The sequence below is a fragment of the Lolium rigidum genome, chromosome 6 (genome assembly GCF_022539505.1).
Source record: "Lolium rigidum isolate FL_2022 chromosome 6, APGP_CSIRO_Lrig_0.1, whole genome shotgun sequence".
NCBI classification, from domain to species: domain Eukaryota; kingdom Viridiplantae; phylum Streptophyta; class Magnoliopsida; order Poales; family Poaceae; genus Lolium; species Lolium rigidum.
The window spans coordinates 313309597-313381685 of record NC_061513.1 but is presented as its reverse complement, the minus strand read 5'-3'; the positions used below and the strand labels follow the sequence as shown (position 1 = coordinate 313381685).

General features: G+C 45.1%; 2 protein-coding genes and 1 long non-coding RNA gene across 3 annotated transcripts; 1 reads left to right on the top strand and 2 right to left on the bottom strand.

The window, feature by feature from the left end:
* Positions 1–16234: 16234 nt before the first annotated feature.
* LOC124661374 lies at positions 16235–20228 on the bottom strand. The gene is made up of 7 exons (XM_047199235.1): positions 19790–20228; positions 19286–19377; positions 18510–19210; positions 17425–17495; positions 17040–17129; positions 16768–16947; positions 16235–16587 (listed from the first exon to the last, which is right to left on the bottom strand). Exons 1-7 carry the CDS (start codon positions 20219–20221, stop codon positions 16525–16527), a joined length of 1629 nt encoding a protein of 542 aa, XP_047055191.1. The 5' UTR covers positions 20222–20228; the 3' UTR covers positions 16235–16524.
* An 18788-nt stretch (positions 20229–39016) lies between these two features.
* On the top strand, positions 39017–40037 carry LOC124659440. Its single transcript, XR_006989582.1, has 2 exons — positions 39017–39249; positions 39672–40037. It is a non-coding gene; the product is annotated as an uncharacterized LOC124659440 (long non-coding RNA).
* A 24110-nt stretch (positions 40038–64147) lies between these two features.
* Positions 64148–65856, bottom strand: LOC124664614 (UPF0481 protein At3g47200-like). Its single transcript, XM_047202088.1, has 3 exons — positions 65809–65856; positions 64580–65608; positions 64148–64507 (listed from the first exon to the last, which is right to left on the bottom strand). The coding sequence occupies exons 1-3, from the start codon at positions 65854–65856 to the stop codon at positions 64148–64150; spliced, it is 1437 nt and encodes a 478-aa protein (XP_047058044.1).
* Between the last annotated feature and the right edge of the window lie 6233 nt (positions 65857–72089).

Genomic DNA, 72089 nt, shown 5'->3' with positions numbered 1-72089 from the left:
GAAGTTATTGTTGCTGCAATCTTGTTGTGTTTAATGCTTGTCACTAGGGCCCGAGTGGCATGATCTTAGATTTGAGCTCTATACTTATTGCTTAGATTGTATCTACAAGTTGTATGCACGTGTCTATGTCCGGAACCAAAGGCCCCAAAGTGACGAAATTGGGACAAGCTGGAGGGGAAGGCTTAGATATGAGGATCACATGTTTTCACGGAGTGTTAATGCTTTGCTCCGGTGCTCTATTAAAAGGAGTACCTTAATTTCCGAGTAGATTCCCTAGAGGCCCGGCTGCCACCGGCTGGTAGGACAAAAGATGTTGTACAAGTTTCTCATTGCGAGCACGTATGACTATATATGGGAAACATGCCTACATGATTAATGATCTTGATATTATGTCTTAATGCTATTTCAATCCTATCAATTGCCCGACTGTAATTTGTTCACCCAACACTTGTTATTGGAGAGTTGCCACTAGTGTAGATAGCTGGGAACCCCGGTCCATCTTTCATCATCATATACTCGTTCTACATGTCATTGGAAGTAGTATCAACTATTTTCTGGTGCCATTGCTCTCATATTACTATTATTGTTGATGTGTTACTGTTACTACTGCTCTCATATCACTGCTACTTTCACATCACCCCTGTTACTAGTGCTTTTCCAGGTGCAGCTGAATTGACAACTCAGTTGTTAAGGCTTATAAGTATTCTTTACCTCCCCTTGTGTCGAATCAATAAATTGGGTTTTACTACCCACGAAGACTGCCGCGATCCCCTATACTTGTGGGTTATCAAGACTGTTTTCTGGCGCCGTTGCCGGGGAGGCATAGCTCTACTCATAAGTTCACCTGGGGAGTACACTCTACCTCTCTCGCTGTTTTTGTTTTACTTTATTTTATTTTGCTTAGTCTACTTTTGTTTAGTTTGTTTTTGTTTTGTTTTATTTTTCTCATATACCCAAAAATCCATCAAAATTTGAAAACCCGAAAAATTAAAAACTGCTATTATGGGAGAACCTACAACCTACTTGGAGCTTATAGAATGCTATAATAATTATAGAGAATCAAGAACTGGTAAAATAATGAGTGCTATGATAGAAAAATTGAATACAATGGCTAGAATCTTGCTTAGACGCCATGATATAAACTGTTGCTCTCAACAGGATACTAAACATCTTAAATTTCAATGTGGCTTTAGTGAGGAATTTTTAATTACGAACTATAATCGGAATTGCTATATTCATTATGGGTTCGAAGAGGTAGAACAATTTGTCTTATTTATGGGAGCCTCCGAGATAGAATCCTTCATGGTTGAGAATTATGAAACTTGTGCTATTTGTAAGGACCTTAAAGATTATGTCTCTACTATCCTTAATTCTTGCATAGAATGCTACAGTGGTAATCCTTATATCATTGATTATAAAGAGAGACTCATTAATGCACAAGAATGCACTCACAATTTGCGGGAACCGGTGGAAGAAGAAATTGATGAACCTGAAAGCGCATTGGATGAAAAAGAGGAGGAAATTGATGAACTTGAAAGCTCATTGGATGAAAAAGAAGAGGAGAGTGACGAACAAAAGGAGGAAGAATGGATTAGCTACCCATGCCAACCTTCTAATGAGAGTAACTCTTTATCTCTTACACTATTTGATTGTCCTCCATGCTTACCGAAAGAGGTTGAATGTTATGTTCCTGTGGATTCTCTTGAAATATTCCCTATGAGTAAAACTTGTGAGAATAATTATGCTACTGTTATTTATGATAATCCATGCTACTTTGATAAATCTTATGATAATGCTTTGTTTGTGCCTGATGTCGAAATGCATGGTACTAAAGAATTTTGCGTAGCAAATGTTTATGATAAAGCTCTTGATGATGGTCCTATGTTACTTGATAATATTAATTATACTACTATTGAAAATGGGATTGGAGAGTTATTGACTTCATGTATGAGTCCCATATCTCTTGAGATTGATCAATCATCATGTTATATTATTGATAAAAGTGTGTTCGAAAGTTTTAATCCCACTATTTTTGAGCTTGATAAAAATTATGTGTTTATGGATCATGAAAAGCATGCTGTATGTGATAGTTATGTTGTTAAGTTTGTTCATGAAGCTACTGAAAATTATTATGAGAGAGGAAAATATAGTTGTAGAAATTTTCATGGTGCTTAAACACCTCTCTATATGCTTAAAATTTTGAAGTTACTCTTGTTTTATCTTCTTATGCTTATCACTTTGTTCTTCATGAATTTATTTGTGTACAAGATTCCTATGCATAGGAAGTGGGTTAGACTTAAATTTGTTTTGAATTTGCCTCTTGATGCTCTCTTTTGCTTCAATTACTATTTCTTGCGAGTACATCATTAAAAATGCTGAGCCCATCTTAATGGCTATAAAGAAAGAACTTCTTGGGAGATAACCCATGTGTTTATTTTGCTACTGATTTGTTGTGTCTTGGAAGTTATTACTACTGTAGCAACCTCTCCTTATCTTAATTTTATTGCATTGTTGTGCCAAGTTAAGTCTTTGATAGTAAGGTTCATACTAGATTTGGATTACTGCGCAGAAACAGATTTCTTGCTGTCACGAATCTGGGCCTAATTCTCTGTAGGTAACTCAGAAAATTATGAAAATTTACGTGAGTGATCCTCAGATATGTACGCAACTTTCATTCAATTTGGGCATTTTCATCTGAGCAAGTCTGGTGCCTCAATAAAATTCGTCTTTACGGACTGTTCTGTTTTGACAGATTCTGCCTTTTATTTCGCATTGTTTCTTTCGCTGCGTTGGGTGGATTTCTTTGTTCCATTACCTTCCAGTAGCTTTGAGCAATGTCCAGAAGTGTTAAGAATGATTGTGTCACCTCTGAACATGTGAATTTTTGATTATGCACTAACCCTCTAATGAGTTTGTTTCGAGTTTGGTGTGGAGGAAGTTTTCAAGGGTCAAGAGAGGAGGATGATATATGATCAAGAAGAGTGAAAAGTCTAAGCTTGGGGATGCCCCGTGGTTCATCCCTGCATATTTCAAGAAGACTCAAGCGTCTAAGCTTGGGGATGCCCAAGGCATCCCCTTCTTCATCAACTTATCAGGTTTCTTCTATTGAAACTATATTTTTATTCGGTCACATCTTATGTACTTTACTTGGAGCGTATGTGTGCTTTTATTTTTGTTTTGTTTAAATAAATTCGGATCCTAGCAATCCTTGTGTGGGAGAGAGACACGCTCCGCTTTTTCATATGAACACTTGTGTTCTTCGTTTTACCTTTAATGTTCAATGATAAAAGTTGGAAGCTATTGCACTTATTTATATTTGGTTGGAAAAAGAAAATGCCTCATTATGTCTTGAATAATTTGACACTTGGCAATTGTTTTGAGCTCTCAAGTAGATCATTATTAAGTTTTTTTTCATGTAGTTTAAACCTATTAGTGGAGAACTACCGTAGAGCTTGTTGAAATTGGTTTGCATGATTGGTCTCTCTTAAGGTCTAGATATTTTCTGGTAAAAGTGTTTGAGCAACAAGGAAGACAGTGTAGAGTATTATAATGCTTGCAATATGTTCTTATGTAAGTTTTGTTGTACCGGTTCATACTTGTGTTTGCTTCAAATAACCTTGCTAGCCCAAAGCCTTGTACTGAGAGGAAATGCTTCTCGTGCATCCAAAACCTTGAGCCAAAACCTATGCCATTTGTGTCCACCATATCTACCTACTATGTGGTATCTCCTGCCATTCCAAGTAAATACTTCATGTGCTACCTTTAAACCTTCAAAATGCTTCTCAATTTGTGTTAATGTTTTATAGCTCATGAGGAAGTATGTGGTGTTTACCTTTCGATCTTGTCATTTACTTCGGACAGACTTTCATATGGACTAGTGGCACATCCGCTTATCCAATAATTTTGCAAAAAGAGCTGGCGCGGGGTTCCCAGCCCCCAATTAATCAACCTTCATTAATAATTCTCTTCACATGTTTTGCTCGATTCATCGGTAAGCAACTTAATTTTGCAAATAGACACTCCTTCATGGTATGTGAATGTTGGAAGGCACCCGAGGATTCGGTTAGCCATGGCTTGTGAAAGCAAAAGGTTGGGAGGAGTGTCATCCATAAATAATAAAACTAAAGTACATGTGTAAACAAAAGAGAAGAGGGATGATCTACCTTGCTGGTAGAGATAACGTCCTTCATGGGAGCCGCTCTTTGAAAGTCTGGTTGATGAGGTAGTTAGAGTGCCCACTACCATTCGTTGACAACAACAAACACCTCTCAAAACTTTACTTTTATGCTCTCTATATGATTTCAAAACTTAAAAAGCTCTAGCACATGATTTAATCCCTGCTTCCCTCTGCGAAGGGCCTTTCTTTTACTTTATGTTGAGTCAGTTTACCTACTTCCTTCCATCTTAGAAGCAAACACTTGTGTCAACTGTGCATTGATTCTTACATACTTGCTTATTTGCATTCATCATATTACTTTGTGTTGACAATTATCCATGAGATATACATGTTGAAAGTTGAAAGCAACTGCTGAAACTTAAATCTTCCTTTGTGTTGCTTCGATGCCTTTACTTTGAATCTATTGCTTTATGAGTTAACTCTTGTGCAAGACTTTTGATGCTTGTCTTGAAAGTACTCTTCATGAAAAGTTTTGCTATATGTTATCTATTTGTTAGCAACTATAGATTATTGCCTTGAGTCACTTCATTCATCTCATGTGCTTTGTAATAGTATGATCAAGGTTATGTAAGTAGCATGTCACTACGAAATTATTCTTTTTATCGTTTACCTACTCGAGGACGAGTAGGAACTAAGCTTGGGGATGCTTGATACGTCTCCAACGTATCCATAATTTCTGATGTTCCATGCTTGTTTTATGACAATACTTACATGTTTTGCTTGCACTTTATAATGTTTTTATGCGTTTTCCGGAACTAACCTATTAACAAGATGCCACGGTGCCGGTTCTCGTTTTCTCGCTATTTTTGGTTCCAGAAAGGCTGTTCGGGCAATATTCTCGGAATTGGACGAAATCAACGCCAAACATCCTATTTTCCCCGGAAGCATCCAGAACACCGAAGGAGAGTCGGAGGCGGGCCAGGGGGCCACCACACGACAGGGCCGCGCGGGCTCCACCCTGGCCGCGCCGGCCTGGTGTGGGGCCACCCTGTCGCCCCTCCTGTGCCGCCTCTTCGCCTATTTAAGCCCTTTCGACCTAAAAACGCAGTACCAATTGACGAAACTCCAGAAAGACTCCAGGGGCGCCGCCACCATCGCGAAACTCCGTTTTGGGGGACAGAAGTCTCTGTTCCGGCACCCTGCCGGGACGGGGAAGTGCCCCCTGAAGCCATCTCCATCAACGCCATCGCCTCCATCATGCTCCGTGAGTAGTTCCCCCATGGACTACGGGTTCTAGCTGTAGCTTGTTGGTATTCTCTCCCCCATGTACTTCAATACAATGATCTCATGAGCTGCCTTACATGATTGAGATTCATCCGATGTAATCGGTGTTGTGTTTGTCGGGATCCGATGGATTGTTACGTTATGATTGTCTATCTACAAAGTTTATGAAGTTATTGTTGATGCAATCTTGTTGTGTTTAATGCTTATCACTAGGGCCCGAGTGGCATGATCTTAGATTTGAGCTCTATACTTATTGCTTAGATTGTATCTACAAGTTGTATGCACGTGTCTATGTCCGGAACCAAAGGCCCCAAAGTGACGAAATTGGGACAAGCTGGAGGGGAAGGCTTAGATATGAGGATCACATGTTTTCACGGAGTGTTAATGCTTTGCTCCGGTGCTCTATTAAAAGGAGTACCTTAATTTCCGAGTAGATTCCCTAGAGGCCCGGCTGCCACCGGCTGGTAGGACAAAAGATGTTGTACAAGTTTCTCATTGCGAGCACGTATGACTATATATGGGAAACATGCCTACGTGATTAATGATCTTGATATTCTGTCTTAATGCTATTTCAATCCTATCAATTGCCCGACTGTAATTTGTTCACCCAACACTTGTTATTGGAGAGTTGCCACTAGTGTAGATAGCTGGGAACCCCGGTCCATCTTTCATCATCATATACTCGTTCTACATGTCATTGGAAGTAGTATCAACTATTCTCTGGTGCCATTGCTCTCATACTACTATTATTGTTGCTGTGTTATCGTATTACTCTGCTCTCATATCATCGCTACTTTCACATCACCCTCGTTACTAGTGCTTTTCCAGGTGCAGCTGAATTGACAACTCAGTTGTTAAGGCTTATAAGTATTCTTTACCTCCCCTTGTGTCGAATCAATAAATTGGGTTTTACTACCCGCGAAGACTGCCGCGATCCCCTATACTTGTGGGTTATCATGAGGCTGGTCTTATCCACCGGCCTGACAGAGTAGCAAGAGCAAAGCCAATGGACGCACGTGGCAAGGCCGATCCCTGCGATCGGCCCCAAAAAATAAAATGCAATGATCTCACCTCAAGCATGTCATATAGTCGTAGTAGGGAGACTCCCTCCCGTAGTAGAACACAAATAAGTTGTAAACCTTCATTGAGCAATGCAATCGAAAAGGGGGCCGATTCCAGCAATCGGCCCAAATTATCCTCACCATACGTTTTTCCTGTGTTCAGCATCGATCTAGCAGGCGACGGAAAGCTAGGATATGGGTTTACATCGGCTGATGAGCTAGAAGAGATTGACATTGGTCCTGGGGATAAGCCACGACCAACATTTATCAGCAAAAAGTTAGATCCGCATCTGAGGGGCCTGATGATAGCTTTGTTGAAAGAATACCCAGATTGCTTTGCCTGGGATTACACAGAAATGTCCGGGTTAGACAGGAGCATCATTGAGCATCGGCTCCCTCTTAAGAAAGGATTTCGGCCGTTCCAGCAGCGAGCGCGATAGATGAAGGCCGAAATTTTAGAAGAAGTCAAGAAAGAGATCGAGAAAATGTTGAGCGCCAGGTTCATCAGGCCATGCAGGTATGCTGAGTGGATTTCTAGTATCGTACCTGTAGAGAAAAAGGACGGCCGATGGCGCATCGCCATAGATTTTCGGGATCTCAATAGAGCCACTCCAAAGGATGAGTATCCAATGCCGGTAGCGAGAGACATTGATCAATGCAGCTTGCTAGTCATAAGGTTTTAAGTTTCATGGATGGCAATGCCGGTTACAACCAAATTTTTATGGCTCCGGAAGATATACACAAGACCGCATTCGAGTACCAGGTTCGGTGGGTTTATTTGAATATGTAGTCATGACATTTGGACTGAAAAATGCCGGCGCAACATACCAAAGAGCCATGAATTACATCTTTCATGATCTGATCGGCAAGTTGGTGGAGATTTACATTGATGACGTGGTAGTCAAGTCTGTTTCAGTAGAAGGACACTTGGAGGATTTGCGACGCATCCTGGACCGAACTCGAAAATTCGGGCTGAGAATGAATCCAAAGAAGCGTGCTTTTGGTGTAACGGCCGGTCAAATCTTGGGTTTCTTGGTTCATGAACGCGGAATTGAGATCGGCCTAAAAAGTCAGGAGGCAGTGCGAACAATGAAGCCACCTACCACGAAGAAGGAACTCCAGTGTCTCATCGGCAAAATCAACTTCGTCAGAAGATTCATCTCTAATCTGTCAGGGCGAATCGAGCCGTTCATGGGATTGGTAAAAATTAAATCAGATGAGGAGTTTCGCTGGGGGGCAGAGCAACAGCGAGCGTTTGACGAGATTAAAGAGTATCTAACGAAGCCACCTGTGTTGGTTCCACCCCAGCAAGACAGACCATTCTATATTTACTTGTCAGTAGCTGACACTTCCATCGCCTCAGTAGTGGTGCAAGTCTATGATGGTCTGGAGAGAGTCGCTTTCTACCTCAGCAGAAGGATGTTGGATGCGGAGACTAGGTACCTCGAGATCGAGAAGTTGTGCCTCTGCCTATTTTTTACCTCGCACCAAGCTTCGTCACATCTTCTTTGTCGGCGGAAATTGTCATCATATGCAAATCAGATGTCATCAAACATATGCTTGTCGGCTCCTGTGTTGAAAGGCCGACTCGGTAAGTGGATGGTTGCATTATCGGAATTTGATCTTCGGTATCGGCCTGCGAAAGCGATCAAGGGACAGGCGTTGGCCGATCTTATTGCTGAACGAATCAACAACGATATAGCAGCACGCGTACGTACGTGCATGGGCCATGTTTTTCGATGGATCGGCTTGTGATGATGGTTGCGGCATCGACATTCTACTCGTGTCGCCCCGGGAGGCAACCTATTCCTTCTCCATCAGGCTACCTACCCCTTGCACCAACAATGTCGCTGAGTATGAAGCAATACGCAAGGGAATGGAGTTGCTTATTGAAGCCGGGCCAGAAGCAGTGGAACTTTTTGGAGACTCAAAATTGGTGATTTCCCAACTCACGGAGGAATACAAATGTGAGAGCGAGTCGCTCTTCCCATTATGGATGCAATGCCGTGAGCTGATGGCACAATTTAGGTACATAAACTTCAACTGGATCCCGAGGTCGCAGAATACCGAGGCGAACGATCTCGCACAGATGGCGGCAGGCTACAAGGACGTAGCCGGTGGAGCCGATGTCCAGGTACAGTTCCTAGAACCGGATGACTGGAGAGCCGATATCTTCAATTACTTGAAAGATTCGGCTCGGGGGGCACCTAAACGGATAAGGTACAAGGCCATGAAGTACGTCCTTATCGGGGATGACATGTTCTACAGGACTTTGGAAGGGTTACTTCTCGGATGTCTGGGACCAGCCGAGTCAAATCGGCTCTTACACGAGGTACACGAAGGCGCCTGTGGAACTCACCAATCGGCTCATAAGATGAAATGGTTGATCAGGCGATCGGGGTTTTATTGGCCCACCATTCTTGAGGATTGCTTTAAGTACTATAAAGGGTGTCAAGCGTGTCAGAAGTTTGGGAAAATTCAGATGGTACCCGCGTCAGCAATGAACCCCATCATCAAGCCTTGGCCATTTCGAGGTTGGGGCATGGATATGATCGGCAAAATCAATCCTCCATCGAGCAAAGGCCATGTGTGGATTTTGGCCATTACAGATTATTTCACTAAATGGGTGGAGGCCGTCCCTATGAAGTCAGTGGCATCGGCTGATGTTATCAATTTCGTGAAAGAACATGTCATTCATAGATTCGGGATTCCCCAGACTATCACGACCGATGGAGGTTCGGTCTTCACTTCTCGCGAGTTTAGAAAGTTCTGCGAGGACGTGGGAATTAAGTTGATCCGATCGTCTCCATACTATGCTCAAGCAAATGGGCAAGCTGAAGCGTCCAACCAGAGCCTTATCAAGCTGATTAAGAGGAAAGTCGACGAGCACCCTAGATGTTGGCACGAGGTTTTGTCAGAGGCTTTGTGGGCTTATCGCATGTCATGTCATGGAGCGATAAAAACCTCGCCATACCATCTGGTCTATGGACAAGAAGCCGTATTGCCCTGGGAAATCACGGCTGGGTCGAGACGTATTACGTTTCAGAATGATTTAACAACTGAAGAATATGCAGCCCTGATGAGTGATAGCATCGAGGATCTAACGAAACTTAGACTTTGGTCGCTTGAGAAAATTAAAGAGAACAAAGCCAAGGTAGCTCGCGCATATAATAAGAAGGTGAGACCAAAGGAGTTCCACGTTGGTGATCTGGTATGGGAAGATGTGTTGCCATTGGGGACTAAGGATGCGGTGTATGGTAAATGGTCTCCAAATTGGCACGGGCCGTACAGGGTTGACCAAGTTTTAAAGGGTAACGCATACATGCTCGAGGAGCTGAGCGGTGCGAAGTTCCCAGTGGCTGTCAATGGTCAGCATCTCAAGAAATATTTCCCGAGTATGTGGGATGATGGACAGTGAAATATGGGGGCCGATGCATGAAATCGGCCAGTAAAAAAAAAATATATAAAGCAACAGGACGCAAGCACATCCGATGCACAGACATCGACTTTAGAATAAAAAAAAGCCGATGCGCAACCATCGACTCTAGAAGTACAAACTGTTACGAGCAGATATCAGTACAAAAGCCGATGCGCAGCCATCGACTCTAGAGGTACAAGCTGTTATGAGCAGGTGTCAGGTTACATGGATAAGCTCTCATCGAAGGAATGCCTTGAAGGCACGGAGGGCGTCAGCACGGACACGATCCACCTCGGCGATCTCGGCCTCGTCATCTTCGTCCTCGCCCGTCACTAGCTGTTTGTTCAGGGCCCGTATCTCTGCCAGATCAGTTTTCAGTTGAGCTTTGAGGCCTCCTGCTTCCTCTTGGTAGCGGGCAATAAGAGCTTCCTTATCGTGAATAAGCTGCTTGGTTGCCCGGACCCTCTCTTCAAGGTCCTCCAATTCCTTTCGCAAGGTCTCAAGTTCGGCGGTGCTGACAGAGGTGTCAGTTTTGGCATCTAAGGCTGCCTTTTTCTCATTGAGCCGCTGACATTTGTCTGCAATATCGGCTTTCAACGGGAGTTGGGCGTGGCGTAGATCGATTCTCTGACGAGCTAACTTCACCCTTGACCTGTAGACAGACAGAGTCACAACTGGCCAAAGTTTCACCTGAACGTTACCGGGAGGTGGTGCTGGATTTCTTCAAGAACACTCTTCACTTCCTCGGGGTCTTCGCCCAACGTCTCGATCGGGGAGGAAAGCAGGGCTTTGAGACGCTGAAATTGACGTAGGACAGCGCTAGGTCGTGGTTCATCGCATGCCGTAGAAGGAGCTGGTTCGATGGATTCAGGGTCGAACGTTAGCAAGCCCAAGAGGCCACAACCCTGACAAACGAAAACAGCGTCGGTATGCAGCGAAAAGGAAGGGTAAGCCGGACGAAAGGAGTATACCTCTCCGGAGACCGGGGGACAGCCGATGATGAGGTAATCGGCTCTTGTGTTTCTGCTGGGGACTTGGCCAAATTGGCGACCTTGTCAACGGCACCTTTAAGGATTACTGGATCCAGGCTTGCGGAGGGCATCAGTACTTCCTCGACTCCCCCACTAGAAGTGTCACCAGTCTGCAAAGGAGGTGGTTAGCCGATGCGAGCATCAATGGATTAGCATGAAAGATGAGCCGGGGAGAGTATGGAGGGTAATTACATTTGAAGCCTCTTGGTTTGATGAAGGGGCTCGCGGTTCCTTTCGAGTCCTCTTGGTGCATCGGCTCTTTGTGCGTAGACCGCCTTGCCCCGCTTTGATTGGAGCTTGGGGGACAACCGGTTCAGGAACCGGCCTTTTCCTGGAAGCCGATGGTGGCAAATCTGGCTGGCTCTGCGTAGTGATTTTCCCAGAGTTACCTGAGCTCGAATCCCCTCGACTGGAGTGTGTTTCCTCGCTGGAGTTGTCTTCGGTGGAGGCCTATAAAAGAAGAGTTAGTAAGCACAAGCATGTTTGCGAAGCCCATAAGGATAGATGAAATCGGTCAAGGCATGGACCAACGTACGTGCAAGCTCTCTTGATCTGGAGGAGGGCTCCGGCGCTTCAAAGTTTTCCTGACGGCTACTTTCCTCACCGTCGTTCTCGCCTTGGTTGAGGCTCGGGGGGCAGCTGGCCCGGGAGATACTTTGCTCTTGGAAGCCGATTTTGGAGAGATCGGCTGGCTCTACATCAAAACCTTTTTCAAGGGTGGCGAGCTTTTGCAGAAGAGGACCACAGGAGCCGATGGGAAGAATTCAAAGGGGGAGCCGTCATCATGTGTAGTTTCTGGACCGTCTTGTTGCTGCAAGAAGACAGAGCAAGGTTATAGAAATCATTGTAAGCCACCTCAAGAAAATTTGCGAGTGGTAGTACCTGTTCTGCGGGGATATCATATTCAGCATCGATTTGTTTCAGCAACGGTCCGAGAGCTCTCCTGAAGGCATGAGTTTTCCACATTGACCACCAGGTCTCAAAACCATCGGTTGACGAGGTGAAAGAGAGGTTGTTAGGGACTGGAATGGCTAGAGCATCAAAGAAAGAGTAACACCTCTGACCGGTGAGGAGATAGGGCAAGTCAGCTCTGCTCTCTGTTAAATGGTGGAGGAAGAAATGGGGAGACACCTTCCCAAGACCAAACTGCCGGGCTGCTACGACCGGCTGATATGACTCATAACCAGGCTTGATTATCCTGTTTGATGTGCTCATGCCAACTGGAAGGAAGCAGGGACGGATCATGGTGGAATACAATTGCCGGGTGCTGGTGTCATCGGCAAAGCTGTCTAGCCTGAAGGAGACTGGGTTTTCAAAATTTTCAGACTCCGTGTAAGGAAAGAAGAGAGGATTGTCCAGGCCTTGGAAGAAAATGCTGAACCACTTTGATGCTTCCTTGGGGATCAGTTTACTACCTGGAAGGCTATACAAGGCTTGGCCGTAGCTAGTGCATCGGATCTGCTTCCCGTTAGCATCTGGAAAGGTGCAAGTGGCCAAAAGTGGGAAGTTTGGGATGTGGTTCTGGAAATACAGTTGAGTCCATAGTTGAATAAACCACCAGGGACCTCCTGTTTTGACTGTTTGTTGGGAGAATAATTTGACAGACATTAGTTGGAGATATCGATAGACCTCTCCAAGGAACAGTTCTGTCGAGGCCAAGGCTGGGTGCCTCGCGGCAAGTTCATAGGCCAAGGAAAGATAATTCTTGGTCGGAGCAAGTGAAGGGCCACAGAATATGAAGTGTTCCAACCAGAAATTTAGGAAGGCCGTGTGTTCTTTCTCTGTCACAGGGCCTTTATTTTTCATGTGGCGTCGAAGGTAAGCACCTCAGTTTGTGCACTCTGTTTTGGAAGAGAGTTTGAAAGGAACCCTTGGCAGCATAAAAGCAGAGGGGTCGGGAGATGTAATGTCTAGGCCGGTGATCATTACCACATCTAGCGGAGTTGGTGTCATGGGGCCGTGGCCAAACATGAAGCAGTTCGAGCATCGGACCGAAGTAGCCGATGGTTTTTAGAAGGTTTTCATGCTTCTCAAGGGGAGACAATGACAAGGACAGAGCATCGGCTATTCCTGTGGTTTCCCATGAGGATTGGTAAGTTTTGGATACTCTACTATACCAGGAAACCCAATCTTCAGGAGGGTTAGGCCAGGCTCGTAAGCAGTCGGCCCAAGAAGTTAGATCTAAATTTTGGCTCACGAAGGGAATCCTATTGGCCTCGCAAGAAATCAGATGGGCAGGACTCTCGGCAGTGCGGGGGCCAAGACAAAGAGAGTTTGGAAGAGAAGGATGCGGCAACGGAATGTCGATACCTAAAATTAATGGTGGAATAAAGCATTAATTCAGATGTTTGCTATTAGTTCTAACACTATGCTCGGATGGCGAGGGCGGTTAAGGATTACCTTCGGGCCGAGAGACCGTTGCGTTGGCATTGGACGATTCCGCCATCCGATTCGCCGGCGGAGATGAATACTGTGCGGTTGGGGATGCGGGATTCGCGTTGCCGCGAGTTGAATCTGTTCGATGGGCAATTGGAGATCCGAGACGAGGGTCACGGGTTCCCGTTTGAAATTTGGGGAATGACCGCTTGGACCGGTCTAAATGGGTAAGCGAGTACGGCCTTGCTTGGCGTTTTTGGTAAAAGACCGATGCGTTGCCATCGGCTCTTTGAACGTTGACCTACTTTGACAATCGGAAAAATCAAACCAAAGCATTCTTCATTGATTAAAAGAGGGTTTTTTACAATAAGAGCCGATTGCTCACAAAAGGAGATCTGCTGCCTAATGTACTACTACTAGCCTTTTCTAGTAGTCCCTAATCTAGGGGCCGTCGCTGTCGTCGCTGCCCTCGTAGTCGCCGTCCTCGCCGCTATCGGCGCTGCTGCCGGCGATGTCTTCGTCTTCGCTGCTGGAGCCGTCGGTAGGGGCTTCTTCTTCGTCGTCGCCGTCGTCGTCGTCCTCCGACCCTGCGCGGAAGCGCTTCGCCGGCGGGTAGTCATCGGAGGATGTGTCGTCCTCCGCTTCATCCTCTCCGTCGGAGGAGAGGTCCTCGCCCCAGGAGAAGGCGTCGTCGTCGCTCTCCTCCTCCAACTCCCCGTCCACGAGGAACTGGAGGTTATCCTCCCCGTCGGTCAAGGATTCGTCATCCTCTGACCCGACGGTGAAGTCCCAATCCACCTCATCCCACCATTGTGGGGCGTGGGCCTCGTACGCCACTGTCGGGTCGTACTCCAGCGTCGGCTCGCGGGAGGAGGAGGATTGGAAGGAGAGACCCGAAGAGGCAGAGGAGGAGTCCATGGTTGCAGAGGAGGGTTTTTCGATTGCTAATGCGGAACGGGGAGAATGAAGACGCGAACTGCTCGGATGAGGTTAAATAAAGGGGATATAGTGGGAGATGATTCAATGCTGTGGCGGTTTTCGAGGATGCGGTGCCAAAACTGTCAAATCGTGCAGTACGGAGAAGTTGAGAAGACAAGGCATCATGATGGAAGGGTACTGAAGCGGTTATGCTCTGCAACGCGTAACCCGATGAAGGAAAACAGAGTGGTTTTGGAATTATTATTGCCAAAACCAGGGGGGCATGTGTTATCGCCGGATTTTAGCCAAGCAGAGATGGGCCGTGATTGAGATGGGCTTAGAGGATATGTACATAAAGTGTTTCTGGATCGGCCTCGTGCGAGAGTTTGGGCTAGATTGCCCGTATATCTGTACATTATGCAGATCACGTTTTAGTTTAGAATTAAGAGATAGAGTTTGGTTCGTACACAATTAGGTTTATTTCAAAGATAGAAAGTCTACGGACTATAAATATGTACCTAGGGTTATTGAGAAAGGAGGATGATCACGTTCACAACAAACACAATCTAGGCGCATCGCCACCCCTTGTTTCGAGGGTTTCTTCCGGGTAAGCGTCATGCTGCCTAGATCGCATCTTGCGATCTAGACAGTATCAGTTTATTCGTTGTTTTGTGTTGCTCGTACTGAAGCCTTGTTGATGGTGAGTAATACCGTTATCATAGATGTTTTGGGGCTAACATCGATACTTTTCTGATATGCTTGCTTAGTTATGCTGCCCCTAAAATATCTAGCTGTCTTTGCACCTATCTTGGGTGTAAGGGCAGCGTCTTGCTTGGTCTTTATTTAGTAGATCTGATCTGTTATGGTTGTTCCTTGTTCCCCAAGGATTAGTTTGATATCCGCATGGTTAGGCCTTGCAAACGGGTTGAACGATCCAGTAGTGCGTAAGGTATGGTTTGCCGATCCTAGAGGGATTGTTCCGGGAATCGACTTTGTGTTGGTTTTTAGGCCTCTTCTAGGGCTAGTTTTCTATTATCTTTCGTATCTGCCAGGCTCAACTACGCGTAGGATGTTCCGATTATGCGGTGAAAGCCCTAGACTGTCGTAGATTGATTTAACTTGGTTTTGATAAAGCAGGATCCCTATGTGGTCGTAGATCCAATACGAACCATGGGTCAATCGGCTCTTTGAGCCGATTCACAGGGTAACCTGAGAGCCGATCGAGGCTCGGATTTAATGTTTACATATCTGCCATGCAGGAAACTAATTGAAGCAATTCATCAACTTTCCTGACCAGGTATAGGTCAGGTGGCACGCCCTCGCATTAGCCAGGACGTGTGTCGGAGTTTGCGGGCCGTCGCCCGAGAGACCAGGGCCCACCAGCAGTTCTGGGAGCCTCCCGGCTATTCGTGTTGCTCGTCGGTGCTCGCCGGTGAGTTTTGGCAGGCAACACGCGCATAATCGCCCTAAAGATGATCAAGTGTGCAAAACCCGGTGGCGTAGATTGGTACGTCCGTCGTGCGCCGTTCATTAGGAAGTGATAGTACTCTGATTTTCCTCCGACCGATATGCATGCAAGTACCGCCTGTAATCCATTACCCACCACCGGACATGCAAACATGCATGAAGCAAATTGTATGCATACATGTGTGCAAAAGCAGTAACTATAATCAAACTATCACGGGAACACCGGCCTTGTCCAGTTCGATTTTGTTTTGTTTTCTAAAAAAAGTAGAGTTAATTTTTGATTTTTCCCATGTAATATCATATATGTAGAGTTTAGATACAATGTTCACGAGAAGATTGCTAACCTATGCTCGACAGTAACCATATCCTTCTTCTTTCCCTTTTTGCTTTTACCGCAACCCATTCCTTGGCTCCAGCTAGTTCCCATTACTCTAAAAAAAAGCTGATTCTCTTTCTCTCCTTCCAAATAAAATGTGAAACTTGTGTTAGTCGGTCAATTAAAGGCTATATGATTTCAGTTATACAAGGAACATGTAAAAATTTATCAGTCAAAGGCCATAATTCCAGGCTATCGCAATTCGCAAGTTCAGGTGGATGAATGGATGAATGCATTGCTGAAAAGAAAAGGGAGCCCCTCCACTCACACACATCCATAATCCATTCATCACATACTCGACGCAAAGAATCGTGTCCACCAGATTGACCCACTAACACAAACTACCTACCGCTGTACAACACCTACCTTTGACATAGAACCATATCGACAAATAACAAAAGAATCTCCGGTTATGGCGGCCACATGTCTGAACCGGTGCAAACTTCTTGCTGAAGGATTCTTCCTTACTGGCAGCGTCAAGGCTGTCTTGAACTGCTTGAATGCTGCATCTCACCATCTTTTTCGATATCAATTGCACGCTGCGCATGGTATTACACACAGAATTTAGGAACCTCAAAGAAAGTACAAACAGGATTTGACTAATCGAATGGAAGAACAAAACTACACCTAGTAAATATACATGCATACTCTACTACATAAAACACCAGATAATATATAAGCATAATCACAAGGAGATAGAAAAGGCACATTTAATTTACCATGTCACCAGGAACTCTCCTGGTTAAGTTAGCATTCGAGGTGGCTCGTGTAGTCGGTTTTCTTTTCTTGTGGAAGGATCCATGGAGAGAATCCATCATTGTACCTTCAGGCCACTGGCCACTTTTGTCACTTGGATCCAAGTTGCTAGGGCCCCATGTATACATCACAAACTTCCTCACCTGCAAACAACAAAGTCAATGCGCTGAATATGGACCAAAGATGCAGTACTGCGGATATATAATGCTCATGGTTGGACCAAGACATGCTTCACCTTGTCCCAATTCCGTTGAGCACGTTGTTTGCTCAGAATTTTCAGCATTCTTGTATCTTCATTGCGGAGTTTCTTTATCCTAGCTTCGCACTGAAAAGTCCAAATGGTAATTGGTTGCATACCAAATCAGTTTACATGTCGTCACATGCTTATTCCTTTTAAGTACCACAAAGTCAAAATCTCTGTCATAATACTACCAAATGGTACTATCAATTAACGGAAAAAAAAATCGCAATGATGCAAAGATACAGCAACACCAATCAGGAATACATAATAGAGTGTTAGCCGTTGTCTAAGTTATTTGTTGCTTCATTTACGACAGATGAAAAAAGTACTGACAAAATTCAGACACCATTAACCCTGTAAATTTTTCGAGATGACTTACTTGAGCCATGAGGCATAGGAATATCGCTACACTGAAGGCATAAAGGCCACCAATACTCGCAAGTATGCTAACTGCAAGTAACAATCACTATTATATGATAGAAGTGCGAAATACAAAAATTAGCTGAAGTTCAGATTCACAACCCATATATCTGCCAGTCAGGTTTATTGGGCTCTTGGCCCAACTTTGTTAAATGGGCCTACATATTTTTTTTTGTGAAAGAAATGGGCCTACAATATGTAGCTAAGAGGGGCACACGGTAAAATTGCATATGGTCCATTTGGTTGCTTTGGTGTGCAAGGATGCAAAAAATCATCTTACAAAATAATGGAACCTAGAAGTTGTGGATAAATACTTCCATATCTGGAGAAGAAACGAAGAATATGTTACTGCACCAGCCGCCAGGAATTGAGGGTTAAGTTACTTTCAGTCATTATGTGCAAAGCAGCATGGTTGTTCAAAGTAAAGCCCACTGGGTGCTGGAACTGAATTTCCTATATGCTAAAAGCAGAAAGATTTATGTATCCATATCTGCAGTAGCTTGACCATTTTAAGCTATAACTATGCCAGCCATGTTTAAATTTAAACAAATTAAACAGCTAAATACACATCAAATTTCCTTAACTACACACTAATCCAGGTCCTCTAGGATATGGATAACCTATAATGGAGGAAAATGTTTGAGACTATTGATATGGTATTTAGTTGTTCAATCTGAAGTAATGTTGCTATCAAATTGTTTACTATGAGATAGTGCGCACACCAAAAAAAAAAAGACTAGGCCACTAAGTAAATCGGTTACTACGAGCTTAGGTCCTCTAGGATTTAAAAGACCTATAATGGAGCAAAATGTTTGAGGCTATTCATATGGTATTTAGGTGTTTGATCTGAAATAATATTGCTATCATAATTCATAAGAAATTGGTAAGTATTACCTCTGTTCCTTAGTGAAAACGTTTTGGTGAACAAAATTAGTTTGCCAAAATGTCATACATTATGTAACGAGGTAGTAGGAGATAGTGCGCATGGGAAAAAGCCTTGTCCAGTAAATAAACTGCAACCAGAAATGCTCAGCTGAGACTCACCAGGGCCTAAGACGCTTTCATTGCTGATCTCCACGATATAGTCCGAGAGATAACTTATGTAGAGCGTAGTGTTTATGACTCCATCTGTAGGGTTGTTCAGGGAAGCATTCAAGCTGCTGACATCCGAAAAGGTAGACCCTTGGGTGAAGTCCTGAAGCAGTGGCTGCAAGAGCTTCAGGTCATGAAGCTTGCTGTACATCTGTGGAAACAGCTGGATCTTGAGCACGTTGGAGTCTCGGCCTCTGAACGTCTTGAGCTTCTCATCGCCATAGTTGTCCGAGTTTATGGTCCCGCTGACGAAGCTCACATGTTTGTCATGTCCGGTCTGCCTGGTTGTCAGGTTAAACTGGAAGCCGACAGCAGCAGCGGGCTGCCTCGGCAGGTCGACAAACTGCCAGGACACGTAGTGGTCTCTCGGCGGCATCCTGCAGCCGTTGCACTTTAGTGTAATAGATGGCCCCTGGCTGGTGTTCTGGCAGGTGTAGGTGAGGAGCGTCGAGAGGGGCAGCACCCTGAAGTCCATGAAGCCCGGCGTCCCCATCGCGATCGTCGAAGGTGGTGCCAGCTGGGCGCAGGACATGGCCGAGACCGTGGTGATGTGGAACTCGATGTCGTTGACGAAGGAGAGCAGGTCGGGAGCATTGGCCGGCTTGACGCGGTGCACCTCGATGTTGCGCCTCTTGATGGCCTGGTACAGCAGCCTGTGGAGGATGATTTCGGCTCAAGTGAGTGGGGAATTTTGAGTGTACTGAAGTTTGCTGAACCAGAGGACTTACACGGTGACTAATCCGATGAAGAGTATGATGGCGGCAACGGAGAACGTTCCACCCAGCTCTGTCTTCCTTTTCTTCAGCACTTGCTGGTCTGCCTAAATTAGGACAATAACAAAGGCAGCTTATTTATTTCGGAACTTCAGAAGGATATATTATGATTATGATAATAATATGTTGGAACAGGTGTACATCCACAACAACTTACAAGCGAAGGAACGGGCAAAGATGGAAATTTTTACATGGCAAAGAATGGAAAAGTTTTTCAAGAAAGATAATCCCAATTCTCCACATGGAAGCAAGCAAGCAGCCGGCCAGGAGGAAAAGCAGGAGGAAACGCGTGGAAGCAATCCAAAACGCATAGGCGAAGCAATCGAAGTAGTAGCAGTAATAAAGAGTACTAATTTATTCAATTCGGAATTACTTTGAGCTCAGTTCCTGCGCACAAGAATGGAAAAGGGCATTTCTTGGCCATGACGAATGCGAGAGGGGAATGAATGGATTACTGACCGCCCAGTGCTGGGTGTCGAAGATGCAGTCGAGCCTGCTGATCCAGAATCGGGCCCGGAAGAACCTCCTCCGGGTGCCGCTCGCGGCGGCATGGTGGCGGCCGGCGAGCCTCGCGGCGGCGCAGAAGGCGAGCCAGGAGAGGAGCGTGACGAGGGCGATGACGAGGAGGACGGCCTGGGACTGGGTGAGGCGGCGGACGGCGTCGAGGGAGAGGACGGGGGCGAGGAAGTAGAGGGTCTGGTTGCGGGAGCCGGCCCCGACGGCGCCCACCTGCCAGTCGGAGAAGGCGCCGCCGCCGCCCGAGGTGGGCAGCGAGACGCAGGCGGTGCTGTTGGCGGTGGAGGAGAGGTAGTAGCCCGGGTCGCAGGCGCAGAGGGTCGCGTTGTAGGCGAACATCCGCGCCGCCGCCGCGCACGCCGCCGCCGCCGCCATGGCCGCTGCTGCCTCGACCTCGAGTCCAAATCAATCACGCATACAGCAATTTCGAGGGGGCGGTGCTGGAGATGAGGGATTGGATTGTTTGAGCGAAGGGTTTGGAATTGGAATCGGATGCCTCGGCCTGCGATGCGGTGGAGCTGGATGATGGAGAATCCAGCTGTAGCACGAGCGAGCTTCAGCTGAGCTGAGCTTTGGATTGGCAGACTCAGCAACAAAAGTAATTCCTGCTGCTAGTGCTAGTGCTGTGTTAAAAAGCAGTAGGATGCAGCTTAATTAGGATACTCTTTTACCCATCTCACACTTCTTTCGAACATTATTAAGTACTTTGGACAAGTATAAATTAAGCACGTTTGGAGTACTGTATATGAAAATATTGGACAAAAGCATGCGCGGTCAACATCAACCCAAACGTACGTGATTGCCGTCTCTACTCTAGTGTCATCGACGTGGGCAGTTTGCTGTGGAAAAATCTGGAAGAGAGACACCAGCTGCGGCTAAGATCTTATTTTTAACACGAAAGATTTTATTCTATTAAGAACATTTTCCAAATAGGAGCGTGAATGGAGTCACCCGCTAGATACAGAGAGAACATCCCTGCTTGAACAGTGTCTTGTGTCATCACTTAAGCAACGGACATCCAAGTAGTCTGAATTCTCAAACCTAAACGGGCATAACGGGCATGATGATGGGCTTTGATGTTTCTGCTCCTGTTGAAATGAGAAATATTGTTGCACCAAAAAGAAGGAGATTCGTGTATTGCTACCATCTCTAGCATGATCTCCCCAATGCCCCTGAGTTGCAAACACCAATGTTGTCGTAGTTGCTGAAACTAAGACCGCACAATCTAAAGGTGTATATGATGCCCCCCATAGGGGGTCTCACAGCGCTTTGAATTTTCGGCCGTCAGATCGAGCTGACGTGGCGCGATCTCCGTCGTCGATTTCGTCCAGGGCAGTGAGACCCTCCCGCAGACCCGCATTTTATCCATGGGTCAGGGGAAGCCCGCCCGGCCCGGCGTCGGGGAGAGAGCACGCAACCCTCGTCCTCCCGCGTCGCTCCTGGACCTCCCGTCGCGCCGCCCCTTTTCCTCCTCCTCTCTGCTCGCTCCCCTCGCCCGCCCCGCCGCCACCCGAGCTCCGCCGCACCCTGCCTCCTGCTCTGCCCTAGCGCCGCCGTCCCCTCCTCCTCTCCTGCTCCTCATCTCTCCCGAGCCGCCGGCCCTTCCCTCGCTCCGACCCTGCTCTCCTCCTATTTCCTTACTCCTCTCCCTCTTCCTCCAGCCTTATCCATCTTTCTTGTTCGTGGAAGCAAGAGGAGGGCAGGGAAGACGATGGACTGAGCTCCTCCTTCACGCCATGTTTTTTTTTGCTGCGGGACGGGAGATGGAGGCAAGGCAGCCAGGAGCTTTGCTTTCCCCTTTCCACCCCATGGCGTGCACGAGGTGTGAGAGGCGGCCGATGCATCTGGTCGCCGGCGTGGCTCTGACCGCGTGTTGATGTAAGTCTAGGTTGATGCGGCCCTACCTTTTCAATCTCTTCTTTCTCCCCTTTCTTCAATCCATATCTGAATCCTTGTTTCTTTCTCCCCTAAATTTCCTTTTGGATCTTGATCTGTTTGGTTCAACTTTTACGGTTCTGGTTTCTCGTCCCTAGGCTCCGAGCAAAAAGAAGATATTTTTATGTCGCTGGCGATTGGTGTTACAGTAACAAGACGATTGATGTTCTCTTTGGCTTTCTGCCGATTCTTGCATTTTGGACAAGGATCTGAGTGAGGAAAGTCACAAGAAGAAGATCTGCAGGAGCATGGCAACCATGACCAAAAGGATGATTTTGATGCACACATATTTGATGAAATGCAGGTACGAGACTTCTCTTATTTTCTTTTTGCACTTATCATCATGTTGATATCTAGGTGTCCAGATTCATGAGATATCCTCCAGGTTTGATCAGATATAAAAAGAAGGTCAATCTCATTCAGAATTCTCAAAATGTGATATATTCAGTTAAGAAGTTTCTGGTATTTCATATAATGTATACATTTTCTGCTCATATGCTTGATGCACAATGGTCCAGGAATATCTTGTATGCATTCTCTTGCTTTAACGTGAATGTTTGCATGTCTCGTATGGGCAAAAGCTTAATTTCAACCGAATAGTGGACTGGGTTCTCTCTAGCTTTGAACTTATTTTTCATTTTTTTGCTTGCTTATGATAATTTGATCATTATAATGCTCGTTGTTTATCCTGAACTGCTCATCTCCTGGAATGAGCATCTCGGGACGATTCAGAACTTGGAATGTCATGTTGACTCTCTTCTGGAAAAACTAGATAGTGGGAATGTTCTATTCTTAACTTGGTACGAAAGGAAAAACTCATTGCAAAAATGGCCTTTAGATAAATGTTATGTTCTACTTGGTACGAAATGAATATCGCATTGACAAACTAGCCACTAGATATAGGGTCGCACGTGCTTGTAACATTTCCAGAAACAGATTGACTCTTAATAACCCTTTTGAAACTATGCTGCAGATATGTTATTTTAGCTGTTGAGAAACCAGCCACATTGCCAAAAGATAGATATAGGATCACTTGAGCTTGTAACATATTCAGAATCAGATTGACTCTTCATTACCCTTTTGAAACGATGCTGAAGTTGTGCTATTTTGTCGCTTGAATTCTCCAGATTGCTATCTAGGTGTCCAGATTGAGCCAGGAGAATCATTCAGGTTTGATCAGTTACCGAGAAGGTCTACGTGTTACCAGAATTAGAGTCCTCAAAATGTGATATATTCATTCGGTAAGTTTATGTTCTTTCATACAGAGTGTACATATAACTGGGTACAAGAAATAGGTCCATTTATAGCTTTTTTTCGATAAAAGGTCCATTTACGTTCTCAAGAAGCTATATGGGCTCATTACAGCTATACGGTCTCGACCCACGGCACGAAGACGACCTTGCCATCGACATGAACCAGGCCGTGTCAGAAGAATAATGAAGGTACTAATAGAATTGTAAAGAGCCGTGACAAAGGTTCTCCAGGTTGCTGATGTTTTTCTTTGTGAAATTTATCTTTCGGCCAATCTATAGTTGACTACTTGCAGTGTTTTATTTTACCGATTTAGGTCCATTACACTCAGGTTCAGGTTTTAGATATACTTAAATCTGCCGTGGCACTATTTTTCATACAGAAGTGTCAAATGCTTCATATTTTATATTGCGCCATTGGACACTGGAAATGTTTGGTCTTGTGTTGATTTGGTTGGAATCCTTGTAGTCAAGTTTATTCCGATGTACAAAATATAAGGAACAAAGGTAGGTCAAGGTAAGTCAGCTCAAAAGCTTTGTGTGAAGTTACTAATTATGAGCATGTCTCTATGCTCCTGTTGCTAATTCTCTTGGAAACATACCACACGGTCACATTTAGAATTATGTTCTTTTCTGCTATCACTTGACGATCTTTCAACTACTAACCATGCCTACAAGTTTTACTTCTGCTGCCTTGCTTACATTGTATCTTGTGTTGGTAGCACCTTATTTTTATATACTTGTACAATCCAGTAGGAGTTGTTGGTGGTGTTGCTGCCTTGGAGGCTTGGACTATGCTCCATGTTGGCATGCCAGGTAGTAAGCTCTTCCCATTTCTCGCGGTTAAGCGTTTTGTTTTGCCTAATTAGAAACAACTCGATCAATAATATCCTTGATATTTTTCCTAAGCATATCTGTGATTCGATCTTTGTTGCTTAATATTACGACAATGCTTTTCCACAATTGGACTGCCGAGAGCCAATTATCTGAACAACATCATACGAATTTTTTAGTATCAAAACTGGTTGCTCTGTTGTGGAATTCGCATCACTTTTTAGAGAAAACACGAAGGATTTCATCTTACTAGCATGCTCTTTCTCCTACTTTTATTGAATCCATGTGTTTCGGATAAATTAACAGATACAGTATTTTTCTCCTACTTGCATTGCAAGTGTCGATTTTCTTTCCTACCGCTGGTTTGAATTAACTTGGGTTAAAACTAGATGCAATAGATAGTGGTCTAGAATTGAATCTTTTTCGTTTTGGTTTGTTCTTTGATCTGGACATTCTCCCTTAGTTATGCATGTTCTTTACTACTATTTTCCATTTTCTTCTCATATTACAATCAAAAATAATTCATGCGTTTGGGCTCCCTCTTACGGTATCGGTCTGGCTTTTATAAATGTGTAAAGATCAGACGGTTACTAAATTTATTTCCCTTTATCCGAACATATACTTCTATTGATTCAACAAACAAGTGGTTTATAGATACGCAAGTATGTAGAAGACTAGAACGTGTATTCCAGGACTTCTATCCTCGGTAGTGCTAAGTACTACATAATCATCCGCTTGGAGATGCTTAAGTTGTTTCCTTACGGAAAAAGAACTTCTCTTATTATTTATTAGCAAGTGTCTTTGGATAGCTTAGTTAAAGAACATTTAGTACAGCTCCCGATGTGGTCGTCTGCCCGTCGCCTTCATCTTATCCCGGGATAATTACAACTCCCCCAAGGTGCATCGCTTAACACTGGGTCTGCCCACATCCGCCATCACCAGCTGCATTTAGTCTCTCCCCGAGCTTAGCTTCGATTGTTCTCTTGTCATATTCTCGCTCCGAATCGAAATCAACGGTAGAAGCTCATCACATTGTGTTTAGTGGATCTTCTTACTCTCTGCTCTTTAGCTGGCTTCTTGTCCAGTTCTTCTTGCGACTTAGCCTTCTTGGATTTCATTCATCCATAGGCACGGCAAAAAGAAAAGAAGAGCAGAGCGTGACGATGCAGACAAACCAAAATTTGAAACTCGGCATAAATTATCAATACCGGTTGGGCTGCTTGATAAAGATTAGCCCCCTTGGGCCTTTTATTGGCTTTCCTAAGTATATCGGTTCCTTGTCTTAAAAAGAAAAAATAATTAATTTCTTTTAGCGGCTTTGGCACCACGGCCGCTCACTGTGCTTCTTCACACATGTCTTCTATGCGGGGCTGCAAAAAAATTAGGCTTTCTGTCACAAGACATTATCTCGCTCCTTCCGGTGGAGCCCTACTGGAGGCGTCTTCGGAGATATTTTTTTTGAATGGTTTCAGACAGAGTTATATCAGCAAAGTAAGATCTTTTTATCCAAATTTATCTCGCTTCTCTGAATCTGTCTGCCTCTCCTCAAAATCCTTTTCGTTTCCCCTTTGTTCTAACCCAGTGTTCACGTTATTAGTTCTTGCTGACGACAATTCATGAAATTTGTTCATGTATTGTAGTGCACGTTTGTGATTTGGATTATTTTCCGGGTAAGCAAACGTACCAAACTTCTTGATTTGTACTTGGGTCACCTGATTTTTTTCATTGTGTCTATCTCAATGCATGTTCTGTACATGTTTTAAGATGGGTGTTGAACTGATCTCAGTCCATAGGGTAAAACCATAGTTCATGGCATCTATTTAGTTTGATTGCATATATTTTATTTTAGTTTGCTTGGAAAAATGTTGTAGTTTCAATTTAGGCACAGCTTAGTTCACCAATAACTGTCAGGTCTTATTCTAATGCATGACCTTCTATGTTTACATAGACTTTTCACTGTTTCACTTTTTGTTGGTTGCTTAAGTAGGCAGAAATTTTCTTGCGTGAAGTGCATGCTTTGCACCATGTACTCTCTTATTGGATTGCCGACATGCCGTCCGCTAGGTGCAGCCGTGCGAGACCCTGGATTTCCTGTTTGACTTTTGAATGCATGCATGCATCTACAATTAAGTGTCATTGAATTATATACATTATATATATCCCTGCCTAGAAATAAATCCATTTCACGTTTGAATTAGCAACCTAAGCTTGGTGTTAGATGTATATATTTGTCTATTGTAGTTTCCCCATATGTTAGGGGGCTTTCTGCATATGTGCACCTGTACATGTACTATATATTGTGGCCTTTGGCCCCCTGATAATACAACAAGCATATTTCCCTAACATGGTATCAGAGCAAAGTTGATCCTCTAATCCGGCCGACGTTACTTGTTCCGTCGCCCCGTCTCCGTTCGTTTCTGCTCTCCGATCGCCGCCCGCCCGCCCGCCTGGATTCGCCTGGATTCCCCGTTCGCCCCCGATCGGATCGATCTGCTCCCCGCGTGGCCGCCTGCTCGTCCCGGCCGATTCACCTCCCGATCAATCTGCCCGTGCTGCTACTCTGCTCCCCGCGTGGCCGCCTGCCCGCCCCGGCCGATTCTAATCGCTCCGGCCAGATTCTTCTCCATCGCGGCGGCCGATTCCTGCCCGCCCGCCGGCCGATTCCTGCCCGCCCGCCTTCGATCTCCGCCCGGCTCCCCGCCCCGCCTGGTCTCCGCCTGGTCTCCGCCTGGGACCCCGCCTGCTCTCCTCCCTCCGCCTGGGTCCCGCCCCGCCTGGTCAGCGCTCTGTGCCGCCGGGCCGCTCCCGTGACGCAGGCTCGTTCTCTCGTCTGTTGACTTCGTTCTGAGAAAAAGCAAAAAAAAAAAAAAAAAAAAAAAAAAAAACGAAAAAAAAAAAAATGTCTTCCTCGGGCTATGTTGCGATCCCTCGCTGCCCGGTGATCTTCGATGGCGCGAATTACCCTGATTTCGCTGCCTTTATGCGCGTCCACATGCGCGGTCTTCGTCTTTGGGGTGTGCTTTACGGCGAGGTCTCACGTCCGCCGCGCCCTGTTGCTCCTACGGTGCACTGTTGCACCGCCACTGTTGCCCTTGCCCCTGATGCTACTCGGGCGGATAAGGATGCGGCCAAGAGTGCTGATGACATCTTGCTACGGCTGATTATGACCGGAAGGTCCGGGACCACTCTCTGCCGTTGCGACTTGCCGGCGGGGATCTCACGAGTACACTCGGTGGATTGATGAGGATGCTCGTGCTTGCTTGCTTGTTCTTACCTCCGAGTGTTACGCCTCGGTATCTTGCTGAGTTTATGGGTCTTCCCACCGCTGCTTGCTCAGTGGGCTTTTCTTCGTCAGCGCTATCGGCCGTCTGGTGATGCTCTTTACCTGTCTGTGGTCCGCCAGGAGCATGCTCTTCGACGGGGTGATTCTACTATTGATGAGTTCTACACTCGAGTGCTGCTATTGGCGCCGGCTTGATTCTCTCCGTACAGCTGTGTGTGCCACTTGTCCTCTGTTGTCGACGTGTGCGCGCGGATCCGGAGTTTCAGCGCGTTTTTGAGTTCTTGTCGCGGCTCCGTAAGGAGTTTGAGCCGCGCGGGCCCGGCTGCTTGCCCGTGGTCGTGTTCCGCTCTACGAGGTCCTTGCCGAGCTTCGTGCTGAGGAGACTCGTCTTCGTGGTGCTTGGTCTTCTTGAGGTTCCCTACTGTTCTTGCTTGCTCGTGGCCCTCCTGTGCCGTCTGCTCGTGGACCTCCTATGCCGCCGACTTCGTTGCGGCCTCCGGCACAGCCGATCCTGCCTACTCCTCCATCTCAGGGTCAGCGTCAGCCCCAGCAGCCTCGTGGTTCGACGTCACCTCCGTGCACCTACTGCTGGCGAGGCACGGCCACACTATCTCTACTTGGCGGCGAGAGGATCCCAGCTTACGCCCGCCGCACCTTACTCGTCGTCAGGCTGGCTCTTCGGGTTCTTCTGGCTGTTGCGCTATCGATCGGGACATTATCCGTGGTCTTCGTGGTCTGCTCGCTGGTACGAGGCTCTTACTCGGCGAGTGCTGCTGGTTACTGTGCACTGGCTCTTCGGCAGCCGCGCGACCACCTTCTTCCACACGGTCGAGTACGTCATCCCCGTGGTATCCGGATTACGGAGCTTCTTTTCATATGACCTCTGCGTCTTCTATTCTTTCTGCTCTTCGCTCTCTTGTTTCGCTTCGTTCATGTTATCACGGCTGATGGTACCTCTCTCCCTGTTTCCAGTCGAGGCACTCTTTCTACTACCTCTTTCTCTGTTCCTGATGTTTCCCATGTTTCTAGTCTTAAGATGAACCTGTTTTCCGCTAGTCGGCTTCTCGATTCTGGCTATCGCGTCATTCTTGATGCTGATTCTTGTCTTTATTCAGGACCGCCGTACACAGGCCCTGGTTGGAGCTGGCCCTCAGAGCCTTAAGTCCCTGGGACTATGGGAGTTAAACTGGCTTCGCGTTCCTTCTGCTGAATCTTCATCTGCCAGTTCTCCTGCGGTTCTTGCTATACATCCTTGGATCGTTTCAGCGGTGGCATCATCGGCTGGGTCACCTCTGTGGCTCCCGTTTATCGTCATTAGTTCGTCGTGGTCTTACGGGGTCTGTCTCGGGAGATGTGTCTTTGCATTCGTGTCGGGGTTGTAGGCTAGGCAAACAGATTCAGCTTCCCTATCCTACTAGTGCGTACGTATCTCGGCGACCTTTTGATTTAGTGCATTCGAGATGTTTGGGGTCCGGCTCCCTTCCCTTCGAAAGGGGTCATCGATACTATATTTTGTTTATTGATGATTTTTCGCGATACACCTGGTTGTTTCTTATGCACTCTCGCGGCGAGGTGCTTTCTATTTATCGGCGTTTTGCAGCCATGGTTCGTACTCGGTATTCCACGCCTATTCGTGTGTTTCGTGCTGACTCGCCGGAGAGTATATCTCCCGGCACACTGCGTGGTGTTCTTCTCTGAGCGAGGGCACCCTTGCCCGGTTCTCGTGTCCCGGCGCCCATGCTCAAAATGGTGTCGCCGAGCGTAAGCATCGTCATATTCTTGAGACTACCCGTGCTATGATGATTTCTTCCTCTCTTCCGCCGCATTTCTGGGCTGAGGCTGTCGCTACGTCGACTTATCTCATTAACATTCAGCCTTCTGCTACCCTTCAAGGTGGCATTCCTCTCGAGCGTCTTTACGGTTGCTCTCCGGATTACTCGACACTTCGTTTATTTGGTTGCGTTTGCTATGTTCTTCTCCCTCCTCGCGATCGCACCAAGCTGACCGCTCGATCCGTTGAGTGTGTTTTTCTCGGATACGATGATGAGCATAAGGGCTATCGCTGTTGGGACCCTGTTGGTCGTCGGATGCGCATCTCTCGTGATGTCACGTTTGATGAGACGCGTCCCTTCTATCCTCGTCCCACCTCGGGTACTTACCCGGTGGATGATATCTCTTTTCTTCTTTTTCCGGATGCACCCCCTGCTATCCCGTCTCCTCCCCCTCCTAGTCCTGATGCGTCCCCTTCGGCGCCATCCTCTCCTCCGTCTAGTCCACCTAGTACTCCTCGTTCTCCGGTTTCGGATCCTTCTGATGTTGTCCCTTCTTCCTCTTCTTCTGATGAGTTGTCCTCCGCTGATGACCTTCCCCCTTCACGGCCTGTTCGTCAGCGTCGTGCTCCAGCTCGTTACTCTCCTAGTCAGTATGGTCTTTCTATCGTTTTCGAGCCGACTTCTTATCGGGATGCCGAGCGTCATCCTGAATGGCAGCTTGCCATGGCTGAGGAGATCGCTGCGCTTGAGCGCACTGGCACTTGGGCACTTGGTTCCTGCATCCTGTTGTCTTTCTACGTGATATACATGTCTCCTTGCTGAAGCATGTTCCTTTTTCTGCAAGGATTAAGGAACCATTTATTGGCATGTTTGATGTTCGGTCTCTAACTATATATCGGGTGTGGCTTAAAATAGCGTGTTATGTGCCTTCTCATTGAACTGTTCTATAGGGTGTTCAATTTTACAATTTTCTAGGTTCTAACGTATTCAACATTTCTGGTTGCCGTTATTTTCAGAATTAGGCTTGCTAATTTGTTTTCACACACTCTTGGGTATGTTGTCAATCTGTATGAATTTTGGCTTGCGGATTCACGTAGGGCTTTGATTTAACAAGTCTATTATGTTTTTGCTGTTGTTCTTAGTGGCGAGAACAACTTTAATGTAATAATCATGTGCGATATGCTTTTGTGGCCTATGCTGATTCAAATTTTGTTTTAGTCATTCATAGGCGTAGGCAGTCGAAGGTTCGAGCGGGCGGATCAGAAGAAAGCTTGAATTAAAAGTAGGTAGGATAAAGATTTTATAAACGCTTGGCTTGACATTGTCTACTTATTATGAACGATCTCTATCTATGAAATGTTTATGTTTTCTTGGTGCCGTGATCTCTAAAGATTATGTTGTGACAATGCCAAGCCTTTCGAAATGATGGTTTTATCATTCGTTCCTTGCTTTTGTTGCCCTTGAAAGAATTTATGACTGTTACCTATTGTAATATATTCCCATATATTTCTCTGGTTGTATATACACATTTGTTACTCCGTTTGTATTTTTTACGGTTCACCATGTGTTGCAAAATCTAAGAAAAATATTAGTATCATTTTTCTGCATATACACGAGTTCCATGTGTTGCCTTACTTGATTTTTGTGTTGTTTATTCCTTTCGCGAGGGTGCACTTTGTTTATGAATAAAGCACACAATGATTTTGGCATATAGCTTGAGGACTTGAGGGTCTGGAGGAAGTAGAAGAAATAATTAACCGGTGGCTAAATTATCTCCCCTACCTCCGAGACATTTATAGGTTCCTAAGGAGCATATACATTGTCTATTATGAAAGTTATTAGGCGTATGTGCCGCACCATATGGGCGAGTGGTAGCTATTTCCTGTATTCTCCTTAAATTTGTATGGGTGTCCTCAAGCATTATTTTAACTTTAACTTTGCTTGCGTATATGCTAACATATGAGATATACATGGAGTTTTAGCTAAATTGAGATTTAAGTTATATTTACTTTGCAATTTCTGTAGTTTAGTCATTAGTATACTTACCTTGGTTCAGATATAATGTGAAGGGTTTTTTTTTGCTATGCAATTTTGGTGATCCGATATCTACGGATTCCGGTTACAATGATAACCCTCATTAGTTCGAATATAATGTGCAGGGTATATTTATTTGCTATGCACTTGTGGTGCTCTAATATCTACAGATTCAGCTTACAATGACAACCTGGTTGACCATGCCAGTAAGATCAAAGCGACAAGTTTAAGGAGACATTGTGGTAATTGTTGACGTCAGAAACCCACTGGCGGGCAGAGACGGGCAACACCGTAGAGTCGGGAACAACTAGGGCTGCGGCTGGCCCTAGTCCCTCTGAGCGACGGCCCGCAAAGCCTCCTGGTCGCACGCACCGATGTTTATCACAAGGGCGTGCCACCCGACCTATACCTGGTCGGGAAGGTGTGGATGATGCCTCGCTTAGTTTCCTGCAGGGCACACACGTAAACGTTAAATACGAGCCTCGATCGGCTCTCGGGTTATCCCGTGAATCGGCTCAAAGAGCCGATCCACCCATGATTCGGACGAGGTGTCCGAATATATGGTGGTCCCGCTTGATCAAGGTAAAGCTAATGAGATCTACGACGATGTGGGGTTTTCACCGCATAATCGGATCGTCCTACTCCAGGTTGGGCCTCGCGGCCACGCACGGTGATCGTAAGCCGATCCTAAACAAGACCTAAAAACCAACACGAGGTTGATTCTCGGAACATCCTGCTTAGGGCCAACGAACGACACCCTACGTGCCGCTGGATCCTCCCCCCCTTCGTAAGGCCTAACTATTGCAGATATTAAACTAATCCTTGTAGAACAAGGAGCAATCGTAACGGATCAGATCTACTAAACTATGATAAGCGGGGTGCCGCCCCTACGCCTAAGATAGGCGTAAGGGCGGCTAGACATGCAAGGGTTGCACTACGAAAGCATGTAATGTGAAGAACAATGCTAACCCTAACATGTCTAAGATAACCACGTTGCTCGCCATCAAAAAGGCTTCGGTACGTAGCAACGCATGAACAACGTAGGCAGGCTTGTGCTTGCCTAGATCGCAAGATGCGATCTAGGCAGCATGATGCTTACCGGTAGAAACCCTCGAGACGAAGGGGTTGGCGATGCGCCGAGATTTGTTTGTGGTTGAACGTTGGTTGTTGTTTATTCCATAAACCCTAGATACATATTTATAGTCCAGCGGACTTTCTAATGTGGGCGTGCACTAAACCGTGCACGGGTAAGATTCTATCTCTAAACTAAGATGCGATCTAATATGTTACGTATACACGGGCAATTAAGCCCAACTTGGTATAAAAGGCCGATCCACGTATTCCTTCTATATATTTCTTCAAACCATCTTGATCGCGGCCCACCTCCGACTCGGTCAAATTCCGGTGATAACACATGCCCCCTCGGTTTTGGAAATGACATTTCCAAAATCATTACGCTTTCTTTCGTCGGGTCATGTCGTGGCAGAGCGAGCTGCCGCAGAATCTTCCATCATTACGCCTCGCCTCCCGGGCTTCTCTCGTATGAATCGTCAATTTCGGCCTCACGCCCTCGAGAACCGTATGGCATTAAATCTCCACTACACTCTCTTTATTTATTCGTGCCAAACGGTTCACCACTCCATCGCCTTGCTCTGCTCTCGTTCACCAAACCAAAAACCCTTCTCTCCTCGCAGCCCATGTCTTCCTCTTCCTCCTCCGCTCGAGCACCTCTCTCCAACCGTTGCCGAAGAGCAAAGAAGAGGACGATCTCCGCTCCGGGGAGCACCCCATCTCCTCGGACAAGGAGAAGAAGGGAGGAGAAGCGGAGAAGACCAAGGCCTCCCTCTCCGCCAAGCTCCCGCCGAAGAAACGCTCCCGCATGTGGGCGGACAGCGAGGACGACGATGACGACGAGGAAGAAGATGAGGAGGAGGAAGATGATTCCTCCGCCTCCATCGGGTATCCTCCAACGAAGCGCTTCCGCGGCTGGGCGGATAGCGAGGACGATGATGATGACGAGGAGGAGGAGGAGGCTCCGGCGGACGGCCGGGGCAGCAACGGTGAGGAGCTTCCGGGAGCAGCGCCGACGACCTCGACGACGGCGACGATGAGGACAGCGACGACTAGTAGAATAGGACTAGCGAGTAGCAGTGCACTAGGCACTAGATCCCTCTTTTGAGAGCCATCGGCTCTTCTTGTAAAGCTGCTCCTTTGAATTAATGAGAACTCGTTCTTCCAATTTCTCCTTTCATTAATCCAATTTCCATCCCTCCGCTTGCCACACCAAGACCGATAGTGACGAATCGGGTTATCATTGATTTTCTCAATCGTGGCGTTTTGCAGTCTCCGCAGCTCGATGACTATTCATCGGCTAATTTGACGAACCAATCTCCTCTTTTCTTGCAAGCACCAAGACGGTCCAAACCTCGTACCGCACTGACGGCTTTTCCTTCCCAATTCCTCCCCGAGACGATCATGATGCAATAACAACCGAGGTAACTCCAATCGGCTCTTAAGAACAAGGCATCCATAGGCCTCGTTGCCCCCGAGTCTCAGCCAAAACGAGACGAGGATACGCGAATTAGCTGTATGGACCTGGGCTTGATCGTGTGTGGGGAAGTTCCTATGCAGAGCCAACCGATTTGAACATAAATCGGCTTCTCAAAGCAGAGAGCCTTCAAGGCGAGCTGCCCCCCCGAGCTTCTTCAGTTCTTCCTGCAACTTGCCGGCTAGATCGGCTCCTTTCCTTTGGTGGATCTGATGTGCTCCATTCTTGACCTGATCTGCACGTCCAGGCTGCTCTTGGCCTTGTCCTTGAAGAGAAGATCCGAGCTCTTATTTCTCTTGAGTCGATGGCCACGCACCGGCTTTTATATCCTTAAGTCGATGTCTACTGCATCGGCTGTGCTCGAAAACTTTCGAATTTTTCAGATTTTTTTTTTTACGGCCGACTAGTGCATCGGCCCCCATATTCCAATACCCATCACCACAGGATGAGACGCTTCTAGTTGCATATCCTCGTATTTTATCCACCTGGGTGCCCCCCCGAGCCGATTCTGTCAAGAGGATTGATGGTATCGGCTCTGTTGGATAACATGTTGAACCCAGGCAGAATAGTGGGTGAGGATAATTTTGGCCGATTGCTGGAATCGGCCTCCACGTTGTTTGCTCGGCGAAGGTTTCGTGATGTCCCTTCATAAATTTTTGGGGCCGATCACAAGGATCAGCCTCGCCATGTTTGCTCATTGACGGGCTCTTGCTACTCGTTCGAGCCGGTAGATAAGACCAGCCCAATCTCCGACTTCATCATGTTGGCACGCTTGTCGTCGCCCACCTTGAATGCATCGTGTGATCGTGGAGCGCTAAGCTCTGCCGGAAGAACGAGCACCATAGCTTGTGCCGCCCGATGTTTCATCATCGGCTTTCCTTTGCTTGGGGCGCCACTCCATTTTCCGTGGACGACCCTCTTCATCCAGGGTTCGTTGAACCTTTGTAGCCAGATCAGGCCTTGCCTTCCTCAATGTATGCAAGTATAACCTCTCGGCTTCTTCCAGGCCACGCAATCGTTGAACCCTCGCGTTTCGGGAACGGCCGAGTCCGTCGAGGCACCACCTTGGCCGGTGGTACCTGTCTTCTTCTTCTCCCTCGTCTTCTGAATCTTCGAGATCTTCCAACCGAGGGGACTCAGCTCGTTTGCTCCGTGGCGGGAGAGGTCCTAAGCGCTCGAACACGGACACGTTGGCTGCCTCCTTCTTCTTCCGGCTGCATTCGGGCAATTGCCGATTGTTGGCAATCGGCTCATTCCTGAATCCCAGCAGTGCCTGAAGAAGGGACAATTCCAGTGTCTGTCCTCGTCGCCTTGCTCCCTTGCCTTTCCCTTGGCACAACGCTCGTGCTCCTCCTCATCGCGATTCTGCCGACGATGTCTTCCGCTTCTCCGGCCGGACGAACTCTTTCATCATCATCGCTGGACCGCCGGCGTTGGTCGTACCGACCCACATACTTGTTGAGGAGGTGATCGAGAGAGGTCGCTGATATCTTATGTTCTTCACTTCTCCTCTCGTGACGTAGCGCTTGCCGTCTTGGCGGAGCCGATCGCGTGAGCGGCTTCCTCTCGTATCTTTGCTATGAGAGCAGCTGCCCTCATCTCCATCCTTGCCGGCATGGTGTCCAAGATCTACCATGTTGATATTGCACAGGAAACCCGGCCGGCACCCCGCATGGCAAGCATACTCCACCATGTTTACGGCGGGGAAGGGGTGTGTGTCGACCTTCATGGCGTACTGGTTGAAAATTAGACGCCCGTTCTCTATCGCCGCTTGGATGTGCCGACGCCACACCCTGCAGGTCGTTGGTGGCATGGGAGAGCGAGTTATGCCATTTGCAGTATGGCTTTCCATTCAGGTCTTGCGCCGTGGGGAACTTGAGACCTTCAGGTATCTTCAACTGCTTTTCCTTGAGTAGGAGGTCGAAGATTTGCTCAGTCTTGGTCACGCCAAAATCAAATCCCCGGGCGGGCCTCGGTGGCTTTACCCACTTGCAGTGACACGGGGTTCCTCCCCGAGTCCACTCAGCCATCGCTACTTCTTGGTCTCCCGCAGAACTTCGTCTTCCTCCGCATCGACCGAGGCCACCGCACGCTTGAACTTGTCTTGGCACAGTCCGGTGGCGCTGTTCATATGCTGAAAGTTTCGAACCATGTGCGCCAGCGAGGGATAATCCGCTTGGGAGGCCGTGTCCTTGAGCTGTGTTGCAAGGCCTGCTACTGCCAACTCGACTGCTTCCTTTTCAGTTATACGAACCGAAAAGCATCGGTTCCTAAGATTCCTGAAGCGCCGGATGTATTCTGTCACAGTTTCTCCGCGCTTCTGACGTAGTTGTGCTAGATCGGCAATGCTAGACTCGGAAGCTTCTGAGTGGTACTGTTCATGGAACCGCTTCTTCCAACCGCTTCCAAGTTTGGATGGAGTTCGGTGGTAGCGATGTGTACCACCCGAAAGCCGATCCCGTGAGGGACTCGTGAGAAGAACCTCACGCGCAACTCATCCGACGCCGAGATCGTGCCCAGCTGTGCCAAATATCGGCTCACATGCTCGATGGAGCTGGACCCGTCCGATCCACCGAACTTTGTGAAGTCCGGGAGCCGATATTTAGGTGGCAGCGGGATCAGTTCGTAGCTGTTGGGGTACGGCTTGGTGTAGCCGAACGCCTTCCTTTTCGGCATCATGCCGAACCGATCTTTCGTAATTGCACAAATCTGATCCGTCGTGATGGCTGAAGGTGTCGAACCTCGAAGATTCGCCGGGTGGTATACTTAACCAGCCATGCTTGTTTTTCTGGTTCTAAGCCAACCGCAGGAGCTGGGCTTTGGAGGTTTGTCGGGGCGGCGTATTTAGCCAGCCATGATCGCTTCTCGAGATCGGCTCTCGACGTTCCTCCTCGCCGCTCCGGAGGCCGCCGTTATTGCAGCCTGGTTCGAGAGCGCCAAGGCGTTGCTCGCTCGGCACGTATGCGCACGCGTATCCGTGCGGGACCTCCTTAGGTGGCTCGAGCAGGAATTGGTAGTCACTAGGATCACCACCAATCTTGTAGACGACGTATGCCGATGAGTTCGGCAGCTCCGGTGCTGCCCATGCGAACGGCCGGGGCCGGAGCGGCATCTCTCCTTTGAAAGTACCCTGAGCCGGTCCCGACGGGGAGTACCGGTGACTCATGATTTCCTCGGACGACGCGCGAGCGACACGCTCCAAGGTGTTCACCGAGGCTCTCGTAGTGGCGGTGCAGCGAATGAGCCACCATGTAGTTGATCTCCCGCCGCAGCGACTCGGGTGCGTTCTTCCGACGGGGCGGACAAGTCCACTCCATCGAGTGCGCCTTCAGGTGTGAAACCCTTCCACCCGACGCCATGGGAGCGGGTTCGGTGGAAGGAGCCGATGAGTTCGGGCTTCGAGGGTTGCCTTGATCTCGTCATGCTTCTTCTTGAGCTCATCGAGCAAATCCGCGTATGTGACCGGAGTGTCTTCCGCCATCTTGGATGTAGATGGCGATGTCGTGGATGTCGTCGACCGTCCCACCGGGCGTGCCGTAATGTGTTGACGTCGGAAACCCACCGGCGGGCAGAGACGGGCAACACCGTAGAGCCGGGAACAACTAGGGCTGCGGCTGGCCCTAGTCCCTCTGAGCGACGGCCCGCAAAGCCTCCTGGTCGCACGCACCGATGTTTATCACAAGGGCGTGCCACCTGACCTATACCTGGTCAGGAAGGTGTGGATGATGCCTCGCTTAGTTTCCTGCAGGGCACACACGTAAACGTTAAATACGAGCCTCGATCGGCTCTCCGGTTATCCCGTGAATCGGCTCAAAGAGCCGATCCACCCATGATTCAGACGAGGTGTCCGAATATATGGTGGTCCTGCTTGATCAAGGTAAAGCTAATGAGATCTACGACGATGTGGGGTTTTCACCGCATAATCGGATCGTCCTACTCCGAGTTGGGCCTCGCGGCCACGCACGGTGATCGTAAGCCGATCCTAAACAAGGCCTAAAAACCAACACGAGGTTGATTCTCGGAACATCCTGCTTAGGGCCAACGAACGACACCCTACGTGCCGCTGGATCCTCCCCCCCTTCGTAAGGCCTAACTATTGGAGATATTAAACTAATCCTTGTAGAACAAGGAGCAATCGTAACGGATCAGATCTACTAAACTATGATCAAGCGGGATGCCGCCCTACGCCTAAGATAGGCGTAAGGGCGGCTAGACATGCAAGGGTTGCACTACGAAAGCATGTAATGTGAAGAACAATGCTAACCCTAACATGTCTAAGATAACCACGTTGCTCGCCATCAAAAAGGCTTCGAGCACGAGCAACGCATGAACAACGTAGGCAGGCTTGTGCTGCCTAGATCGCAAGATGCGATCTAGGCAGCATGATGCTTACCGGTAGAAACCCTCGAGACGAAGGAGTTGGCGATGCGCCGAGATTTGTTTGTGGTTGAACGTTGGTTGTTGTTTATTCCATAAACCCTAGATACATATTTATAGTCCAGCGGACTTTCTAATGTGGGCGTGCACTAAACCGTGCACGGGTAAGATTCTATCTCTAAACTAAGATGCGATCTAATATGTTACGTGATACACGGGCAATTAAGCCCAACTTGGTATAAAAGGCCGATCCACGTATTCCTTCTATATATTTCTTCAAACCCATCTTGATCGCGGCCCACCTCTGACTCGGTCAAATTCTGGTGATAACAGTAATGTCCTTCTTTCATTTCACGTTGTCAATTTTTTTAATTCATTTCTTCATAGAATTTGGGTGTTTAATGATGGGTCTTAAAAATTATTGGAGGGAGGATAGGAAAGTATAACAATAGTTACGTGTTAAGGTAAGGGTGAGTGATTCGAGATGTTGTATCTACATCATTTGGACATTGCAGTAAGAAAAAATGATGTTCTGAAAATGAAATGTTGCTGCGAGGAGTATACCCTCAGTGTTTTAATTCCTCTTTTATGTGTGCTGCCTTTTTTGGTCTGTTTTGTTCGTTCCCCACTATTTGATGATGCATTTGCTCTTGTCAGTGTACATGAGCTTAGTTTGCTCTTTCCTGTATGGCTCTATGCATTGGTTTGGTTACGCATACGGTAGCTTATTTGCCCTTTACGGTTGTTCTTATGTATGTCGAACCAGAATATTGATGACATCTCTTCACCTTTCATAGTAAAGTAAAATTCGATAGTCCGGTAATTTCTCAGTTAACATAATTGCAGATTGTAAATTACCTTTAGTTGGCTGAATTGTCTAATTTGTAGTTGTATGCATCCTATGCTCATCCGAGTGGCATATATGACTACGTTTGATAGAGCTCGTGAAGAAAGATGAAGTGGTGGCCACTGGTCAACAACGTCTCGCTGCAAGGGTTGTGACCTCTCGTATAAATTTTATGTGTTTATTATGACTTGCTAGCCTACATGTAAATGCACCCTTACATGACCAATGGTTATGTCATATAGAGACACATGTAAACATGTTTACAAGGTTAGTTGGTCACTTTTGCTAATATACATGTGTTTCAATTCTATCTATCTAAAATACAAAAACTCAAGTGAATCACATGATGCTTAACCCATACATGACAATGATTTCACTTTTATCGCTTGATTACTTCTTTACTTTCTTTTTTAGACACTTTTTTACTTTATGTTGCACTTTTAACAGGAGTACAGCCTGCTGCAACAATAGAAAGTAACGAGTATACCGTCTAAGCTCGTACGTACAAGGGTGTCGTGCTAAGGTTAGTCGCTGTCTAACTTCATTGCTCCGTTGTCTCCATCGCCGCCTACACGGTGCTGCCTCTATCCTCTGCCCCTCTTCTTGGTGCATAGTGCCTGGCTGGTCGGACGCTTTTGATTGCTGGCCTATAGTTTGAGGTAAAAATGTTTTGAGATGCATATCGCAAATGGAAGAATCACAGCACACCTAAAAAATTAAGGGCACTATCATGTTTTGAGGTACAAGATTTTGCGTGATTTTTCTTCACATTTGATCTTTTATCTCTTTTATTCATTTTCATAATATAAGATTGATTATATGAGATATTTCTGCATGCTTATATGCTAAAAAAATGTTTTTGAGGGGCTCTCCTGTGCATTATATGATTGTACCTCACTCTCCTTGTGTGCTCATTGAAGATGAAGATACCCTTATTTCCTGCAGTGGCTTTAAAAAGGGAGCAGAACGTGAGTTACTGGGTAAAAGGCTAGAGAAACGTTCTTGCGTCTGCTCCCAGTGTAAAGATCTTCCATGGTGATGCAGGGTCAAGGTCCTCCATTTGATGTTGTCAGTGGTGTTAGCATTTGGTGGTGCACCTACATATTAGATTTATGTTTTCTATGTGTTGTGGCCTCTAAAGATCGAACCACAACAAGCTTATGTAGATGTTATAACTTTTGTACCTTCTATTGATGTCAAAAGGAAACACAGAATGTTAAGTTATTGTAGTATATTTAGCTATTTCCCTGATTGTGTATAAGCATTGTTGTTTTTTTGCGAATTTATGTGTTTAGTTATAATTGCACTCTATTAATTTTGTTTTCTAAATCCTCTAAAAACATATTTTTATTTTAATGTGGATCTGTTCGAACATCACGGGATCGTGCGCCAAGGCGCACATCTAAATCTAGTCAGTATAAAAGTGATGGTCTTGGGCCCGTAGTAGATCTGCTAGCTTTGTCGCTAGAAGTAGACCCATAAGCCTCAGCATGTAGTGGAGAAGATACTGGATGTGAGAGCGCCGAGACTTGCAGCTGACGGAGATGTTGATTCTCCTGGAAGTGGATGATTACTCCTAGCCCTGCTTGACTCGTTGTTGAATCTCCTTGATTCTTCCATGCAGCGTCACTGAAGATGACATTCCCGGCTGGAAATTCAGTGTCCTGAACCTGAGTACCGATGGAGGTTTTGGTGTGCTATTTGGAGACTGCTCTTTAATCTGATGATCAGTGTGGTTGAAAATCTCTGTCTTGGTTGCCTTGATAATGGCATCAACTGCACAGACCTGTTAGTTTTCCTACAAAACAGTGTCATTTTGAGCTATCCATAGACACCACAAAAAAGTATATAGTGTAGTGTATTTATTTGAGGGTGTTCAGATGCTAGTAAAGCATGTATCATAATCAACGAAAAAAATAGCGCGATATTTTGGCGTTATAGCGGCATATAGCGTATTTGGAAAGTGAACGCTGCGCTATGCACATTTGGCTAGCTATGGTGCTAATCACGCTATTAGCGGCGCTATGCGCGCTATTTTTCGTAACGTTATAGCGGCGCTATTTTTATAGCGTTGTAGCGGTGCTATTTTTTACAGGGAAATTGAGCAACCGACTAGCTATTTTGGATCTTTTGGCCCACGAGCTTCCTAAATCCCCATTCTAATCGTAGTCATTCAACCATTTGGAAACCACAGAACCACATCGACATTTCCCACTCCTCCTCACACGACGTGTACATGTTGAAGAAGAAGAATCAACATCACAACGAGTAAGAGCTACTGATGCAATCTGCCTTAGAAGAAGAAGAAGAATTTGCTTCTAGCTTTGCATTATGATGAGCTGCAATATGCGGTTCTTCTTCTAAATCATATGATGACCGAATACATTATCCATCTAGTTCATCTCATTTTGATTAATTACTACTTCTGCTATGTAGTTGGCTCTTTAATTGTTTGCATGTTGGCGGGTTAATTAGTTATCTATTTGTCCACGTGTCTATTTGTTGGACTGATAAATCTTTATCTTTCAGTGCGATCAGGACTTTGTCAATTTAATTTGTTGATCGTTGTGATGTGGAAGTTTTTTGAGCTGCTAAAATCCTCAGTATACATACTACATTTATTATTTTTAATTTTTTTTGTGAAATGCTATTTTGTAAAATAGCGCGCTATTAGCATGTTATAATCTTGATAGCGTATTTTAGAAGGCCACGCTATTTTTTTTAGCACGCTATTTTTTCCTTGATCATATTAGGAACTATGTGATGATGTTTACCTAGGATTTCAGTTTTAATGAACCACGGAAAACAGAACCAGGGGCTAGGATCTGAGCAGTACCTACCACTCAATAACCGAACTCAACACACAAGGTCACAAGCAGCTAGTCTCACTCATTCAGTTGTCGCCTACAGCTGCATATACATATAACCACAGACATTCAAAATTATCGACGATGTGAGTTGTGGATTTCAAACTAAGCAAATATGTGCAGTTTATATTTTCTTGAAGGTAGTGGTATTCCTCTACACCATGGGCAAGCAAGTCATCAACAAAACATGGTGGCGTTATTTGTGTCTGAACTTTACCAGCACCTTTCCATTACAAACCCACATCACCATAGTTAGTTTCTGTGCCACTTAATTTTCTTGCGTCGTTCACTAATTGGTAAATATCATTTTGTGTGCTGGCTTGGTGGTTTAGGCTCGGCATGTTCAGCTCGCTCACCCAGGTTCTAACCGCAGGTGATCCATTTGGGCTAAATAGGATGCTATCTGCGTGCCAAAAATTGTTGGAGGTCTTGCGTACCCAACAATGTATGAATATAAAATATCTAGATATACCTGCAAAATATCTAGATAGGATGCTATCTGCGTGCCAAGGGAGAAATCATACCATGTCGATCAACTTTTTAGTATTCTAGCAAAGCTTGACACTGAAAAAAGGGGACAAACATGCAACGACATGCAAACTTATTCAAATGTCTACATAATTACCAATCTGACTTTTTTAGTGTGAAGCTTGAAAAAAAATTTAAAAAAAATCTCCATACAAGAAAGTTGAAAATTTAGACCAAACAAGGTTCTCAACGGAATTGGGATAAGGTGAATCGTGTCCTGGTCCAAAGATGAGAATTATGTATGGTATCCACCCTACAACATCTCTGGTCCATATTGAGGGCATTGATCTTGTTGTTTACATGGGATAGAAGTGGCAAAATGTGGCCTGAGGGTTCAATGATGACTTATCTTCATAGATTCTTCGACAAGAAGAGAAAACCCACTCGACGAGTTGCCTCCAATGCTAAAAGAACGTGCAGACTTACTGCTGACATGGTAATTTAAGTGCCTTCTTTTTACATTTTATTGTGCTTCTACTGATACATAGATTTGTGGGGAACTATTTTTACCTCTTTTTTTTTTGTAAATTCTCAACTTTTGTTAATAACAATTCACGCAAGGACTGGTTGATATCAAAAGAGTTGGGGAAATACGGTATCAAGACAGTTCTAGGCAGCATTAGGCACCCATTTGGAACAATTTTTCAAAAAGAAAGTTTGTATCAGTTATCAGTTAACACACGCAACCAACCATAACCGGAGATTCTTTTGTTTGGGAATATGTTTCTATGTCAAAGAAAAAATTGTACAACGACTGGTCGTTTGAAAACTTGCAATAGGTTGATTTCATTGGACATACATGATTCTTTTCTTGGGCATGTCAACGGATTATGGATGTGTGTGAGTAGAGCTCCTTCTTTTTCCTTTTCAGCAATTCATTCATTCATCCATGTGAGCTAGCAACATCCTTGAAGACCCACAGTTCCTTCAATGGACAGCTTTTATACGTTCCATCCTTTCATGCCACTAATATCTCACCAAAAAATTTAAAGAATATTAAAGATAATTGATATATATAAGGAATATTCTAGATGAAATATATATTGTATTATAGAGTTATAAGTAGTTGGCATATGTGAACTAACCAAACGTTTGTACATGCATAAATAGGGTGAAACCGTTTCCATTTTAGATAAGAAAAAATATCAGATTAACTGAACATTAGATTTGTTTTCTCATTTTTCTATTTGAGGCTCTCTCATTCCTTTTTATGGAGCACACAAGATATTAAAGAATTAAAAATTCTAGGATAGAAAATAATCCTATTTGACCACTATAATTGGGAATTATGCTTAGGTCCGGTGCAAATGGAAAATTCATATGTGGTTGAAAAATGTTGCGAGCTGACTTGCATTGTAACTTCCACAAATATGAAAATAATAATATTGTAAACGATCAATCAAAGTTGCATGATTAATATAATATAAACCATACGGTGAAACTCTAGGTATTAATTAATGTCAGTGTTTATTCTTATGTATGTTTTAAAGTTTTAGGTGTGAAACATTAGAGGTTGTGTAATGAGTTAGCATCCACTTGTGTCAACTCTCATTTCTCGATTTATGATCTGTGAAACCATGGTCATCCCATTGCGGATGTACGGTGTTCTGGCCATTGAGAGCCGATGATTTGACTGCTTAGGATTTGGTCCTCATACATGCATAGCCATTTTGATTACTATAGATATAAAAATCTAACCTCTCTCCCTCTTGTTCCTGGAGATTAGATTTTAATATTGATAGTATTTCCATAGTTTATTTGATGCTAGGTTTTAGCTATTAGTACTCAGTAATTTCCTAAGTTCACTGACACGATCATGAACGATTAATTATTTATATCTCTGGATCATGTTATCTTCTAGTTTATATTGCCTATGGTAATCTGAGCTGGACAATTTTGTATCTAGTAATCATGTGTGATCTTGATCAGCTCTTCCTTAGGGAGGAACGGCTCCATTTAGTTGACATTATTCTAATTATGAAGTAAATAAATACTCATAATTTTCAGTTATTGCTTGTGTGTTGAATAGTTGTTTATTGTGCCCGTATTGCCTTTCATGGCCGATTTGGCTTTATTATGGACATTATCTGGCATTTAATACAGGAGGTGGCGTTTTGTTTCGTAGGTGCATATGCACCTATTATACAAAATAATCAAAAACAATTTTAAAAATATTAAAATTCTGAAATAAAATTTCTGGTGTACATCGTGATATTCTATATTCGTACACAAGTTTTCGTGGGAAAACAACATTTTATGTGGTATGTACAAAAATGACAAAAAAAAATTCTTGTACGTAGTCGTGTTGGAGCATCAAAATTTATCTTTTTTACACGAGAAACATTAAATATTTTTTTCCTAAAAGCTTATGTATGAACATAAAATATCTAGATATACCTGCAAAATTTTATTTTAGAATTTTTTGACACTTCAAAATGTATTTTCACATAACGAGTTCATATCAACCGTGAGTCGAAGTGGATTTCCCATTTAATCCACCATATACTTAACTGTTAATCCCGCTATAGTTTCCACTAGTTAATACAGCAAGGAGGGGGGGGGGTGGTTGCGGTGGCGGAGATGACGGATTTGGATTGGATTGTTTGAGCAAAGGGTTTGGAATTGGAATCCGATGCGGTGGAGCTGGATGGAGAATCCAGCTGTGGCACGAGCTAGCTTGAGCTGAGCTGAGCTTGGATTGGCTGGCTCAGCAACAAAAGTAATTCCTGCTGCTGAGTGTTGTGTTAAAAAAGCAGTAGGGTGCAGCTTAATTAGGATACTCTATTACCCATCTCACACTTCTTTTGAACATTATTACTTTGGACAAGTATAAATTAACAACCAGCAAAATTATATAAGTTGAGCAAACCTAAAATTGCACGTTTTATTACTGTATATGAAAATATTGGACAAAAGCATGCGCCGTCAACATCAACCCAAACGTACGTTCTTGACGTCTCTACTCTGCCGTGGAAAAATCTGGAAGAGACACACCAGCAGCGGCTAGGATCTGAGCAGTACCTACCACTCAATGACCGAACTCAACACACAAGCAGCTAGTCTCACTCATTCAGTTGTGGCCTACAGCTGCATATACATATAACCACAAACATTCAAAATTATGGATGATGTGGGTTGTCGATTTCAAACTGAGCAAATATGTGCAGTTTATATTTTCTTGAAGGTAGCGATATTCCTCTACACCTTATAAGGGCAAGCAAGTCATCAACAAAACATGGTGGCGTTATTTCTGTCTGAACTTTGCCAGCACCTTTTCATTACAAACCAACATCCTATAGTTAGTGTCTATGCCACTAAATTTTCTAGTGTCCTTCACTAATTGGTAAATATCATTTTGTGTGTTGGCTTGGTGGTTTAGGCTCGGGATGTTCAGCTCGCTCACCCGGGTTCTAACCGCAGGTGATCCACTCGGACTAAATAGGATGCTATCTGCGTGCAAAAAATGCGGGAGGACTCACCTACCTAACAATGTATAGCCAAGGAATAAACCATACCCCGCCGGCCAACACTTTAGTATTCTGGCAAAGCTTTGAACTTAAAAAAGGGGACAAACATGCAGGGACAAGCAAACTTATACAAATATCTGGATATTTAATAATCGGGCTTTTTAGTGTGAAGCTTGAACAAAAAAGCTCCATACGAGAATGTTGAAAATTCTGACAAAACAAGGTTCTCAATGTAATTGGGATAAGGTGAAGCATGTCCTGGTTCAAACCTGAAAATTATGTATGGTACCACCAGAATACATCTCTGGTCCATATTGAGGGTATTGATCTTGTTGTTTACATGCGATAGAAGTGGCAAGGTGGCCCGAGGGTTCAATAATGAATTATCTTCATGGATATTTCCACAAGAAGAGAAAACCCATTCGACAAGCCACCTCCAATGCTAAAAGAACGTGGATGGTAATTTAAGTGCCTCCTTTTCGCAATTTGTTGTTCTTCTACTGATACATAGATTTGTGGGGTCCTATTTTGTACATTTTTTTTTCTAAATTCGAAGCTTTGTGAATGATAATGCAGGGAGTGATTAATATCAAAAGAGTTTGGGAAATGCGGGATCGAGACAGTTCTAGGCAGCATTAGGCACCCATTTGGAACAATCCTTCAAGATGAAGTTTGTATCAGTTGACACACGCAACCAACCACAGCCGAAAATTCTTTATGTTTGGCAATATGTTTCTATGTCAAAGGAGAGATTGTACAATGATGGGTCGTTTGAAAACTTGCAATAGGTTGATTTCATTGGACAAACATGATTCATTTCTTGGGTCTGTGAATGGTGTGAGTAGAGTTCCTTTCTTTCCTTTTCAGCAATTCATTCGTTCATCCATGTGAACTTGCAACATTCTTGAAGACCCAGTTCCTTTAATGGGCAGATTTTATGTGTTCCTTCTTTTTATGCCATTAATATCTCACAAAAAATTAAGAGAACATTAAAGAAAATGATATATATAAGGAATATTCTAGATCAAATATATATTGTATTACGGAGTTATAAGTGGTTGGCATATGTGAATTACCCAAATGTTTGTACATGCATAAATAGGGTGAAACCTTTTTCCATTTTAGATAAGTTAAAATTATCAGGTTAACATTAGACGTATTTTTTAATTTTTCTATTTGAGGTTCTCTCATTCCGTCTATGGAGCACACAAGATATAAAAGAATTAAAAATTCTATTTAAGAAAGTAATCCTATTTGACCACTATAAATTCTGAGCAATAGGAACAAAAACAACTATCGGTTGGGAATTATGCTGACATCCACTGCAAATGGAAAATTCATATGTGTTGAAAAATGTTGCAAGCTGACTTGCATTGTAACTTTCGCAAATATAAAATTAATAATATTGTAAAACAATCAGTCAAAGTTGTATGATTAATATAATGTAAACCATATGGTCAAACTCTAGGTGTTAATTATTGTTAGTATTTTATTCTTATGTATGTTTTAAAGTTTGAGGTGTAAAACGATAGAAGTTGTGCAATGAACGATAGAAGTTGTGCAGTGAACGTATCGTGTAGAAAGCAGGAGTAGTACTCATATCACCTGAAGGCGACAAGTTGAAGTACATCCTTCGGATGACGTTCCCTAACGCATCTAACAATGAAGCAGAATATGAGGCTCTCATACACGGGATGAAGATGGCGAAAGCCTGCGGAGCAACTCGATTAAAAATATTTGGCGATTCACAGTTGGTAGCTCAGCAAGTTATGAACCAATGTGACGCAATCAATGATAGCATGATGGCATACAAGGAGGTGTACAACGAGCTCGAGAAGTTATTCGATGGATGCGAAGTAAATCATATTAGTAGATTGAGCAACGACGAAGCCGACGTTCTTGCAAACATCGGGTCGCAGTGCCTTGCAGTCCCACCAGGTGTATTTTGGGAAGAGATAACAGAGAGATCCACTGAGTCGACAAAATCAAAAAAGAAGGAGAAGAAACCCTCGGGGGCTACCAAGGAGAAGCAAGAGGAAGAAGAAGAAGAGCAGGACCTGGTCATGGTAATACAGATACCGTGGATGCAGCCATACATATCATACATCCTCAGGAAAGAAATACCCGACGATCCAGTCGAGGCAAGGCGAGTAATTCGACGCTCCAAAGCTTTCACGGTGGTTAAGGGAGAATTATATAAGCGAAGTATTTCAGGCGTCTTGCAAAGGTGCGTCACACCTGAAGAAGGAAGAATAATTCTGAAGGACGTGCACGAAGGAATATGTGGCCACCACGCAAGTAGTCGAGCTATCGCAGCCAAGGTTTTTCGGGCAGGCTTCTACTGGTTGACAGCAATCGAGGACGCCAAAGAAATAGTAAGGACTTGTGATGCGTGTCAAAGGTTCGCCGCAAAACCTCACTCTCCGGCAGTAGAACTAGCACCAATACCTTTGTCGTGGCCCTTTGCACAATGGGGACTCGATATGGTGGGCAAGTTACACAAATCATGGCCAGGAGGAAAGGAATACATGCTAGTAGCTGTCGACAAATTTACAAAGTGGATAGAAGCGAAGCCGATAAATTCGCCAGATGGAGCATCCGCAGTAAAATTCATAAAAGGCCTCGTCTTCAGATTTGGAGTGCCTCATAGCATCGTCACGGACAACGGCAGTAACTTCACATCCAACGAATTCAAAGATTACTGCAAGGAAGTGGGTATCAAGCTGCACTTTGCGTCAGTTGCACATCCTCAAACCAACGGGCAGGTCGAGAAAGCCAATGGCATTATCTGCAATGGCATCAAGAAACGTCTGTTGGGACCACTAGAAAAAGCTCGACACACCTGGCCTGAAGAATTACCAAGTGTGTTGTGGAGCATCCGAACAACACCAAATACAGCGACACAAGAAACACCGTTTTTTCTGGTCCATGGCGCGGAGGCAGTACTTCCAATAGAAATAGAGCACGACTCCCCTAGAGTCACAGCATATGATGAAGAAGCGTCAAGGAAAGCATTGGAAGATGACGTAGATGCACTCGACGAAGCTCGAGACGAAGTATTATCAAGGGTCACGAAATATCAACAGGACTTGAAGAATTACCACAGTCGACGTTTGCGGCCAAGATCTTTTCAAGTGGGGGACTTAGTTCTTCGGCTCACGCAAAAAAGTCATGAAAAACTCGAGTCACCATGGCTTGGTCCCTATATCGTCACGGAAGTAATTGGAGGAGGAGCATACAGGATAAAGGACAAGAAGACAGGGGTGGAGGAGCAAAACCCCTGGAACGTGGCGCAACTCAGGCGGTTCTACGCCTAGAGCTAAAACATAGTCCTTGTAAAAACTTCAATGTACTGAAACGCCCACGAGTTTTCAGACGCACTCTTTTCCTTTTTCGGGGCACCGAGTGGGGCCGGGAAAGGTTTTTAATGAGGCGGGCTCGTGGTGCTGCAATATAATAAAAATAGTGGAGATATACTTCTTATTTTTCGACACGCTCGGGGGCTCAACGCCCAAGTCTCAAAATACATGCAGTGCAGATTCACTGAAATATTTCGCCTTGGTACATTAATACCTCGCTAAATATAACAAAATCGAGAGCCAGCAATCATAAATATAGTGTACACATCAAAAATCGTAAGCGCCTTGGTTTAAAAACCTCGCCATGTAAATATAGAACTTCGACATCAAAGATACTCGAAGATTGACAATCCATCCAAAGGACAAACAAGGATATCTTATTACAACAGAAAAGATAGATTTCAAGGAGAGAAAAGTGCAACCTTCACTCAGTTAGGCTCGGGGGCTTCAACAATATAAAGGACCTCAGCAATATACAACAAATTCCTTCGGAAATATAAAAAGAGGAGGGAAAACAAAAAAGAGTGAGATACAAGGTTTTCAATATAATACAAGTCAGTTAAATCCCAAGATAGTATCTACGGACAAGCCCCTGGTTGTCTTATGTTCAGCATAAGAACCCTTGGTAAAAAACTCCGAGTCCATCCGAAGAAGTTCATCTATCATCGATTCAGCTACAGGGGCTACCATTGCATCGATTGAGTCAACATCATTTTTCCGACGCGTTTTCTTCGCCAGGCAACCAGCAACAATCTTCGTCAGGTCCAACTTTGGATAGCAAATGTTTATCATAATCATGGCAAATCTCGCTCCGGCAGTGAGTTGAGCCCGCACAAAGTTATGGATGCGAGGAGCATCTCTGAATACCTCCAATAATTCGGGAAGAGTTTTTGGAACCTCGTTTCGCGGAAACAGATTCCTATAGACAAGGGTTAATGTCGACGTGCAAAAGCTGAGAAAATCGCGCACTTGGCAAGCACGATCTTGGAACCTAACAATTTGTTGGGTTCGTTCGAGAGTGGCCCGAACAAACACCCATGATTAAGGGAGAGATTAACAAGAAGATTTGTCCTCTCATTCACTCTACGATCTTCGACAGTGAGAATCAAGAACTGAGCCTGTTAAAAGCGACAGGGCAAGAAATTGGAAGAAAGGCACAGCAAGATAAAGAAGAGGCATCAAAAGAAAGCAAACACGTACCTAGCATATCTGTGCTAGCTTCCAGCATTAGCTCAAGCATACTATTTTCTCGGGTTGTGGCTCCCTTTGCTTCCAGTACAGCAGCATCCCTAGCAGCCATAGCTTCTTTGGCTTGATGAAGAGCAAGTCTTTCTCCTTCAGAGGCTTTCCGAGATTGTTCCATCATGGCCAAAGTTTGTTTCTTCATAGATTGAAGTTGTTGTCGAAGTTCTTGCAAATCTTCCGACAAATGTCCGCTTGATGAACTCTCCAGGAGATTATGGTCGACTAGTATTTTCTTCGAGAAGGAAGATGCAGGTGAAGCAGCGGCAGAACAAGGAGGGGTTGAGTAGTTATCAAATATTAACTGGAAAAGAAAGGCCCAGGATCAATGAAAAGCACAAAGGGAAATTTCATTACTTGCTAGAAAATCTACATGGGTATTACAAAAGAAAGTTCTCCAGGAGGACTAAGTGAGTAATTGTCGCCAAGGCTAAAAATGGCGACAAGAGCAAAAGAAACAGAAAAAGAAACAAGGAGGCATGCAACTAGACCTCCGGCCTCGAGGAGCTAGGAGTCGAAGATGGCCTGATCCCGAGATACGCCAAGATCTTCTTCGTGTTGGGCTTGGCCGCCTTAATCAGCGACTTCCACCTTGCTTGTTCTATTTGCTCGGTGTCGCCAACTTTCATCCAGTCAAGAGTTTGTTGGCTGTCAGCAACCAGGGCAACAGTATTCTCGACAGCAACCTTCATATTCTCATGACGCATCTTCAGTCCAAGGTTTTCCGATGAATTGAAAAGCTTGGCAAGCGCAAGGAAAGTCGAAGGTTCCTCTTTCTTCGGGAAGAAGTAGGGGAACAACGCCGACAAACCTGCACTAGCATTGGCCACGCCTTCACGAATCTCGCGTCCATGGAACTCCAGAAGAGAAAGTGCGTCAAGGAGAGGGTCATTGACGGGATTCTCCAGATCAAAATCTTGGTTGGTTTGGGCTGCCACACGAGACAAAACATTAGTCGAAAACCGAGAAACAGGAAGTACAATAAAATAGAGGGGATTGATGATATTACTCAGCGTACGCCGACTTTGCGACTTCAAACGCTTGATGATCCCTTGCTCTCGAGAAGCTTGTGCAGCTTTCTGCTCGTCTAAGGCAGATTCAGCATCTTTGAGCCTTCTTTGCAGTTCCTCGACACTAGCGGCCTTTGCTTTGGCATCATCGGCCTCAGCTCTAGCTTCGCTAGCAGCAAGTTCGACTTTCTCCCGAGCCGCCTCACTATGCTCTAGTTTGTGAGCAAGAGCGTCGGCACGCTTGTTGGCCTCTGCAAGTTTCTCTATCAAGATAAAAAAGGGGAAAGAAAGATCAAAAAATAGCGACAAACAAAAAGGAGCAAAATTCAGGAAGGACAGTAAATATAAAAGTTATTACCTTCGGCTCTGCTGGCATACTCGCGGTACCCAATAAATTGGGACCCGATGCGAATAAGATCCTTGATCATAGGCTGTCAAAGAAGAAGAAAGAAGGGGAAAACTTCGGCATTAAAAAAAAGTAAGGGTCCACAAAAGCAAAATAGAAGAAATATAGACATCGACAAACTTACATCATCCAAGAGCTGCGACGAAGAGCTGTTCAATGGAGGGGGAGGCTCAACGATCATTTCAACCCTTGCCCTTTTTGGCGAAGGGACAAGGGGGCTTGAAGGAGGAGTAGATGTATCAACATTCTGTTGAGGAGGCGACGATTCTTCTCCTTCAACAGGCTTCTCTGAAATAACTAAAGTGTGTGACGTACTCGTCCGAGGAGCTACGTCACGAGTTGGTACTTCTTCCTCGTCATCACTGCGAGTAAGGAGCAATAGCATAAACAGCAAGACAAGAAAAAACTTCGATTACAGAAATAAAGAGGAAGCCGAGGAACTTACGAGCTGACGAGGGATGCAACATAAGGATCATAAGTTGCCTTCGGAGGAGAAGGAACAACTTCTTCGGCTTTGGAAGTGCCGGAATCTTCGACATCGTTCCTCTTCCTTTTCCTTTGTGGGGAAACAGCGGGAGGAGGAGATTGGATCGACGTGGTGTCCTCGGAAGATCCCGCGGACTTTCGAGAATCCACGGGATCATTCACAAAGGACGGAGCTTCTTGATTGTCGTCGATAACAATGCCCATTTCTTCGACTTCTCCATCCTCAGGAAGAGGAGGAAGGGAAGCCATAGTAGGGTGATTCTACAAGAAAATAGCGACAAAGGGAAAAATAGAGAGATATCAATGCAATGAGAAGTAGGGAAAATTCAGATCAAGATAAAATTCGAGAAGACAAAATACCTCGGGGAGAGGATTGGTGGAGCTGTAGGGTTCCACGCGACAAGAGGAAGGAATAGGATCCCTCTTACTCAGCGAGGTAATTCTTCGAATAAGCTTCTCCAAGTCCTTCACAGAAAGATCATTGGAGAGCCTATTGGCGTCATTGGCACCAGAGTACGTCCAAAGGGGATTTTTGCGAGCCTGAAGAGGCTGCACTCTAATCCTGAGAAAATAGGCAGTGATTTGGACACCAGATAATTCTTTGCCTCGAGTATTTTGAAGCTGATGAATACGAGACGTAAGAGCTTCTGTCGCCTTTTTCTCTTCTTCGGAAGCTTCGGCGTCCCAGGAATAGCGGCGTTGAATTTTTGCGTTTCCGTCGAAAGGAACTATGTTGTGTTCCACGGAATTGGCGCTTTCTTCGTGTATATAAAGCCACCTTTTGCGCCATCCTTGGACAGAGTCAGGAAATTTGACGTCGAAATAATCGACATCGGTTCGGACACAGATAACTACGCCACCTATGTTTTAGGTGGCGTTGTGAGCGCCATTGCGGCGAAGGCAGAAAATGCGCTTCCAGAGAGCCCAATTGGGAGCAACTCCAAGAAAGCATTCGCAAAGTGTGATAAAAATAGAAATGTGAAGGATGGAATTGGGGGTCGACTGGTGCAGCTGAATCCCATAGACAAAGAGAAGACCGCGGAGGAAATCATGGATTGGGGCAGAGAGACCGCGGATGAGATGATCAACGAAACTAACCCGATACTCCATTGGAGGCTTGGGGTAGCTTTCTTCGCTGGGAAAGCGGATGGCGTCTTCCTTCTTCATCAGGCCGAGCCTCTTCAGCATATTGACATCTTGGTTGGAGATTTTGGATCTCTCCCACTCAAGATCTTCAGCGGCCATCTTGGATTCCGGAGTGCTGTGGCGAGTCAGACGCGCACGCGGTGGCATCAACGGCAATGGGCAGAGCAATGTATGCGAGTGCGGAAAATTCGAGAGAGTTGGGCGCAGAGGAAGATTTGCGAAGAGGAACAGGTGAGCGGCGCAAGCGAGGGGATGAACGGAGGTTGAAGACAGGTTTATATAAGAATTGGGTGAAGCAGTAGGCCGTTGGATGAAGAAATCGTGTGGTGAGAATAGATCTTATAGATACAAGGGCAAAAAAGTATTTTTACTGAGATAGGCGTTACCGTACGTGCGCCAGAAAAAGCGGAGGACGTGTGTCCCCCACTTGCACGACGTGTCAACGTGGTGGGAACGATGGACCCACAAGGCAGGAAAAACTCGACCATTAATAGAGTTGAAGAAAATTTGACAAGGGAAAATATGTCGACAAGAAAAATAAAAGGAGAATGGTGACAGGTTAAGTTATTTGCATACTTCGGGAGCCTTTGGTCAGAAACAAGTTTTTGCCCAAATGCTCGGGGGCTACTTCGAAAAAAGTAAAGTTTCGACTATGGCAAATATAGAAATTGTGGGAGCCTACAACCAAGCACAAGTTCTTGGCTGTAGCCTCGGGAGCTACTCCCATCGGGAGCGCTGTTCGCGCACCCGATAGATAAAAAAAAAAAAAAGAAGAAGAGAAAGATTATCGGGAGATAATGGCAATATAGCGACAAGGTGGACTAAAATGTTGAGCCTACAACCAAGCACAAGTTCTTGGCTGTAGCCTCGGGGGCTACTCCCATCGGGAACGCTGTTCGCGTGCCCGATGAAATATAAAAAGGAAAAAAGAAAGAAAGATAGAACAGCAAGAGAGTATATTTCGAGTTATAATTAACTCTACATATACTCCCATCGGGAGATTAATATAAAGTCATATTTGACTCGATAAAATGTGCCATTCCAACAGCCGGAAAAGCACTCGACAATATATTCTCAGAACGCCAAAGTTGCGATCAATTTCTGAATGCCGCAAATTTGCGAAGGTAAGACCCCAGATCTATTCTGCTGGGCGTGGCATCGCCGAAGACTGCACTCTGCTACTTTTATCCGTATCAACAGATACGAAGAAAAATCCTAACGGACGCGTTAGGTACTCGATAAATTTGACTGGGACTCGACAGAATGGTAAGACCTTAAGCGGCACCTGTCGAAGTTTGCACCAGTATCCCGAGATCATGTCCAGGGACGTGATCTTGAAGTAGGTTTTTGCGGATTGCCACTAGAGCAGTTAACAAGTACCTGATCCGTCAGATGAACTAGCCCCAACTACCAATATCCCTGTACAATATAGAAATTTATATAAAGAAATATAGAAAAGTTTACATTGTGGAATAAGAATAAGCAGTGGAGATTTTCCCTGATTCTACGATTCAAGCAAAATCTCGGGGGCTACTGACATAGGCATCCCAAATGGGCCTGCCAAAGATAGTACCCGGGGTTTATCGAAGGCCCACTACCCGAAGAATAAGAAGGTTCGAGATTCCAAGATATGTTAAGGAAAGTAGAATTGTAATAGGAAGTGTTGTTTGTAAATCTGGCGGGATGAGTTAGAAACCGTCCCGGACTCTGTAACTTGTACAAAACGAAACCCTCGGCTCCACCTCTTATATAAAAGGGGGAGTCGAGGGACGAGGAGATCATCGATTCATTGTCTGCAAACCCTAGTTTCCATATTCGTCGAGTACTTTTCGGCTGAAACCTTCGAGATCTACTTGCCCTCTACTTCTAACTAAACCCTAGCCTACAATCCATAGGCATTGATAAGTTAATCCCTTGTCAGTTAGCATCTAGTTGTGCAATGGGTTAGATCATGCTGAGAAATCAAGCAAAATCTTTTTATAGCATGGAAAAGAAATCGAGAAGAATGGCAAATGTCTAACTAAATGGGAGCAGGTTTGTTTGCCGAAAGATGCTGGAAGTCTTGGAGTATTGAATTTGAGAGAACAGAATCAAGCTCTACTGATGAAATATCTCTATAAGTTCTTCAATAGGGTTGATACCCCTGGGTTGAATTAATCTGTAAAGAGCACTACAGTGTTGGCAAGCTCCCTATAGAGAGAGCGATTAAAGGTTCATTATGGTGGAACGATGTCTTTACTTACATTGAGGACATTAAAAAATCACTATAATCCAAGCTCACCCGGGAGTCTATGGCAAGATAAATGGCATGAACCTTTGATGAGAAGGAGGTTCCCTCAGCTCTACTCATTTTCCTAGAACAAAAGCATCACCTAAAACAAGCCAGAGAGCAGAGCACGACTAATATGTACAACATATATCACTTTCCTTTATACATCATTGCATTAGAATAATGTCAAACATTAGCACATGAAATTCAGTCTGAGCGAAATATAGATTTTAATGATAAGTGGAACTTCCAGTCTACCAAAAAGGTATACAATGCACTATTAGATGTTGAAAAGGAACCAGGACCATTCAGATGGATTTGTAAATCGTGTTGCCTATCTAGACATAAGTTTTCCTTCTGGTTGCTCATACTTGACAGGCTAAACACATATGATTTGATGCTCAGGAAAATTTCTCTTTGTGCAGAACAGCAGATGTGTTCTTTTCGAGCAGCAAGAAATTGAAACTACACAACACCTGTTTGCTGCTTGTGAGTTTAGCCAAACTTTCTGGTGGAAGCTTGGACTTGAATGGAATGTTGATATCCCTTTTATTGAGATGTTGATTGAGGCCAAGTAGATAGCTTCCATACCATGCTTTAAAGGGGCACTAATTGTTGGGTGTTGGAGCCTCTAGAATATAAAAAACCATATATTTGAGAATACTATTATTCACCAGAGGAGATACTTCCAGATGTTCAAGGAATATTTTGGCCTAATCATGCATAAGGCTAAGCCATGCCTAAGAGAAGGAATAAAAAATTGTTGGATAATCTTTGAATATTTAATTTTTGTTTCCAATTTCCACCATGTAAATATCCACATGTATTTATTTTCCTTATATATAAAAAAGGCACAGTAGGGGTTATTCCTACTGTTTACGCTAAAAAAAATCTCATTTCACGTCTTTATGCTCTTTGAAACCATGGTCATCCCTTTGTGGATGTACAGTGTTCTGGCCATTGGGAGATGATGATATGATTGTTCAGGATTTGGACCCGATGCAAGTATAGCCATTTTGATTACTTCAATTAGGGACTGATGTTTCTTGGTCTTCCTCGATATAGAGTTTTCGTACTTACTTAATCATGCCTGGACTATGTAATTCATTTGGTATCGTTTACTATTCCTGTTGATCATGTGGCCTCTATTATGGTTGTATATTGTGTTATGTGTTCTTGGTGTTCTGGTTGTTTGGCGTTGGACATTAGTCTGTTGTTTCCTATCTCCTACTCCATCTGTTGACTATTATAAGATGTTTTACATATTTTAAGGTGTACTAGATACGGATCGAAATGGGTGAACCTACGCAATGAAATATATCTAGATACATGCATTTTTGAAAAACCTAAAACATCCTACAATAGTGAAAGGAGAGAGTATTAAGCATGCTCTATTGTCATGCATAACCCTTTGCAACTAGCTTAAGTAGTTATGGATATACTTCCTAGCTTATGTGAAGTATTGACTTTCTCAAGTTGAGTATATACATATGTGTATGTGATATGTGGTTGTTGGGTATTGGTCTGGTTCTCTCTCTCTCTCTTGTTCCTGGAGGTTAGCGTTTAATATCACTAGTATTACCATGGTTTATTTGAAGCTAGTTTTTAACTATTAATACTTAGTAATTTTCTAAGTTCACTGACACGATCACGGATGATTAAATATCTATATCTCTCAATCATATTATCTTCTAGCTAGTTTATGTTAGTCTGAGCTGGACAATTGTTGTGGTACTTAGTAATCATGTGTGATCTTGATCAGCCATTCCTTAGGAAGGAACGCCTCCATTTAGTTGACATTGTTCTAATTTATGAAGTAATGAACACTCATAGTTTTCAATATTGTTTGTGTGTTGAGTAGTTGTTTATTGTGCCCGTGTTGCTTTGTATGGCTGATTTTGCTTTAGCACGGACATTATTTAGCATGTAATCCCACATATACTTAAATGTTAATCATGCTATAATTTTTGCTAGTTAACACTTGTATTTTTTATGGGTTCAAATAGCCACCCTAAAAAAATTGGGATTATTTATACACATGATTTTTTAACAATGTGGTAGACTTCATGATTATATCCATGAATGTGTGTGCCATGTGCAAATAGTAATTGTGAATTCTACAAATGAGGTGTAGTTTTTCCTCATGATAATTTACAGTAACATGTTTGTTAATGGTGTATGCGCTATGCACACTGCATTAACCATGCTATACGAGGTGCACAATTGTCCTGTATTGAATTTGCTCTAATACAGCGGAAGTATTTCTATGTGCCCTCAATGGTATTGGTAATAAACTCCTTTATAATGCCTTTTTCTTTTTGTTATTTGCAAGTTCTGGGGAGGTTGATGACATGCCGAGGACAATGCACCCGGCCTCGTGGTCCACTACTGACCGGCTATGCAGTGTGCTTCCTTCGGGTCCATCGTGATATGGCTCTGGTTGTTGTCTGTTTAAAACTGGTTCAATTCTTATAACGTTCAGTCTTTGTTGAATAGTGTTCGTCCTTTTTTTGGACCAAATCAGGACCTGTAATATTGTAATTGTTCCTTTAGTAATATTATTTTTAGTGACTGCTTGCGTCCCTCTTTGATTAAAATTGTGATGAAGTTGAATTGTAGTTTTTTTTCTCGAAATGGGGGAAATATCGCCCCAGCTTCTGCATCCAAATGATGCACACGGCTTTTTTTATTAGATTATTCACGAAACCTTACAAGAAACAATACAAAAGATCAATCTCGAAGCAACCTTACTATACCTACAGTGGGATGAAGAGGGTGACAATACACCAACTCATATCATCGTAAAACGAAATGCCTTCCCAAACCGCCCAATAGCAGGTGAGAAGCACATCCAGTCAAGCATTCTCTCAGCGCACGCCAACACACATGCCACAGGAGTTGCTCCGCCAACCGAGGTTGGAGCACGGTTTTCACCGGCAGCCGCGCATCCCCAACTCGCCGAGTGTAGTGCCAAGACGGGCAAAGATGACGCCTTCGACAAGGTAACGACGTCGACCGATGTTGCCATCATCCGCCAAGACCGAGGTCGAGGCTCAGTTTTCACCGGCCGCCATGACACCCCGGACTAGATCACCATTGCTGGAAACCTGTGTGAGATCCCATGATCCCCCACACATGACTACCAGCCTGGCCGACCACCTCCGACGAAGAAGATGACCACCACCACCATGTCCGGGGCTGCTGCCCCAGGTTTCGTCATGACGCGAGGGATGCCCACGAACGCCTCCCTGCCGAGGAGGCAGAGCCACGACAGGCAGATCGACGCCCGCCCCGGCCCAACGGACCTAGATTGGACCCGATCCTCACTGCCGCCGCCCGCCGCCTGCAGATCGACGCCATAGCCGTCGCCTCCCTGCGTCGCCGCATCAAGGAGAGGCCTGGCGGACGCCGCCACCGTGCCCTCCGGTCGTGGGGGCGAGAGGATAGGCCGCCGCCGCCACGCCGCCGCATGGCTTTGCCCGGCAGCGCTTCCGGCGACGGCGGTGGGGGAGGAGGGCGCCCTAGGGAGGGAGACGGCGGCGGGGGTGGCTGAGCCCCGGCGCGGGGGGGGGGGGAGGTTAGGTCGGGGTGAGAGGGGAGAGGAGGTTGGGTCGGGATGTAGTATTCCCTCTTGAATTGTAGTTGTGCTTTATGTACTTTGATTATTTGCCATATGTGTGATCTGAACTAAATGTCCAAAAGTTAGCAAAAGTAATGTCAAACACTCGGAAAACTCTCGGTTGAACCTGCGGGCACATGCACCGGGCGGAAATCCAGTTTTGATTGGTCCAGCTCCCATGTGGGCCATACAGGAGCAGCTACCATTTTCTAGTAAAAAAGAGAATACAAAGCTGAATACACCCGTGGGGCCCAGCAAATTAAGTGCCTCTCCCCATCCGCTTACCTGCAGTTCTGCACCACGACGAAAAACCACATCATGGGACTGCTTGTTCTCGATGGTCCCCGTGAGCGCCCCCGGAGCCTCGGACATGACTGGCGGCGAAGTTCTAGGCACGGACGGGGTGGCGGTGAGCAGCACGCGGCGACCTCCACGTCAACCTCGTCGGCGACCTCCACCAGCCACGCCGGCGCCATCTCAACCTCAGGCACACCTTCTGTGCCAAGTCAGGGGCTGGCCGCCGGCTCCTCTGCGTGTGTCAGGCCCTACTGTACATCCCCAACGCCGGGCTCCAGCTCAACACGGTCACCGCGCTGCTCAACCTGTCCATTCTGGACGACAACGCCAAGGACAACGCACCACGGTCCTCAACCGGGGCGGGGCGAGCTCGACGACAGGGAGGATGTCGAGGAGCCGCGCGTCGGCGTCGGTCTCCACGAGGGGGTGCACAGCACGGGAGTCCAGGCAAAGCACGATGCTGGAGCCGAGACGGACGACGACGGCGGCGACTCGGTTGAGCAAGTCGAGCTTCTCGGCGAGCACGAGGGCGAGGAGGCGCGCATCGTCCTCGTGCTGCATAAGGGTACGCACGGCGGCGGCGGGGCCGGGCGTCGCGTTGCTCCTCTGCCGCGCCGCCGCGCGTCATGCTGCTCCACGGCGTCGTCGGGCTCCATGAGGGCGCGCATGTCGGCGTCGAGTCTGCGCTCGTGGCGGGGCGTCGGACTCCACGAGGGCGCGCACGGCGACGACGTCGGGGCTGGGCTGCGCAAACGGGAGCAGGTCGAGCGGGCGGGCGATCAAGCGAGCGCGCAGGAGGGAGACGTCGGCCGCGCAGCCGTAGGACGCTGTGCTGCTCCTCTGCCGCGCCGCCGCCGCGCGTCGCGCTGCTGCGCGGAGTGGCCCTTCCGCGCGCCGTACTGCTGCCCCGTCGGGCTGGCCCCGGTGGCGGCCGGAGATTCCAAAGTCGCGGGGCACTCCAGCGCTCCGTACGATTTCGCAGCGAGCTCCTGTCCTCGTCTGAGAACTGTCGCTGGTGTACCTCTATCAGTAGTACTGTTTTACTTTATTAACTGTCTAGGGTCCACATATGTATTACGCCAAATTTGTTGCTACTATACGCCAAATTCACCTGCAAGCAGTGGACCCGCCACAAGCTCCTGGACCAATGAAAAGCCAAGTTGCCCCAGGATCACATGCCGCCGAGTTCCATAAGTCCACACTCCAAACACTCTCGCTAGTTAACCCCTTCCACTATCCCACTTGTTGCATGGAGGGTGAATTACTGGTCATAAAGTACTCATTAAAGTTTAAAGAGAAGAGATGGGGAGTACAGTATCCTAATTAAGCTATAGTACTTTTTAGCACTACGTACTAGTTAGCAACAATATCTCTCTAATTTTAGCTTCCCTTTAGTTAGAGTGTTCAAAAAAAAAAAAACTTTACTTTAGTTAGAGCTCCTGATGTCGAGCCTGCAAGTGATAGAACAAGAGGAAGACAGAGTTGTCCGGGACGTGCTCCTTTGCCGCGCGCCCTCATACTCTTCGTCTGATTAGTCTCACCGTGCAAGCCAGCCGTCATCAGGCTCAGCAATTAATAATCCAAAATTCTCTGTTCATACGTGTACCGTGTACGTACGTACTCGCTCAAACTGAACTGGACTGCAATCGTCCTCGAGAGGCTGCTACCAGGCCATCATCAAGGGCCCAACATGCAGGAACCACCGCGTCAAGCCGGCCAACGCTCCCAACCTCATCGCGTTCTTCAACATCTAGTTCCACATCACCATGGTGTCTGCAGTGTCTGGCATGTACTGCGCCGAGCTGGCTGCTGGCCATGCCGTCGACGATCACGATGGGGACCCCCGGGTTCCTGCACTTTAGGGTGCTTCCCCTGTCCATGGGCTGTCTATCACGCTCAGGTGCGACGGCTGCAGGATGCCGCTGAGAGACCACTACGGATGTGTTTGGTAGGTCGGGCTATTCAGCCAAGATTTCTGAAACTTTAGCTGTTTGGTATAAGATTTCTGAAAATTTAGCTGTTTGGTAGATCAGTTTTCCCACCTGGGCACTGCCCAGTGCCCATCTCGCACGAAAAACATCCCTCAGCCATGCCAAGTAGAGAAGCTCAAATTGAGCTTCGACCCAGGCTAGACTCGCCCGAAAATTCGCCTCGAGCCCCTAGGGGTCAGCGCCCTGACGCTCCTAACTGAACCATTACCGCCATGCCCCTATCTCTCTTACCATGTGAAAGCCCACTGTTCAACCGACCACCGCATTGCCTCCTTTACGCCGCTACAACAGCCATCCACCGCCACTGGGACACGCCGCTCTGGCCGCCACGATGGACCAAAAGTCCGAACTGATGGAAAGAGACTAGGCAGTGTATTTATATTCAACACTCCCCTCACGTCTAGCCTATTTTAGTTCTTAGCGTGGGTTCGGTGTGGGCCCCAGAATCTTTTTTCTTTTGTTTTTAAACTGCGTGAGCAGGGTCTTGAACTTGAGACCTCTTGGCTCTGATACCATGAAAGATTGCTGCACTAGCCAATTGAACCAAAAGTCCAAACTGATGGAAAGAGACTATGCAGTGTATTTATATTCAACATCGTAGTAGCTCCATGAACGAAGGACTTGATTGCCTTTTGTTTTTCTATTTTGGGACCTTTGTGTAAAAATTTGGACTCATCATCATCTCAACTCATACAAGGCACCAAACAACATCTCAACTCAGCATCTCTCAACCAATACTGGCTACCAAAGAACCCATAAAATCCTAACTCAGCACATCTAAGGTTAGCATGTATGAGGTGGGAACACATGTTGAAGTGAGCTGGTTTACCAAACACACCCTACGTGTCAGGGCAGTTTGTCGACCTGCCAAGTGCCAAGGCAACCGGCTCAGCTTCCGGTTCAAACCCGGCTACAAAGCAGATTGGTGACGATGAGCATATGAGCTTCATGATCTGGACCATAATCCTTACTTTCATGCCACTAGTATTTCACCAAAATAAAAGGAAAATATTATCAAGAAAGATATCCACAAGGAATATTCTCGAACAAATATACATTTTATTGCATAGTCATAAGTGGTTGGCACATGAATTCAACTAGTTTTTGTATGTGTATGAGACCTCTTTCCATTTTATATGAGATAAGATTATTTGATTAGTTGAATGCTACATTATTTTCTTCCAGATTTTTCTATTAGAGGTTCTCTCATTCTTTTTCTTGGACACACATAGTAAAACAAGTACAAGTCTCGAAAAGATAATAACCCTATTTGATCCCTATTCATTGTGAGCATTAGGAAAGAAAACGACTCTCAGTTGGGAATTATACTTAAATCTTGTGCAAATGGAATATTCATATATGGCTGAAAAAAGTTGGACAACTAAGTAGCATTTTAACTTCTATGAACATGAAATAATGTTTTTTTAAATTGATCGGTTAAAGTTGCACGATTAATAATGTAAACCACATGGACAAACTCTAACTCTTTATTAATATCAATTTTAATCTTATGTATGTTTTAAAATTGCAAGGCATTATATTGGCAGATGATGTAGGGGATATATCTTGGATTAGTACCTGAAAATCGGATGTTTTTTTTGGATATTAACCATTGGAATATGCACCAAGCTAGGTTCAGATTGTGTCAACTATCTCACCTCCATCAATTTTAAAAATCAGTACCTAAATATGTTCCCCTCTCATATTCAGGCCTATCCTTTCCTACGACTCTCGATATCTTATTTCCCATATTGATGGTGAGTTAAAACCTACGACCGGTGTGATTACCCTTGAATTAATGCGATGAATCGTTAGCACAAACATTAAAAGGCGATAACTCAATCCCTTATATATGGCGACCACGAGAGGGGACCAAATCATGAGTTAATTTTGGCACCCCAATTAGGACGTGTAAATTACGTATGAAGGGGTCCTGAACGTTGGTTCATGGACCTCTCCTTTAATGTTTTCTTTGACGCTATCTTTTAAACAATCAACAACAATGGAAACTTCGGTAACAGAAAAAGTAGTTATAGCTTGTATGTAAGGATGGTAACCGGAAGGAACTGAAAGATGTAAAATTACTCGGAAGATAAAGTTAAGAGAAGCAAGTAGAATTTAAACAAAGCTGCATACGCGGATTATTTACTGCAATTTCAATAGTGTAAAGGAAAGGAGATCCGAAATACAATACCCATAGTCTAAATAAATTAAGTAAGGACATAAATACAATACCCATAGTCTAAATAAATTAAGTAAGGACATAAATACAATACCCATAGTCTAAATAAATTAAGTAAGGACATAAATACAATACCCATAGTCTAAATAAATTAAGTAAGGACATAAATACAATACCCATAGTCTAAAGCAGAGGTGATCGGAAATACAATACCCATAGTGTAATCAGAGGACATAAGTACAATACCCATAGTCTAAATTAATCAGAGGGCATAAGTACAATACCCATGGTCTAAAGCAGAGGTGATCCAAAATACAATATCCATACTCCATAGTCCAAATGAGAGGACATAAGACAAACACACGATCGAGGTTCTACATAAAGGTAAGAATTGCCTTACAGTATTAAAATTGAGTAGACTGACAAGAAGTTAGCTGTAAACAGAATAGTAGTTCCTTATACAGTTGAACAGGTGCTACCCAAAGTGCAGAAAAATAGAGATAACTGAATCTGAACGCATCCCTGGACTATTGGTATCAAAGATTAAGTCATTTAAGAAATTGTGCTATGTTTCTTGAGAGATAGGAGTGTCTTGAAGATACCCACAAGAAAACCGATGATGGAGAGCACTGCAGTGATGATTTTATAGTTTTTGTAGAAGAACGTGTGCACCTTGATCAACATCCACCACCTTATCCTGTAGTCCTCTATCTCTTCCAAGATTTCAGTGTACAGGGGGCCACCACTTATGTGCTTGATAAGGCTCTTGAAAAAGTTGAGCATCTCGATGTTGGTGAGTTCTCCTTGCACGAGGCGCTTTGATCTCAGCTTGTGCACGTCCTCCTCTCGATCCATGAGCATTGCGAGCACAGCAAGGTAAGAGCAGACGACTGGCATTTGAATTGTGTCCCACTTACGAGCAGAGGGGACGACTGGCATTTCAGCTGGGTCCCCCATATCAGATTTGTCTGACCTTTCAATTACGCCCCACCGAAAATCTGTAGCGATGCATATCTCCAAAGCCGCCATGTTGACGAGCCAGCATGACCTCATTTCGTCCAGCAATAGTGGTGCCACGAAGATCTGGCTGAAGAGGGGTCTTTTCTTGATGCCCATGTCCATGAGCTTTGTTGTCTTGCTAGCAGTAAGCTTTATGCCAAGTTCTGCAAGCTCAGTTACACTAATAGTTTTTGACATTGGCCGGATGACATCTGGATAGCCTTTGCGCTGACATCTGGTGCTGCCTCCTATTTTGTAGAATCGGAGGAGGCCAAGGAGATGAGGCGGCCAGTACGTACGACTAAACTCAAATGGTTCTCTATTCTTGTCCCCGCGGACTTGGAGTGTGCGTCCCATCTTGGCAATGAAGACCTCCACTTGCAGTGCCGGGTCAGCAAACTCGAGGAGGGTCTCGATCACCACCCAGGGGAGCTGGTTCTCCAGTAGCATTATGTCATTACTGATGCAAGCTTGATTTGAGTGAAAACAGCGCAGCAACGACGAACACAAACATTGACGGCCGATAGTCATAAGCATATACTGCAGCAAGAAGATACCATCAAGGATCATCATATCCACAAATTCGTCGTCGCCGATAGCTGCTACAACATCTTTGTCGTAGAGGCTATGGGCAGCGCCGGCAACAGAGAGGATCGATGCACGTATCGTCTTATATAAGGTACCGGGCGGCCGTGGTGTGCCAAAGCTCAAAAGGAATTGGTATGCAGCCACCTGCTTCACCTTCTCCATCTCCTTGAGATGGTCTAAGCCTCGGTGGTAAGGGCCGATGGCCACGACCTTGGGGACAATGTACCTCGACCCGAGACCACGTAGGCTTGCAGGGAACCTATGCATTTTCCTTTCCATCTTGTCGAAATCAGCCTCAAAATCTTCTGTTGCTTTCAACCACATATTCTCATCAAAGATCCCTCCCATCTCCATCCTGACGATGTCTGCTTCTGCTGCTGCGTGCTTCGACCCCTCACCCACAACCAAGTCTTCAGAAGAGTCAGCCTGTAACGGAATGAATACATACTTGAGAAGTTCCAAATCGATTGGTGTGTGCGTGGTTAGCAAGGAAAAAAAAACTTCAGAAGTGTCAGACTATAATGGAATACATACTTCAGAAGTTCCAAACCAATCAAACATGGGAAAACGAGGCCGGCGTAGGTCTAATGGCATGTAGAAAACGGGTTGACGCCGGCGTAGTATACGTGGTAGTCGCCTCCGAACTTTTTGAACTCTGTTGCCGGCGTAGACATCGCTGGATATGTACACCATCTTCAACTAGTCCCCTAGATCCGGACGGCTTGAGCCCGGCGGATAGCACGCGCGCCGCCGCTAAACCCGGGCGGCTGGAGCCAGAGAACAACGCGCCGCCGACAAATCCAGCAGCGTTAATTAGACTGCACGGGTTAGGCGATATCTCGGAGCTGCGAGCCACATGCTTCTCCTGCCCGTCACCGGAAGGGAAGAATAAGAGACGCTACGCGGCAGAGAGGGGGATGGTGAAGTGGAGTGGTGGATCTTTACCGGATGAACCGTGGGGTAGCTCCATTCACGACTGCAGGCCGCCGCTAGATCTAGCGCTCCGCCGGGTCTTGACGCCGGCGGTTCATCGGGAGACGCTGTGCGAGAAATCTTTACTCTATAAAACACCCAGTTGGGGTTCATGGTGCGTCTTGCCTTTTCTTTTGTCCTGCTTCAGTCAGTGTTGGAATAAAACATTCTGCTGCTACTGAGCGCTGCACCGGATTAAAAAAGGACGCCGATAGGTAGTGCGCGGGCGCCCGATGTGCAGCTCTGTCTGGCGCGCCCTCCCCCGCGCGCCACCGTACAGGTTCCTCGCCGCCGCCGCGGTTCCCCATGCACCGCTCCACCGTGTCCCAAGCCCGGCCCTCCGGTGTTCCCCGACCGCCGCCGGCATTCCACCGGTTCCCGTGCTGGACCTCGCCGCCGTGGAGAGGAGAGGTAGCCGTAGGGGTGGCGGAGGCGGAGGAGAAAAGGATCCAGGCAGCTCGATGGTGACTAATGAGTTCCATTCATGAGCTGATGCCCTACTAGGCCCAATATCTTTATCTCCCCTTAAAAAAACTCTATATTTTCATCTCTATCTACATCTCTACTATATTTTTTCCGATAGAGTGAATATATCAATATTGCGAACATACCAAATGCACCTAGCATTTGCAACAATGCAATGCCCTAACAGCCTTAAGGATGCACAGAGCCAAAAAAAATTTACAATAAAGGTAAAATCTCGCTATAGTCATATATTCTTTGTATCACCACTAGTAGGAAAACCCTTATAGGCGAAGCTTAGTTCTGTGGCGCACCGTTTAAAATGCGCCACAGAAACTTATTTTGTGGCGCACCATACACGGTGCGCCACAGAAATAGATTAATTTTGTGGCGCACCAGGGATCCATGCGCCACAGAAATTTGGTAGGGCCAGCCTCAATCATTGGTTTCACTATTTCTGTGGCGCACAGGATCACGTGCGCCACAGTGGCCTGGTGCGCCACTGAATTAAGACTTTCTGTGGCGCATTGTTCCTGGTGCGCCACTGAACTAAGACTTTCTGTGGCGCACGTGGGATGGTGCGCCACAGAAAGCCTTATTTCTGTGGCACACATGAGTTCCATGCAACTCCACCCCCACCCCGTGGATCGCCTTTTTAACCTCTGTAAAAAATAAAAAAATAGATAAAAATTTCAAAAAATAAATCCCTTCAAGATGCCTATGTATTATGTCATCTTTTACCACTGAGAATTAACAAACAATAATTTCGACTTTTTTTGCAAAATTGCGTGGGAAAATCATCAAACTGGATTTCTGGTTGCATACGAACTCGAAAAAAAAACGCATAATATATCAAAATGTTCCCACGAAAAATATACATCCGAATTCACCTGGGCTTGCCCGGTTGGACAATTTTTAGAATCTCAAAATTCCAAAAGAGTAAAAAGTTACGGGTAGTTAAAGATTTTTTGCTGCAAAATAGAAAAAAAGGAAAAAAGAATCTGTGGCGCACCAAGTGCCCGTGCGCCACAGAATTAACGTCCAAATTTGAAATTTCTGGCGCCCACTTCTCCTTCTCCTCCATTTCTCCCCTTCTCCACTTCTCCCCTTCTCCACTTCTCCTCTTCTCCTCCTCTCCTCCTCTCTTCCTCTTCTCTCCCTCCACTTCTCCTCTTCTCCTCCACTCCTCCTCTCTCCTCTCTCCTCTCCTCCACTTCTCCACTTCTCCTCTCTCCTCTCTGATACGTCCAAATTGCATCACTATTTTTTATCATAATTTGCTGTTATTCATTGATATATTTCATATTGGGACACAATACTTATGTTATTTCATCTATTTTGCATGTTTCATGATTATTTGGAGATCGAGCACCGGAGCCAGGATTCTACTGGAAAAAGCACCGTCAGGATGCAATATTTCGGAAGATCAATTGTGGAAAGAAGTTTTACAGAAACTCCTATTTTTCCAGATGACGGAGGAAGCCAGAAGGGGGAGCCAGCTGGACCCATGGTGGGCCCACACCATAGGGTGGCGCGGCCCATGGCTTGGCCGCGCCACCATGTGGTGTGGAGCCCCCTCGGCCTCTTTCGCCTCCTTTTCTTCGCGAAACCCTTCGTCCCGAAGACCTAAGCCACAGAGGAATCCTCACGAAGGGTTACGGCCGCCTCGCGGGGCGGAGAACACCGAGAGAGAAAGAGCTCTCCGGCGGGCAGGAATCCGCCGGGGAAATTCCCTCCCGGAGGGGAAATCGACGCCATCGTCACCGCCATCGAGCTGGACATCATCTCCATCACCATCATCATCATCTCCACCATCATCACCGCCATCTCCTCCGCAGCACCTCGTCACCGCTGTAGCAATTTGGGTTTGATCTTGATTGTTTGATAGGGGAAACTCTCCCGTGCTCGATTTCTACTTGTTGTTTATGCTATTGAGTGAAACCATTGAACCAAGGTCTATGTTCAGATTGTTATTCATCATCATATCACCTCTGATCATGTTCCATATGATGTCTCGTGAGTAGTTCGTTTAGTTCTTGAGGACATGGGTGAAGTCTAAATGTTAGTAGTGAACTGTGGTTGAGTAATATTCAATGTTATGATATTTAAGTTGTGGTGTTATTCTTCTAGTGGTGTCGTGTGAACGTCGACTACACGACACTTCACCATTTATGGGCCTAGGGGAATGCATCTTGTACTCGTTTGCCAATTGCGGGGTTGCCGGAGTGACGAAACCTAAACCCCCGTTGGTATATCGATGCGAGGAGGGATCGCAGGATCTCGAGTTTAAGGCTGTGGTTAGATTTATCTTAATTACTTTCTTGTAGTTGCGGATGCTTGCAAGGGGTATAATCACAAGTATGTATTAGTCCTAGGAAGGGCGGTACATTAGCACAGGTTCACCCACACAACACTTATCAAAACAATGAAGATTAATCAGTCGTATGTAGCGAAAGCACTAGACTAAAATCCGTGTGTCCTCGAGAACGTTTGGTCATTATAAGTAAACAAACCGGCTTGTCCTTTGTGCTAAAAAGGATTGGGCCACTCGCTGCAATTATTTCTCTCGCATTTTACCTACTCGTACTTTATTCATCTCGTTACATCAAAACCCCCTGAATACTTGTCCGTGAGCATTTACGAGTGAAACCTTCATCGAAACTGTTTGTCAACACCTTCGCTCCTCGTTGGGATCGACATTCTTACTTATCGAAGATACTACGATACACCCCCTATACTTGTGGGTCATCAAGACTATTTTCCGGCGCCGTTGCTCGGGAGTGAAGCGCTATTGGTAAGCGGAATTGGTAAGGAAAACCTTTACTGTTTGTGCTGATTTTATTTCTGCCTGCTGCTATAAGTCATTATGGAGAGATCTTCTCTTCAATTTATATTTGGGAAATCTACTACTACTGCAACGGTAGTGGATGAGGCGCCAGGTGAGGAAGTAATACCATATAAAATACCTACGAAAATTATTGAACATGTTATGGATAACCGCTATGAAGGGGATGGAACTGTCCATCCTGGTGATCATTTACTTGTTTTTGCATGAATTATGCGGGTTATTCAAATGTGCAGGTATTGCTATGAATGAAGTTAGGAAGAAGCTATTCTCTATATCGCTGTCCGGTAAAGCGGCGCATTGGTATAAATTGCTGAAGAATGGTGATTCTCTTGATTGGGAGGACATTGTGCCTTTATTTTATTCCAAATTTTATCCTCCAAGTGAAATTCACAAAGATCGGAACCGCATATATAATTTCTGGCCTCATGATGGAGAGAGTATTGCCCAAGCTTGGGGGAGATTGAAGTCTTTAATGCTCAAATGCCCCATTCATGAGCTTCCTGGTAATATTATTATTGATAATTTTTATGCAAGACTTTCTTTTCAAGACAAGACCTTGCTGGATACTTCTTGTTCTGGATCATTTACACGCAATAAAGAAGAGTTTAAAAGGGACCTTCTTGATCGGATCCAAGAAAATACTGAAGGATGGGAGAACGACAAAGATAGAGAATCAGGTATAATTTATGATTATAAATGCATTGAAGTTTTTATGGATACTGATACATTTCGTAATATTAGTGCTACATATGGTCTTGATTCTCAAGTTGCTGCAAACATTTATAAAGCTTTTGCCTCTCATTATGAATTGCCTAAGAAGAATTTTGATAAGTATCATGAACCGTATAAAGATAAAATTGATTCATCTATTAATAAGTGTGTTGTAATTGAAACTGCTGATCGTGTTATTCCCGAAGCTTATATTGAAAAAACTCCTTTTCCTGCTAAAATGAGGGAGTACTCGTTATAAATAGTGCGGTTCATAAAAGTGAAAAGAAACCTAGAGAACCTGAAGAACAAATAAAAGTAGAACCTCGTTGTTGCAATTGTTAAAGATCTTGTGACTGAAAATGTAGAGGATGGTCATATTATTTTTCTGTGAAGATGCTTCTAATATTGTTTCACATCCTAATAAACCCAAACAAGCTAGTGTTCCTATGCTATCTGTTAAAATTGGTGATCATTGTTATTATGGTTTATGTGATATTGGCGCAAGTGTTAGTGCTATACCCTATGAGCTTTACACGGAGATTATGCACGAAATTGATTCTTGTGAACTTGAAGATATTGATGTGGTTATTCAGCTGGCTAATAGAGAAACTATTTCTCCAATTGGTATTGTTCGAGATGTGGAAGTTCTATGTGGTAAGATTAAATATCCTGCTGACTTTTTGGTACTTGGTTCTCGCTGCTAGTGACTATTGTCCTATCATTTTTGGTAGACCTTTTCTAAATACTTGTGGAGCTATTATAGATTGCAAGAAAGAGAAAATTTTGACCAAATTTGCTGGTGAATCTTATGAGTTTAACTTCTCTAAATTTACTAAAACTCCTTATAAAGCTGATTTGCCTAGTAATGATTTTAAAATGGAGCAGTGTGCATCTATTGTTCTTGTTCCTAATAATCCTTTGCAAGCAACATTTAGAGGATAGCGAGAGTGAAGTTTTTAGGAAAGAAAGAGATGAGCTTGAGGAGATTTTTCTTCGCCAACCTATTCTCAAGCATGATTTACCGGTGGAAGACTTGGGTACAACACCGCCACCAAAGGAAGATCCTGTTTTTGATTTAAAGCCTTTGCCGGATAATCTTAAATATGCTCATATTGATGATAAGAAAATATATCCTGTTATTATTAGTTCTAAACTTACGGAGTTTGAAGAAGAAAGATTATTGCAAATATTGAAGAAACACCGAAGTGCTATTGGCTATACTCTTGATGACTTGAAGGGGATTTCTCCCTCTATTTGCCAACACGCCATTAATATGGAAGATGATGCGAAGCTCGTTGTTGAACCTCAGCGTCGTCTAATTCCTAAGATGAAGGATGTGGTAAGAAATGAGGTATTACGACTTCTTGAAGCTGGTATTATATATCCTATTGCTGATAGTAGATGGGTTAGTCATGTGCATTGCGTTCCTAAGAAAGGAGGAATGACTGGTTGTGCCTAATGATAATGATGAGCTCATACCTCAAAGAGTAGTTGTAGGGTATAGAATGTGCATTGATTATCGAAAAGTTAATAAAGTTACTAAGAAAGATCATTACCCTTTACCATTTATTGATCAAATGCTAGAAAGGTTATCTAAAAATACTCATTTTTGCTTTCTTGATGGTTATTCGGGTTTTCACAAATTGTTGTTAAAGCTAAAGATCAAGAGAAAACCACTTTTACTTGTCCCTATGGAACTTATGCTTATAGGCGTATGCCTTTTGGTTTATGTAATGCTCCTGCTACTTTTCAAAGATGCATGTCTGCTATTTTTCATGGCTTTTGTGAGAGTATTGTGGAAGTATTCATGGATGATTTTTCCGTCTACGGGAATTCTTTTGATAGTTGCTTGCGAAACCTTGATAAAGTTTTGCGAGAGATGTGAAGAAACTAACCTTGTTCTTAATTGGGAGA

Bases quoted from the DNA above. Each gene is read 5' to 3' on its own strand.
- LOC124661374 (XM_047199235.1), bottom strand. From the start codon at position 20,221: ATGGCGGCGGCGGCGGCGTGCGCGGCGGCGGCGCGGATGTTCGCCTAC. The intron at 19,211-19,285 runs GTAAGTCCTCTG...CATCCTCCACAG, and splicing joins TTCATCGGATTAGTCACCGT to GCTGCTGTACCAGGCCATCA. The intron at 16,948-17,039 runs GTGAAGCATGTC...TGTTGTTTGCAG, and splicing joins CTCAACGGAATTGGGACAAG to GTGAGGAAGTTTGTGATGTA.
- LOC124664614 (XM_047202088.1), bottom strand. From the start codon at position 65,856: ATGTCTACGCCGGCAACAGAGTTCAAAAAGTTCGGAGGCGACTACCAC. The intron at 65,609-65,808 runs GTATACTACGCC...ATTCCGTTACAG, and splicing joins AGTTCGGAGGCGACTACCAC to GCTGACTCTTCTGAAGACTT. The intron at 64,508-64,579 runs GTAATTGAAAGG...TCTGCTCGTAAG, and splicing joins CTACAGATTTTCGGTGGGGC to TGGGACACAATTCAAATGCC.